The 72,089-nt window shown below is 44.0% G+C and overlaps 2 protein-coding genes and 1 pseudogene across 2 annotated transcripts; 2 read left to right on the top strand and 1 right to left on the bottom strand.

Annotated features, from left to right (window-relative positions):
• Window positions 1-17,977: 17,977 nt before the first annotated feature.
• On the top strand, window positions 17,978-19,254 carry LOC131293762 (uncharacterized; annotated as a pseudogene).
• A 2,431-nt stretch (window positions 19,255-21,685) lies between these two features.
• LOC131293763 (uncharacterized) lies at window positions 21,686-23,708 on the bottom strand. The gene is made up of 4 exons (XM_058321824.1): window positions 23,670-23,708; window positions 23,361-23,589; window positions 23,184-23,275; window positions 21,686-22,180 (listed from the first exon to the last, which is right to left on the bottom strand). The coding sequence occupies exons 1-4, from the start codon at window positions 23,706-23,708 to the stop codon at window positions 21,686-21,688; spliced, it is 855 nt and encodes a 284-aa protein (XP_058177807.1).
• A 6,225-nt stretch (window positions 23,709-29,933) lies between these two features.
• On the top strand, window positions 29,934-31,052 carry LOC131293764 (putative nuclease HARBI1). The gene is made up of 4 exons (XM_058321825.1): window positions 29,934-30,064; window positions 30,124-30,559; window positions 30,630-30,774; window positions 30,844-31,052. The coding sequence occupies exons 1-4, from the start codon at window positions 29,934-29,936 to the stop codon at window positions 31,050-31,052; spliced, it is 921 nt and encodes a 306-aa protein (XP_058177808.1).
• Window positions 31,053-72,089: the final 41,037 nt, after the last annotated feature.

Here is a 72,089-nt window from a genome sequence, read left to right on the forward strand (position 1 = left end):
GCCATGGTCGACCCTCGGAAGGAAAATTATTATATAGGATGAATTCACGCACAATCCAATACGATACAACATTGTACGCATGAGACAAATAGCCGGAAACAGCGAGAGCACGAATCAACATTGTTGATAAGCGTAGCGTGCTGTAAGATGATCTAACCAATCTTCAATTGTTTACACGATCAGCATAAGATCAGAACACGCGTCGCAGAATCAGAAGAAGGCCAAAATACTACAATGAATCAAATATCAAGATAACTAAGTTCAAATTAAAACATAGTATCGCAGATCAAGGGTTACGCAACATGTAAAACAAACATACGTCCATCCAGTTACAACAAATAACCATAGCACCATAGCTTGACCAAAACTAACAACAGTTTATACAAAATGTAATAAGTAGGTCACAAAAAGAGGTATAAATAAACTGACCAGACCGAACACGATATTCAGTAAGCCAGTCAACATCCAGAAGTTGACCGGTCATCATCATAATCAAATCGGCTGGAAACCAAAAAACTTTAGTTACAGTGCAGTGGATTATTTAAAAGTTATCATACTTGTTTCGTGGAAAGGGACACCGTTTTCGCAACGTCCCTTCACTTCTCCTTGCCAAGAACATCTCGAACTATTCCACCACTTCGTCTAAGATGAAGTTTTGTGATTTCCCAGATTTTTTCGATGGGGCGAAACTCTGGGAAATTTGGTTTTGGTACCAAGTGGATCTTAATGGCCCAGTACCACTCCAAGACAACCGTGAAATAATGGCAGGTCGAAAAATGTGGGAAAAACAAGTACGTGAATTTATAGGAACCGGGAACACGTAAATAGTAAATAGCTATTTATATAACAAACCTTATGTATAATTGTACAAAAAAAAAAAAAATACTTGTAATTTTTTTTTGCTTTTAATATGAATTCCAGGCCTTGTCAATACGTCCACCGGCGCTCCCGTTATTTGTGCGGATTCATTTTTGGTCATTCAATTTCCATTATACGGCATTTAGCGAAAAACCATAGTACAGATCTGAAACTTTTACAACTTCATTGTTACTATTTACTAATACTATTTAAAATATAAGTTTTCGGCTGACGCTGCTAGAGGCGCCACAGTAGCGCGCTTTCCTTGGTTCAATTTAGTTATGGTCATGCTTTATAATTTTTTTTATCCTGCTGATCAATCATCCTGTTAATTTTCCTCAAGACGGTCATGACATCAGAAAGTGAAGGAAATGCATGAATGAACTTTTAACACTAGAACTACCACGTTTTCAACACAGGCAACTCTACCGCGTCCAGTCAAAATGACTGGTTGTTCAAAAGTAAACATTTTTTAAGATCTGATTATTATTTATATATAAATTTGAGGTTTTAGGTTTTGATGAATGAACTATTGATTGGTTGTTACTAATACCACTAAAGAAAATATGTTTTAACCTTATTTACATTGCAATTTACTTGGTTGGTAAAATAACAACAAAAAAACAGTAGTTTGTGGAGTTCCACATTCAAAGTTTGTTTTTATTAGTTGCTTCATCATTTCTTTTAACGATTTCAGTTTTTTTTAGTTCACATCATTCAACAAAAACTTAACTAAAACTCACATACATTCGATAGCAAAACATTTTGTACAAATGTAGCCCTTATTTGTACCGCATTTTCCACATACTTTTTACACACGTAACACATGTTTTTTGTTTTATTGTTGTTAAAATATCCAACTTGACACCATTTTCTTGTAAGAATTTAATTGTTCACCTCAGAAAATGTTTTTAAAAGTTTTTCTTTTCCAGAGATGTTTTTGGAGCTTTCTCAGTTTTTGTCTCTATCCACTCCTCTGTAAGCTCTTTTGCTAGATAAAACAAGAATCTTTTGCGTGAAATGTTGATTCCTGTTGTTTGTTTGTATAGTATCCACGCATTTATTCCAGAATGAAAATCCAGTATTTTTTGGCCATCTGATCAACAATATCTACACCAGTGATGTCAAACTCGTTTCACCTTGCGGGCCGCATTTCCTCCCAAAATAGGTTCGCGGGCCGCATTTTCTCCCAAAATAGGCTCGCGGGCCAAACCATATAATTGATTGGAGTGATGAAAATATGTTCTTATCAATGTGGTTTTATCTTAACAGTCAATCATGTTTTACATTTTCACATTTTTTCATATTATATTACTTCTTATAAAATTTATAAATTTTGAGTAAAAGAGAGGGTTTGTTGCTCAATCATTTTCCAAATTTTAATGAATTCAAATCAAGTTTATTGAAATATATGTTGGAGTTCAACACTATTGAGTATATTGTTAATGATTTTAGAAAAGTAAAGGTATTGTAATTACAATAGCTAACTTATTGCTCCGCATTTGTTATTTTGTTTAGAATGGTCTTGTAGTATAGAAACGTTTGTTTTCTATAAACACTATTTATCCACTTGTCTAGAAAAATCTGTGTAAAACCTTTGCTGCAAAGTTGCATATCACTTTCTTATTGAAATAGTTTAAATTGACATTCGTTCAGTTCTCTTGCAATTCGCAGTTCGTGAAAAAATTTACATTAAATATTTTGGTAATTGCTATAAGCCAATACTCAAGGATCCAAACTTTCGATGTAATGTTTCAAAGGGGTCGCGGGCCGCACCCAATGGTCTTGCGGGCCGCATGTGGCCCGCGGGCCGCATGTTTGACATCCCTGATCTACACCATATTTCGTGTTATTGTAATATTCGATGGATTCAGGTAAACATTTTCCGTTTTTAGCCACAAGGACCGATTTATGTTTTGTGCTTAGAATAAAAACTTTCTTCTTGGGTTTTGTATACCGTGAGTGACATATTGCCAGATTTGTATACAACAGATGAAAAAACGGGACATGGTGTCCTTTTTTGTGGTAAGCTTGTAAAAAATTTGTCAATAGTTACATTTCTTCCTGCCATAGTGTATGGCTCTATAAGTCAAAGTAAAAAAAAAAGTAGTACTTTCGTAAGTTAGAATTTTCTCTCTCGTTTTTTTTTGCAAGCCGGGTGGACGGTATGTCCGAGTTCACTTCGCGATTATGTGAGAGGAAGTGAGAACAATCACGCTCGCACACAGGATTAGCTTATAACGCAGCCAATCGATTCGTACTCGAATCTCAATGCATGTGTTTGCGGATCTACGAATACAAGAAAACAAAAGAAGAATGCGAGAAGTGGGGACTGCTATCCACGGCAGAATATACGGACGACCGATCCGAGAGTACTGTTGTTCGGACAGGTAGCTTTACCTTCCGCGAAACGAACAAGGCAAGAGATGGGGTCGTTCCTTCCGCGAAACACAGGAAGTGCGGGATTGAAAGCGGCAGAGTGTGCCGAACGTCGAGTCGTTACTGCGCCTTTCGCGAATCGTCACACACATGGAAGGAATTCTCCATTACAAACGAAAGAAAGGAGAAACTGATACGTGGGGAATAGTGAACCCCAGAATTTGCAGCGAATGCGGCACGGATGGCATGGAGAGAGAAGGATGTGCACCGACATTATTCGTTTTTCTATAAGGTCAGGTAACGAGTAATCAATGCAGTGCTCTCGCTTTCTCTGAATTGTTTTAATCCTGTCTGAAGGGATTCTTACTATTGGCGGAAACAATACGCAATTCTTATCGCAATTCGCATCTACGGATTATCATGCGTAGTAGGAGTGTTATGCTTAGTTTACACGAGGCACAAAATTCTGTGCATACAGGCGCAAATGTCAGTTTTTCTGTCACTTTTTTTCGCTTCGTGTAGACGTTGCTATCCGTGAGCCGATCCAAATGAAAGCGCGTTCAGTGTTGATTTAATTGTTTAACTATAAAAAAAATCACAGAGATAGTGTGTACACTGAAATCTTATCAACAACCAGTGTACATCATCACAAACAACTATTTTCCATCCAACGGCACTCTATACCGGGTGTGCCAATTTTTGCAAATCTATTTTTCACTCGCCGACCGAAAAACAGATTTTCGCTTACTTTAACAGTTGACTGCCCATCTGACAGTATTTTACCGTTAACTTACAGCATTTTGCCGTTTGCAAAGGTTGTTTTGCGCTTCGTGTAGACCAAGCATTATGCTTAGTTTACACGAGACGCAAAAAAAAATTAATTTTTGCAAATCTTTTTTTTCACACTCTGGCCGAAAAATAAATGCAGATTTTGACCGTTCACTGACTCATTGACAACACTTTACCGTTTGCAAAGGTTGCTTTGTGGTTCATGTAAGCTAAGCATAAAAAGTGGCGCAACCACAAGACATGCACTGCCAAGACATGCACTGTGTGGCACAGAAACTGGTACAATATGCTGTAACTTGGAACAAGTATCTGTCTTTGAAAAACCTCCTACAAACCGAGCTGTTTGATAGACGCGTTTGGTTTTTGGTAACATTTTGCGATATTACAGTGCTTTTACATTTATGTCGATGGGGGCTTCAGTTAAAGGGATAACTGCCAAGATCAGGCGCTGGTCGAACAGGGAGAGGGTTAGATTATTTCGTTATTTTTGATCCCGTTATTCGTATTTGTATTTGAACCCGCTTACTATTCGGCAATTGTCAACATAATATACTTTCTGCAGAAAGACCTAGAAACTGTAACGGGGGTGGCATGGAACCTTCCTGGCATGGGCGGTAGGTGAGCAAGGGACTGTTGCCGGGCCAGGTACCTGGCCTAAAAAATCTAGTTCTAGAATAAAACACAAACTCAGTTAAAATAATAAGTTGAGCCTTTTATTTGGTCGTAACCAAAAAGAGTTGAATTTGTTCTGTAGCAAATAGTACAGTATTGTCTACCCTTATGGACTGTAAGGCCTTTTTTGCACAGCGATGTTTGGTACTGCGGATGACACATTTATTTGGAATATCGTTAGCTGCATTAGTAAGAGCAAGTACGATTTGCTCTCTAAAAGAGGTTACTGATACCTTGTTTCCCGATACTTCTCCGTACAAAAACTAGCAATTTCAACTTCAACAATGGCAACAGTTGTTCGGTACTTTATGTCAAAAGTAAACACGCTTAGCTATTTTTGTTCATGTTCCTTATTTGTGGACAACCCGAAAGTACTAAACATCTGTGGCAAGTTAGTGACTTCATGATCGGTCTTGATGCACTTGGTTCTAGGTTTGAAGACGCTAATTCAATTATTCTGTTGCGGGATTGTCGGTTTGAATAGTATTCCCTATTCCAGCAGCAGGTTACTGGTTGCATAGCACACTTGCATGCAGTTTGAGGTTGCGTGCAACATGAGATTGTACAACTTGTAAGTGCAGTTCGCTAAATTTTATAATTTATAGATAGATAGATAGATAATTATATATTAAGTATTACCAAAGTTGAAAAAGCGTATTTTTTCCATAATGCCTCACAGTTTTACTTGGCAAAAGTGAGTAAAACATTACCATTCCAACGATGTATAAAACATCACGGTCATAGTTAATAACATACACCGTTTTCGAGCCCAGGTAAGCATCGTTCAACTGCTTCTGTATCACTGTTCAACCGTAAGTAAACATTTGACGTCCAACTGAAATACTGTTGCCTATCTGTGCATGATCCAAACGTAAATGAATAAAGTTCAATCGCAACGAAACATTTCCCGTCATACTATTTCCACCCATTTACCTTGGTTCATCTACTTTAACACCAAATTCCTTGTACATCTTTTCCAATACATTTTTTTAGATCATTGTACATGTTTTTATAATTTTTGGGGTTCATTATTTTAACTGAAAGTGTGGGAATCCATACATTGTATTTGAATGCGTTTCTAAACGTTCGTTTACCCTTGAACTAAATATGTTGTTTATTGGCGCGATTGCATGTGCACCCGAAATCGTGAGAATTATCTCGCGGTGTCATATTGAGACGAGTCGTATGCTACCTAAGGGCGTATGCACTTGAAAGCGTGGGAACACGCATTCCCAACTACGCATGCATTGCTTCTTTGGCATTTGGTTTATTGCGCATAGTTATTTTGGTTTTTTCGTGGTTGAATTTGTTATCGGTAAACAATATCAGGTTACAATATGCGTACATGCCCGTTTGGCTTTGATTGTGATTACGTTGCATCTTTGCGTTTTATCTTGCCTTGCAATTATGTTGCATGCCATATTGCATTCTACATTGTGTTCTACTTAGAACTTGCTTGGACGATTAAGTTCTGCAATGGAGCTTGAAATGTTAATTGTTTTAATCTTATCTTAATCTGTACTTTTGGTAATTGCGCCTGTGTGTATGCTTGGTACAGCACATTCCAAAAGCCGTGTGGGGGGCGTTGAAGTCCCCTGCGAACACCAGTCGTGCGTGAGCCTGAGCTTCGATCTCCAGGAGGTCGAGGTACTGCTCAAACCTGGGCGGTCTCCAGCTAGGGGAGGCGTAGCAGCTCACGAAGCAGATGCCACCGATCTGCACTGCCACCATCCCAGGGACACTGCTCCATACTCGCTGAATGGGTGATGCGCCTGTCGCGATGACCGCAACCTGCCCATTGCAGTCCACCGCCCAGTTCCCGTTGCCACCCGGGGGACGGTAAATCTCGCTTGCCAGAACGACATCAACCCTCGCCTCCCTAGCTGTCTGCAGCATGAGGTCCTGCGCTGCTCGACCCCTACCCAGGTTGATCTGCAGTACCCTCAGCACCAACCGATCCTCCTGGTTACGTGTCCGTCTTAGCGAGAGCACGACGATGACTGTGTCCTACAAGCAGCATCCCCGACCATGTGGGGTTCTCCACACACCATACATCTCATCGGGTTGGCGCAGTTCTTCGCGATGTGGCTGCACCTGAAACAGCAGTCAGAGCGATCGACGCCCTTACACGTGGCAGCGTGATGACCTCGCTCTTTACACCTGAAGCACCGCTGGGCTGGAAGGCCAAGCGGCGGGAGAATCTACATGCGAACCCTGGTGAAGCCGATCTGCAGCGAACTCTCACTCAACGTGAGCGCCGAACGCCGGGGGATCCGCATTCGTGCCACCTGCAGTCCGTCGGTGCGGGTCGTCATAAATATCGCCTCAGACGAGACGTTGACCCCGGTGGCGAGCTCGACCGCTTCAGCCACTTCGTCGGCCGTGACGAGCATGTCGACGCCTTTCACCTCGACCGTCGTCATCTCTGTCTGCAGGCTCGTCTTTGCAGTCTCTCCCACCGCCTTGGCAACCCTCTCCAGAACCGCGCTGCTGTCCGCAGTCTTCGACAAATACAACGTCAAGACGTTGTCCGCCGACCGCCGGGGACGATCGATAGCACCATCCAACTCGTGGTCCTGCCGTACAGCCACAGGGATAACTGGCTTTTTTTTTTTTTACGTCAGGGAAACCTTCGAAAGATCCGGGCGCGACTCCGAATGCCGGATTTTTACCGACTAAACAACCTGACGGGTGCTGCCCACTTCGCCGCTGACCGTAACCGCGAGGCATTGGTCATTGGCTGGGGCCTGTCTCTGTGTTTTGCGAGCACACACCAGAAAGCCACTTGGACTTTCGCGAAAGCCCTTGCGCGTAGCGGCTACTTACCCGCAGCTTCAGCTGCACACCTTCCGTGCCGTGGGGCACCTACATGACGACCAATCGCTGGTTAGCGACCCGAGGTGGTGGCCTCAGAGACCTCCGCCTCCTCCGCCGGTGTCAGCGGGCTGCGGCCGGTCTCGTCGGGCATCGCCTCCCGGGGTGCGTGGGGGCTCCGGCTGCTGGAACTGATGGGGATGCGGTCCTCCGCAACCCCGTTCCCTGGTCGTCTGCGGCTTCGGCTTCGGTCCTCATGGTGGCCGAGAGGACGTGTGCTGCTGCTGACGCCATCTCCTGCTTGCGTTGCGGGTGAGTGCCTGCTGTTTGGCATTTCGCTTCTGCTCCTCCTGGAACGCTGCTGCCTGCTGCTGCGGCTGCGGCCTACTGGATCGTTGCGAGCTGGGGCGTTGCTGGAGTTGGTGGAGTCTGCTTCGGTGTCCGAACGCGCACGTCGCCTACCACGCCTGCTCCTTCTGGGGTTGTGAAGACGGTGCTCCGCTACACGGAGACGCACTGCTTCCCTCCTCGCCACGGTGGCTGGGGGGGATTGAGCCTCTCACGCTCTGCCCGTTCCTCAGCTGTCCGCTGCCTTCTCGCTGCATTCCGCCGTTCATTGTAGAGTAGGCGACGCTCCGCGCGTTCAGCTGCTATTTCCGCCGCTCTATCCTCAGCTTCCGCATCGGCCTCGTCCTGGCGCTCCCTGGCCCAGCGGGCGCGATCCTCGTTCCACTCTCGCTGCAGTGCCTCAGTGATCCGTTTTACCACTTCAGTTATCCGGCTCGACTCCTCTTGGCCACGGAGGAGGTGCTACTGAAGGGTATCGGGAGTCACCGGAACTTGCTCGCTGAGCTGAGTGAACGGTTCGCGTACTTCGTGGAAACGAGGACAGCAGAATGTGGCGTGCTCTGCCGTCTCCTCAACACCTGCACTGTTCAGTCAGCAACTGGCACAGATGGAAACCGCCCTATCCGTGCTTTCGGTCGATCCACGCCGCGATGTCTGGTATGAGCCGGTGCGACCAGCGGATCCTTGACGAGGCGCCGCCAGGGGTTGCCACGTCAGCTTCCTACCGCTCCTGCCACGAACGGATGGTAGCGATCCGCTCCTCCTTGCGGATGGTCTGGCCGTTGGTCCCGGGTCTTCCACTCTGCTGCCGCTCGAAACATCTGGCGTCCTCCAGTAAGAGTCTCCAAACCGGAGAATCCGCTGTGCCTCGCGAACCTCGACGACGGAACCCCAAACTGGTGCAGCATAACGAAGCACAGACTCTACCACTGCCGCCAGCAGACGTGTCTTGGTGCCCTTGGGGCCGCTGTGATTCCGCATCAGGCGAGAGACGGCGTCGCCCACTCTCTGCGCCTTCTCAGCAACCTGCTCGAGGTGCGGATACCAGGACAGTTTGGAGTCCAGCATCACTCCTAGGTAGCGTAGCTGCTTCTTCACAGCCACTACTTGGTCGTTCACGACAACGGTGACCGGGTTGCGTGGGTCGTCAACGGCGACGTTCCGTTTTGACACAAGTACCGCCGCCGTCTTCTGCGGCGCGATGTTGAGTTGATGCGCCCCCATCCACTCATTCACCACGGTGACTGCGGCAGCCGCTCGGTTCGAGGTGTCCTGTGGTCCCATGCCCTCCACCAGCAGCACCAAGTCGTCCGCGTACGCCACCACCTCGACACCCTCTGGAAGTTGCACCGACAGGACGCTGTTGTACATCACATTCCACAGGGTGGGGCCGAGGATCGACCCCTGTGGAACGCCTGCACTAAGCAGCCTGGACGCGGCTCCGTCGCTAAACTCGAACACCAGTCTCCGATCCTCCATCCAACTAGCGAGCATCCTCTGCAGGTCGGCCGGGACCGCCATGTGCTGGGCCGCTGCAGCGATGTGGCTCCAGCTAGCGGTGTTGAACGCGTTTCTGACGTCCAGTGACACTATCATCCGACAGTGGTGCACGTGGCGTCGCGTTATCGGCTCCCTGGTGCTGAGCGCGAGGACTCTGCGGCACTCCTCGACAACTCTCAAAATCGCCTGGGTCGTCGAACAACCCCGACGGAACCCGTACAGCGCCGGATGGAGGCGAGGATTGTCCGGGGCCTCTAAATGCTCGTTGAGCCGGTCGAGCATGTGGCGCTCCAGGACCTTGCCAGCGCCGTTTAGCATCCCCAGGGGTCGGAACGACGAGGACTCTCCTGGGGGCTTACCGGGCTTCGTCAGCAGCACCAGCCGCTGTTCCTTCCACGGTGATGGGAATACACCCTGGTCAAAACAGGACTGGTACACACGCCGGAAGACCTCGGGGTGTTGGCGGATGGCAGCCTTCAGCGCTCCATTGCAGATCCGTCGAGGCCGGGCGGCCAAGGATTGCTCTATCTCCAGAAGCTTCTCGTCCGTGACTGCGCGTATCGGAGAAGCACCATCTACGGTGGCCAGTGGGGTCGGCCACACGAAGGGATCGTGTTGGGGGAACAGGTCGTCGACGATGCGCTCAAGCACTGCGCGTTCCCTTTCGGGAGGGCGAGCCATCACGACCTTGTACCCAGCTCCGAATGTGTTCTCCTCGGCCTCCCGGATGAGGTCATCGAAGCATTCGTCCTTGCTCGCCTTGATGGCCCGGGACAGGCGCAACCTGAGAGCCATGTGGCGCTCAGCCGCTGCCGATCGCTTACCAGGGTCCGCGGTGGAGCGGGCGCGTTCGCTGGCTGCCTGGCATTCTCCTCGCAGCCTGTCGAGTTCCGGGGTCCACCAGAACGCGGAGGACCACACCTGAAAGGCTGGGCCGTGGTTGCGCTTCATGGTCTCGTCGCAGGCGCGTGCGAGACCAGCTACCAGACCTTCGGGTGAGTACGCGAGCTCCGAAAAATTGCTGTGCCGCAGAGCCTCCACGTACCCGCGTTGAACTACCGCACCTTCCATCGCCGTCCTGCTGCTGCGCCGCTGCCGCTCGTTCCAGGATGCTGCTCCTCCCTGACACCACGCTGCTGCTGCTGCTGCCGCTGCTGCTCTGGTAGGCCAAGCGGTGGGAGTATCTCCATGCGAACCCGAGTGTAGCCGATGCGAAGCGTCTTCTCACTTAGCAAGAGCGCCGGACGCAGAGGATTACGCATTTGCGCCACCTGCAGTCCATCGCTACGAGTCCGCATGAAGATCGCCTCTGAAGAGCAGCAGCAGCTGCTGCCGCGGCTGCTCCTGCTCCAGCTGCTGCTGCTGTTGCTGCTGCTCTTTCTTGCCTCCAGACTTGGAAGATGTTACCGGCTTAGAGGCTGAGAGGCCACCAAAGTTTGCCTCAATCAGCTTTTGCAATATGTCCATTTTCCTTGTCTGGTTCCCCATCGTTCGCATCAGGCTGGCTACCGTATCAGTGAGCGCCTCCACCTGGGTGCGCAGCGAGGCTTCGGTGCGCTCCGGCTGTACAGTTGTCTCCATCTGCGTCGACTGCTCGAGCTCCAGACTCAACGGCTCAGAGCCGGATGAATGAATGATCGCTCGCGCTGGGTCTACGATTGCTCGCGCTGGGTTTTCGATCGCTCGCGCTGGGTCTTCGCGCAGAGCATTTAAACTTCGTATCGTATTGCAATGCGCATGCGCACTTTGATGACTACACACATGAGGGTTCGGCTAGGAAGGAGCAAGGATATCACCATCTCGCTCTTGCCCATTGATTTCCTATCTCGTCCCGAAGCTTGTGGCGGTAGGGTAATTTTTGTTTTCGGTCGACTTAGAGCCCGTTAAAGACGATTGTCTTTAACATTCCAAACAATCCTTTTGGTTTTGACCGCGCGCGAAAGTTAGTCGAAAGTCACGCGCGCCGATAAAGAAAACGACGTTTGTTTTCTAGTGTTACGAAATCCGCGTTTAGTACGTCGATATTTCGTCGAAAAAAGAGTGAGTGAGAATGGATCAGGACACTCCGGTACAAGGCAGGTTGGCGTGGGGTTCACTAGTTTCGCCCACGATGTGTCCAACGACAGGACGCGATGGCGTCCGAGATGCTTCGTCCAGCCCGGGTCCATCAAATGCGACCGTGCCGTCAACACCGCTACAAGAGGGCAACGCCGGGAGCGTCACGGTGCGTGACGCGATTCCTGCGAGTTCGGGGCCCCCGCAGCGAAGCACCGTACGGTCTACGTTTAACACTCCCACGACAAGCGACGAGACCGCCGATGCTAGAGCGGAACGCGAGACGAGCCTGTCTCGTATAGAGGAAAGAAGAAGGAGAATGATCCATGAGTTGGCGTTGCTGGATCTCGAAATGGCCGACGCAAGGAAAGCCACGGAAGAAAAAGAGTCGGCGGCCGAATTAAAGAAAGCGGAGGAATGGCTGGGCGCAACGGATAGGTTCGCTGCGCCGGAGGACCGTTTGAACGCGACACGGATGAACCATTCAGAAATGCTCGTCGCTAGTACGGGCAACCCGCCGCCCGGGTACGATAGAAGATGGACGCGGGAACCGGAGTACAGGGAATGGTTCCAGATGATGGAACGGTCGTTGAGGGGGGGGGAGGTGAAAGGCGATGGGTCAGCGTCAGGAAATCAACCGCTCGAGTTTAGGCACGCGATGGACTTCACGACTGCCGGTGACGCTGCGAAGGTCAATAGCACTACACGGGGTCAACCACCTTACTATTTTGCACCACCACCATTTTACTTGCAAAACATCACCACACAACCGTCGCACTACAACACCTTTTCTCAGCACTTTTCCGCACCAAAATCTTAACGGCACTTCACTCCCGTGCCACAGCCAGTTCATGGCCCGCCAAGGAAATCCGCGAGATTTACCCGCGTTTTCGGGCTCCGTCGAGGAGTGGCCACTTTTCATCGCGACGTTTGTGCGAACCACCCTCGCCTGCGGTTATTCGGACGACGAAAATATTTTGAGGTTGCAGCACGCGTTGAAAGGTGTCGCGAGAGAAACCGAGGGTCATCTACTGTCCTTTCCGGCTGGGCTGCACGAGGCAATCCTGACGCTCAAGGCGTGGTTTGGGCGTCCCGAGTTGATAGTGGAGTTAATAATCGCCAAGGTAAGGCAGTTGCCAACACCAGGATTGAGAAGCTGGATTGAAAGCTGGACCTGGTTGAGTTCGGGTTTGCAGTAAACCGATTGATGGAAACGGTACAAGCATCTGGGGTCCATGGTTACATGTTCGATGTGATCTTGCTTAAAGAGTTATAGAAACGCTTGCCAGCGACGTTGTGCATCGATTGGGTACGACGCAAAAAGAGATTGCCGCAAGTGACGCTGTACGAGTTTGGACTGTGGATTGGAGAGCTGGCAGATGACTTGTGTAGTGTTGCGGACGTCCCCGTGAGCGTTATGGACGGCAATTCGGAGCGCTACCAACGAAGCAAGCCCACCAACGTGCAGCGTTTCCAGCCCCGAGGAATCCCAGAGAAGCACCCCGGAGCAGGACATTCTATGCCGACGCGCGCCTTCTGCAACACACACACGGAAGCATACTCACCGGCAGCTGACAGTGCTCCGATCCCAGAAACGGCCTGCTACCTTTGCGGAGGGACATGCGCTTCCTTATCCGTCTGCGCGAGGTTCCTTCAAACGACGGTGGAAGCGAGGAAAGCCTTCGTTAGCGAACGGAGGTTGTGCCGTAAGTGCCTATCGTATCATCGTGGCAAATGTTTCATTACAGCGGCTTGCGACACTAATGGATGCAGTGCCATGCATCACGTTCTTCTACATCAAGAGGATGGTCACTCAGCGGGACGACAAGGGAAAAACGTGGCGCATGTAAACGCACACTTGACCTCTGACGTGATGCTGAAATATGTGCCCTTCTCGATGACGGCTCCACATCCACATTCATGGAACACGGTTTGCTTGAAGAACTGAGGCTGACCGGAGTGTCTCACCCCATGAGTTTGCAATGGACTTCCGACGTGACCCGGGAAGAGAAAGATTCGGTCATGGTAAGCGTGCGAGTGTCCGGCCGTGACGAGTCCTGTGCTATACGGTTCCTGAGCTCCAGAACGTGCATACGGTTCGAACGTTAGCACTCCCGGCGCAGTCGATCGAGCACATCACAGCTGAACGCCAAGTTCTCTCATCTGAGAGGTGTCCCGCTGATCTCGTACGCGAATGCGGTTCCACGCGTACTCATTGGCGTTGACAATTGTCGGCTCGGTCAGCCCTTGCGGAACGCGGAAGGTGGTTGCGACGAACCGATTGCATCCAAAACCCGCCTTGGATGGGTTATCGGTGGTCCTTGTTCGAGACTCGCCGCCTCAGGCCCTTCACACGTGTTCCACATTCGCTCCTGCAACTGCTCTGAGGATGAAGAGCTGACGCGGGCCCTAAAGGAACACTTCTCATTGGAGTCGATAGGGTTCGACAAGTCCGTGCGTCCGCTTCAATCGAAGGAGGACGAAAGAGCCCTGATGGTGCTGGAGCGAGAGACGTGAGGCTGCCGTGCAATAAATCTGCAGCATTGAAGCGGTATGTATGCCTAAAAAAACAAAATGAAAAAAGATCCAAATTTAGCCAAAGCAGTCACTGATAAAATGAAAAACTACGAAGCAAAGGGCTACATAAGACGACTTACCGATGTGGAATTAGAGAAACGGCATCGTAACAATTGGTACCTGCCCGTCTTTCCGGTTTTCAATCCGCACAAGCCAGGGAAAATTCGCATGGTCTTTGACGCGGCGGCCAAGGTGAGTGGAGTTAGTTTAAACTCGTTTCTTCTAGCGGGTCCGGACTTGCTCACAGGCCTGCTCTCGGTGTTGTTCCGGTTTAGAGAGTTCAGAATCGGCTTTGTCGGGGACATACGCGAAAGGTTCCACCAAGTGGCCATGAAAAAGGAAGACCAGCGTAGTCAACTGATCTTCTGGGAAGGCAATGAGCCGGATGGTGAGCCAGGAGTCTACGCAGTCACGGTCATGACGTTCGGAGCGGCCTGCTCCCCGAGTAGCGCACAGTTTGTGAAAAACCTTAATGCAGACCGCTTTGCACGCGAGTATCCCCGGGCGGTTGAATGCATAAAGTTACGTCGATGTTTTGCTCGTCTGCGTGGAAACGCAAGAAGAAGCGATCCAACTTGCGGAGAAAGTTCGGTATAGTTCGGCACCTAGAAGGAAAATCGAATGAGGAGATGAACGTTAGCTTGAGCAGTCATCTTGCAACGGAAAAGGTTTTGGGAATGTGGTGGAACACCGCTTCCGATACTTTCACTTACCTTGTCTACCGATTGTCATCGAAACACGATATAGAGCTTCTAGCTGGCAAAAAACCTGCAACAAAACGGGCGGTACTCAGAACACAGATGAGCATATACGACCCCATGGGTTTATTAGGACATTTTCTAATGTACCTGAAGGTTCTGTTGCAAGAAATTTGGCGAGCAGGTGTTGGATGCGATGCACCTATTGATAGCGAGATGGAAAAGAAATGGCGTACATGGCAGAGATAACGATACCGAGATGCTACCGTCAGCTAACGTCAATCCGAGCGACCGTGGAGCTGCATGTATTTTGCGATGCCAGCGAGCAGGGCATGGCGGCCGCAGCGTACTTTCGGTTCGAGGAGAATTGGATTACGGAATGCAGCCTGGTCGGCTCGAAGGCCAAGGTGGCACCCATTAAATTTGTATCCATTCCAGGGCTAGAACTGACCGCGGCAGTCATCGGTTCAAGATTGGCACAAACCGTCGAGAAAGCCGACCGTTTTAAGATTATTCGAAAACTGTTCTGGTCCGACTCGCGGAACGTCCTAAGTTGGCTACACTCGGACCACCGTCGATACCACCAGTATGTAGCCCACCGAGTAGGAGAGCTGCTCGACGCCACTGATGCCGACCAATGGAAATGGATTCCGACCAAGGTAAACGTCGCCGACTATGGCACTAAGTGGACAAGGACGCCGGATCTCTCTCCCACAAGTCGCTGGTTTCGCGGGCCGAGTTTTCTATGGGGCCCAGAGAACGAGTGGCCAGCGCACGAACTAATATACCTTTTACATTCCGGAAATACCTTTAACATCACCGGCCTGTTCTCCCCTTCGTGAACTTCGAGCGTTTTTCGAAATGGAAGAGACTACTGCGAGCGGTGGCGTATGTAATCCGCTTCGTAAACAATACACTCCATAGTGTTCATAAGGAGTCCGTAGAGAGAGGTCCTTTAACGCAACAGGAACTGGAGGCGGCGGAACAGACCCTCTTTCGAAGGATGCTGGCGGATGCATTCCCGGAAGAAATCACCAATTTAAAGCATGGGGAGCAAAAGAAGCACCCGTGGAAAAAGCTTATCGGCAAGCTTTCTCCCATGCTCGACAAGAACGGTATATTACGCATTGGTGGTCGCTTATCGGAGTGCGTCGGGATCAACGAGGACACACGTCAACCGATCATCTTGCCTCGTACTCAAGTGGAAACGATGTTGATTGTAAGAGATGCTCGAGTAACGAGAACTACAAGCACAGTTGCCACAATACAGTGATAAACACGCTGCGATCCCGATTCTACATACCTCGTTTGCTCAGCGAGTATCGACGTCTAAAAGCGGCTTGTCAGCGATGCAAGGTAGATAATGCCAAACCGGAACCACCAAGAATGGGCAACATCCGTACCAACGGGTCGCAGTGGGTCATCGTGCCTTTTCGTATACGGGCATCGACTATTTCGGCCCCCTTTTAGTGTCGTTTAGTGTTTAGAAGCGTATAACAACAGCAAGTTCGGCAGCTAGGTTAAATGCGACAACGGTGACAGGGCGCTATGACAGATGATTAAGCTGCGTTTAATCGTCGCCACACTAGGAGGGGGAATGTTGAAACCGCTGTAATGTATCGGTCCAACGAAGCTGTCCGAACGGAAACGTCGCAGCGACGGCGGTGTTTTTGTAATTGTATAAAAGGGATCGAAGGATGCGCCTTCGGATGCCGTATTGCAAGTCGACCGAAAACAGAAATTACCCAGCTTTTCTTGCCTGTGGGTAAAATCTCTTTTATTCTGTTTTCGGTCGACTTTCGGTCACCAGACTGTCAAAATTTTATTTTGGCATCCAGTTTGACATAATGGTGACTCTTTGCAGTGTGACCTTTGCAAGCCACCTGGGAGTGGGCGTCGTGTCACTAAATGTCAGTTAATTGTTAACACACATTCAGCATCAGCATTCACAACAGTTGTTCAAGATGCCGAAAGATTATCAATTGATTAACGATTGTTAAAACCTAGTCTTACTTATAAAGCTTAGAATATTAAAAAACTAAGTCTTATTTATAATAGTAAAGATTTAACTAATTTATTTTACTGACGAAAATATTGAACACTCGTAGCTTAGCGTAGTGTTAAAATTTATGTCGTCTTCCTCGGCGGTGGCACAATCCAAAAAGAAAGACTTTCTCCGTGGCACCGCCGAGGAAGGTTTCGTTATGCATCTATTGTCGTCTCGTTCATTCTTGGGTCGGTCGGGTCAACGTTCCCCTTTCGCTTATCAGCTACGATCTTATCGATTACTCATCGATCAGCTGATACCTCTCGTTCTCGATCCTCTCCTTCCTATATGCTGGGACGTTGACCCGACCGTACTCCTCCTGTCTCATTCTCATTTCGCTCACTGGCCCTACCTCACTGATCCTCACGCTCACGTATTTGTTTTGACAACAACGATCTTATTAATGGCTGGAAAAATCGTCCGTATTTGTGGAACAAGTGTGATCCGAAATATAAAAATATAGATGCGAGACAGAAGGGACTACAAGAAGTATTGGAAATTTACTCTTTGTACGAACCGGACGCAACGGTCGACGTTGTGAAACACAAACTGAACAGCCTTCGCAAATGCTACGGAAAAGAAAAAAGTAAAGTTGAGGCCTCTTCAAGAAGTGGAGCAGGATCTAAGGATGTCCGTGTTCCAACATTGTGGTATTACGACCAGCTCTCCTTTTTGGGTTACTCTTCCAAAACATCTCTTAGCAACATTGAAAGCGAAGACGAAGGAAGCAGAATAAAAGTAAACTGTTTTTTAATACACAACTATTTCTTGGTGGCCAGTATCCTGTACATACAACATCCTCCTTTCATCACAATACCATAAAACTTTAGTTTTAGATAGACAAGATACTATTTTGATTACATCTTACAGAATCGTATAAATCCTATGCGGTATAACCTTGGTCGATGGCCGCATCTTGCCATTCAACTCAACCCTCACTTGTGAAATAATTTTGGAATCTTAATCGTACCTGTTTTGCTTCTGTGTTACCGGGCCGCTACACGAACCGCAAACTCCAACCGCGAACTCAAAAACCGTATAAGTTTACGTCAAAATCTTTTCGGTTCGTGTAGCCGCGTTTTGTGGTACCAATGCTGTCGCCAGTCAATGCAAGCGAAAAGTTTCTGACAGTCTATGCATGTGTCAGTCTCTGCTGTTTTTGTTTTTGTTATCAGTTAGCTCAAAAAGCTGCCTTTGAAGCAAACAAGATATCATCTTAAGTTAACACAAAAAGTTAAATATGGATAATCTGTTGATGAGTGAAGAGTGGCTAACAACCCTATCCAGGGTCATCGAGTTAAGTACCCAAAACTCTCAACAACGCAACAGGCAACGCAACAGGCGTATTGTGCGTAGGTGGTGGATGCGTCCAATTTTTTTCCGGCGGCAAGAAGATGGCAACCGTTTGCTTGACAATATTGTAGCAGAGCAAGCAAATGAAACCCTGATTAACTTTCTTCGCATGAAGAAGGAAGATTTTGATGTTCTCCTTGACATGATACGCCCAGAAATAAATAGAATGAACACAAATATGCGCGACTCCATAACAGCCCAAGAACGGTTGCTTATAACGATGCGCTACTTGGCAACTGGAGAAACATTCAGTAGCTTGAAGTATTTGTTTCGGGTGAGTTAACCGCGTTTGATCAAAACAAAATTCAACATTCTTTTTTTATTGTAGGTGTCTCGTTCCTCTATAAGCAATATAGTCAAGGAAACTTGCTCCTGCCTTACTAAAGCTCTACGGTCATACAGTCTATCAAGAAAGTATCCGTACAGTCATCAATTTCAACTTTAAGCCTAGTTATCTCAGCGACTACGTGACCTAGGACAATTATTTAAACGACATCTCGTAGATAAACTTCTATTCTATCCAATGAGGTCTTAACATTTCGAGAAAGTTACTTGTAGGTCACTTTGTTCTATAGAAACCCAAAAAAAGGCTCAAAATCGATGACAAAAAAGTATCCGTACATGATGAGTATTGATGATGTGCCATCCGTACATGATATGCCAATATGGTGCAATCAATGCCACTTGCCTCTATAATAGCCTGTAAGTGCCAAGAAATAATTTCTACCAGTTTTCTTTTCGAAAGATGCTGGAAATTTGACCCGATTCCATAATAGTTCTAAAGATGTCTACTAAGATCAGGATAATGTTCCGTTGGTGGTAAATCTAGGCATCTTTCGACAAATGTTGTATAGAGATCGATTCCGGGCCCTTTTCGAGTGTCGTCAACACTTGTATGATCTCATAAAGTAGTCACTCTTGGACAATACATGGCCTATTCCTAGGATCGTTATTTTACTCAGAGAGAACATTGTAGAACATCTAAACTTTTAACAAGGGTTGGCTTGTCCAAGGAATAAAATGGGCTAAGTAGACCATGTCCCACAGATGATTTATAATTAGTTCAATGTTTCCAGTTCGATTAATGGCCTCCGAACACCATAACACATACTCTCAACTACTGTGTTTTATAGTTGGAAGAACGTTGCTCGTATTGATGATTGAGTTCGACGTCAAGTCTCTATTGATGTTCGTTTTTTTGGCCACAATTGCTTAATATTGTCTGTATGAAGTCTTTATATAGTGTATAAAACACTGTGCCGACACGCCAATGGCATCAAAATACAGCGATTTGCAAATCCCCAGTCTTCCTTATTCTTTCCTTAGAAATGAAAAATTTGCAACGTACAATTATGCAATGTTATTGTTATTTACAAAACACCTTCTTAGGAGTTGTAATCCAAATCATATGATTGGTGATCTAGACACTTCTTTCTTCATGTTTAAGAACTCTAAGTATGGAGGACTTCATAGCTTTTCGAGCAATCACCCCCTCATAGCGATTGAGTAACCACGAAAGATGTCTGTTTGAAGGGTTTAGTCTAGTTGTACCCTGGTTAATTCGACAAATTGTAAGTTCCTGAGACTTAGCATGATATTTCCCACAGGGTTCATCAACTTCCCAAGTTAGGTTCCCTTTACTGCACATGAAAAAGATAGTTCTCTATCGGTTGCAGCTGTTTGCCTAGTTTCACCGGCATTTCACGTTGGATGATGATATAAAATTGTTGCCACCATACTTTTAGACACTTAATAACTCGAAATAATGGCTAGGTTGATACTTTGACTACTAGAACCTCACCAAACCGGTGGTTTTCTTCAAGAAAGGTGGGTGTACGGATACTTTTTTGTCATCGATTTTGAGCCTTTTTTGGGTTTCTATAGAACAAAGTGACCTACAAGTAACTTTCTCGAAATGTTAAGACCTCATTGGATAGAATAGAAGTTTATCTACGAGATGTCGTTTAAATAACTGTCCTAGGTCACGTAGTCGCTGAGATAACTAGGCTTAAAGTTGAAATTGGTGACTGTACGGATACTTTCTTGTCAGACTGTATGTGAAGGTAAATTTATTATTTTCAGCTAAAAATTATATACAGTATGTCCCATAAAAAAATGCGAAAATTTTCAATGCTTATTTTTGGGTAACTTTAAACGTTATTTTTACGGTGGTCATGTGTGTGTGTAATCATCTGGTAGTATACTATGAGAAGATGTAACCAAAGAAGTGATTCTCGAATAATAAAGTTGAGAAAAATGTACGTTAATACATTGTGATTAGTTTACTGCTCGCCCAAATGCCCGTAAAACAAATTGTATCGATCGCGGGATGCCACCTGGCTACTGTTTACCGTATCCAACGATCACTCCTTGATGGACCACATCCCATGATGCCAGGAAGTGGCCATTCACGGTCCACTCGCACGCCAAAGGGCATCAGATCAATGAGAGGTAGAGTGAGACAAAATCGTAGCAGATCGATTAGGAAATCGGCTAAGGAAGCCGATATTTCAAAATCTACCATGCATCGGTTGATCAAACATGACTTGAAAAGTTCGTCCAGAGTCAGAGTAATGCGTCACCTTGTAACAGACCGAATCAAACAACTACGGCTGGAGTTCTCGACACGTTTGGTGTCAACATCAAAACAAAAGAATACCGTCGTCGTATTCTCTGATGAAAAAATGTCCTTCGTCGATCCCGTGTCTAACACACGTACAGACAGGTTTATAACAGCCAAGAAGATTGAGGATGTTCCAGAGACCCTGAAAATCAAGTTTATAACCAAACATTCGGCCGGAGTCATAGATTTTGAGACCATTTCGCCCAATAGCTTTAAAATGCCATCAGCATTCATCAAAGCTGAATTAAAATTTAATACCGAGGTTAATATTAACATTTTGTAGGACCACGTTCTGCCATGGATAAAAGCAAACTTTGGAGCACAAAAACACATCATTTTTCAATAGGTTTCAGCCCCGTGACGTACTTCAAAAAGGACTCAACTATGGCTGAATAAAAACATGGAATTTTGGGCAATTACATTTGACCTCCCACCAGTCCGGGCTTGAATCCTTTGGATTAAACAACATGGGCACATGCTCAGGTTAAAGCCTGTGAACGTTCTAGCACCATCGTTGGATCCCTGACAGCTACAATTGCCAAGGCGTGGATCTCGAAAACTGATTCATACATTGAGAAGATATGCTCTCGATTTTGTCCCCGTATGGACGAGGCGATCAAGAAAAATGGTTTACCAAATTATTAATGTAATCATTTAAGGCTTAAAAAACGATTCCCTTCCTTAAATTACAATTTGTTTGATTATTTTGTTTGAAAAAAATTATTTGAATCTAAGGTACCGATTTTCGCATTTTTTTATGGGACATACTGTAGAGATAAAATGTGTTGAAATTTGGTTTTCTTTCAATAAGATAGCCTAACAATCAATTGTTTCAGTTCATTTAATTTCAACATTCATTTTATTTTATTATCATCATCATCAGCAGAAGAACACGTTTACAATTAAAAAAAACACAACGTAGGAATTAGAGGTAAACAACATTTATAACATTAAACACAATGCACATAACAATCACATCGCTTGCCTTTTGGCCTTCACATCGTCCTCGGCCTCCAGCATGGCTCGCTGAATCCTCGACGTCACCTCCTGTTGTTCTTCAGGCGTGAATCGTCTGAGGAATTCAGCGACCCAGCGACCGAAAGTGTTTTCCGGCGAGTTTGCGTTGGCCACGGTCGCCTCCATTAGCTCTTTGAGGACCTCGCTCACTTCACTACCCTCATTGATCCTTCGCCGTTTTCTTTGAGGGTTTGCGGGGGTTCGGGCAGGAATGGAAGGTGAAGGTGTATCGTCTAAGGACGTGGAAGGAAAGCTTGAAGGTAAGGAAGATAAACGGTTTGATGGTCCAGGACAAGGAGAGAGATTATCGGAAAGGGACTGGGGGGGATCTATTGGCAACATGTAGCAGTGGTCGGGATAGCTATCAGGAGGTGATGTTGGAGTCGGATTAGCAGGAGGAGCAGAAGGATTGAGGGAGTGCAGAGCGAGGTCCTCATCGTGCTCGTCAAGCTGAAAAGACAAAAAACAAATATTTACAAATATTAATAGCAAATTGATAATCAACTTGAGCAAATAGTTTTCTAAATGTAAATAAGTTATTAAGTTAAGTTTTATTTTCTTTTTTACAGTTTCCTTCTACAAAAGCAAAATGGTTAGAGGTTTCAAAACAGTTTGAGGATCGTTGGAACTTTCCACATGCTATTGGAGCAATCGATGGCAAACACGTCAGCTTCCGGCAACCGGATCACAGCGGATCAGATTATTACAATTATAAAAACTTTTATAGCATTGTGCTTCTGGTGATAGTGGACGCTCACTACAATTTTCTGTTTGCTGATGCTGGTGGTAAAGGGGGTATATCGGACGGGGGAATGCTCAGGACAAGTCGGCTTCACAACAAGCTAGAAAATAATTTACTCAATATTCCAAGTGCAGAGCCATTAAGAGTGCCGTATAAGGTTCAAGTACCATATTTTTTGTTAGGAGACAAGCCTTTTGCTTTTACCGAATACTGTATCCGTCTTTTTGGAGGAGTACACCCACCTGGCAGTTACCAGCGTATTTTCAATTATAGACATTCGCGTGCTCGAATGCCTGTAGAAAATTCGCTTGGAATACTTGCAAATCGATTTCAAGTATTGAAAGGTCCTATACTTCTTGCTCCTGATGTGGCAAAACACGTTGTATTGACAACAGTTTTTTTACATAACTATATAAGGAAATCGTCCTCAAGGAATACTTACTCTCCGCCATCGTCATTCGATAGGATCGTTGATGGAAACTTAGTTCAAGGCGACTGGCGGAACAACGATCATTTGGAAAATCTACAATTTATTCCGACACGTACACCTGATCGTCTAATGAACATTCGTAAGCATATGGTACACGATTTAAAAAACAACAATTATTACACTGAACAATTAACGAACTAATCAACTAAGACATACTCAACAAATCAGGTACGACTGTACATATGCCTAATACAATTTAACAATAAAATTATTTTACATACCGTATCAACGTGTCCATCGTCCTCCATTACATTTCCGAGAAACGCCATGGCATCGTACGCGAACCATTTCGGTCGGTACACTTCCGAGTGTGCTAAACATTATATATATATATGTTTTGCAATTAATAAATTTTATATATGTATAAAAACATAACATTATAACAAACATCAACTTACCAGCCCCCGTCTGTGTAGATTGCCGAACTTTTGATCGATACGAACGGTAGCTCGACAGCAGATTTTGCCACAAACGCTTGGCTTCTGCTACCGGCATATCGACCTCCACAGCGATGCTTGACCAAGCGTCGTTCTGCGATACCTTATTTTTATAATGTTTAAGCTTTTTATTATAAACGACCGGCCGTTTCTCCACTACCGATATCAAGCGGAGACTTTGTTCTACGTTCTTAAATAAATAATATATATGTAAGAACCGTAATCTTACGCTAACCGTTCATATTTTTCATAAAAAATGTCCGTTCTCACCTGACGCGCGTACAATCTCTTTGATTCGGTTCCGCTCATCTTGCCTTGTTTACCAGCGAATTCCGGATGAATATTTTTAGATGAAATTAGCTGGAGAATTCAAAACCACATATATTAACAATAAAAAAAATACAATCGCACACACAGTTTGAGCACGAAAGTCACTTTACTTTTTTAGTATTTCGCGGTTATTTGTTGTGCTTCCTTCCCACTTGATCCTTACGTGGTGCCGCTTATCATTCGAGTGACTTCCCGCTTTCCGGTTTGCCAAACCCTTTATCTCGGGAGCCCTTTGTTGTATCCAGCATCCATCACATAATCCCCTTATGCATTTGCACCGGGTGCCATATTGCCGAAAAAAAAGCCTTTAGTAACCTTAAAATCCAACGGAAATGTAATTTAGTTTCATCACAGGCAGAGACGAATGACCGAGGAGGTCAAAGTCTCTGAAATTAAAAAAAACAGTTTCATCACAGGGAAATAAATCTTAAATTAAAAATTATAGCTATAAAATTACAAAATATTACCGTAACTACAAAAGAAACACGTAAATTTATCACCATATGTTCGTTTATTTTGTTTTTGAGATTTGTTATGTTTACATTTATTTCTTTTTCGTCTTCTTCTTCTGACGCATTTGAGTTTGGGGTTCGCTGCCAAAAACTTCGCGGGTGCAGTTTCCAGCTCACGGAGCTGAAAAGTTTCTGACGCAAACTTCTCGGTTGTTCCCCTCTTCGCGCCGCAAAGTTTTTGAGTTTGCGGGTCGTGTAGCGGTTCTCTTAGAGTTTCCTGTAGGTATAGTTTGAAGATTTAGCATTTGATTCGACAAAAGAAATTCATCAGGCTTGATATTTTCTTCGTTGGATGTTTGGCAACGCAGAAAATTATGTAAATAACATACAGTTGGGGGTCCGCGACAGCCGAGCGGTAGCGCCGGTTAGAAAATCGGCCCATGAGCGCCGGGGCTCACCACCTCGACGGCATGGGTTCGAATCCCAACCGAGACCGGACCATCCCCTGTACGAGAGGACTGACTATCCACGTACACATAGGGTAATAAGTCTCCTAAGCCCTTAACGGGGCAGGCATGACCAACAGCAAGGTCGTTACGCCAAGAAAAAAAAACAAACATACAGTTAAAACTATTTTTTTAATGTTTTCAACGTTTTTGATTCTTATCGCTGATTGTATAATTTGAAAACGAGCAGCTAAAATGCCGAATGCATTCTCTACAACCCTACGAGCGCGTGACAATCTGTAATTAAAAACCTTAGCTGAATAATTAAGCTGCCTTCTATTGAAAGGTTTTAAAAAATCTTTGCGCAATGCGAAAGCTTCATCACCCACAAAAACGTATGGAAGAACCGTGTTGGAGTTTTCAACATTTTCTTCCGGCGGCAGTTGTAATTTTCCATCTATAGATTGAATGCATCCTCCATCTGAGATACTTCCATGGCCACCAACATCGCACATAATAAACTTATAATTCGAATCAACTATTGCCATGAGCACGATGCTGTGGAATTTTTTGTACTTAAAATATTCCGACCCACTGCCTGGTGGCGGAATTATTCTAATATGTTTTCCATCCACAGCGTCCAAGCAATGTGGAAACTGCCATCGCTCAAAAAACTCCGCAGAAATTGCTCTCCATTCATCACAGTTCCTTCAGACCTGAAATTGAGAATTGATTTTCTACAATTTATGCATGGTACGATTTTTTATATTTCAGTTGGCCGATATATTTCAGTTGGCCGATATCGAAGAGAATCATGATGAATACCCGGAGGAGTACCTCGAAGAGTATCTGATGGACCATAAAAATAATAGAACAGAAACTTCTATAGAATACAACGACAATAATAATGCACCTGGACTATCACGGAAGCGGAAGCCGGTGGAAGACGAAAAGTCTTTGCGTAAAAAAGTTATGAAGCTAGTCATCGATCGACTAGAGAACCAGCCATTACAAGCACCAATAACTAAGACTTCAGGATTCATTGAAACTTTACAAACTGAATTGGACATGGTTCCAACCGAAATCCTTCCATATGCAAAAAAAATGCTGATGGAAGTTGTTGCTCTTGGTCGAACCGGCAACATTACATCAACGTCGTATATTAGTCAACGGCAATAAATTATTTACCCACATCATCGAATTTCTTTCATTTACCTTCATGTATCTTTTGAGCACGTTCATAATCGCCTGGCATGTTTCTGGAACTATTTCACACAATAAGGGTTGGGATATAGCCGTTTCAAAAGGTAAATTTTGATGCCGCTGATCAAAAATCGAAGTGTTGCACTTAACCTTTCATGGGCAGATACCGCTTCTCTAAGCTGAATGTTTTGTTTTCGGATGAATGGTGTAACCCACTGCAGTAACATTAAATAAGTGTTATCATCCATCCTTGCGTAGATTAGCCAATCCGTCGGTTCCAACCGCAGTTCATCCATCAAGTTCGTGTGTGAAAAACGATGTCTTTTCGAATGTAAATTTGTAACCCATTTAGTACTTTTTGTTTTTGGGACTTATGTTGCAAAAAGAACACCCACTGCAATAAGTAATTCTTCGTCCATGGTTATATCTGATTTTACGTTTACTTTCAACTGTTTTCAAATATAGTAAACAAACGACGATGACACTTCAGTGATATGAACAAGCTCATTCACCAACGGGCCTCCCGCCACTCCAATGTCATTCGTTTTCGATGGTCGTTTGACAATCCGGTGCTTTTTCCAGGCCACCACTGGTGACCAGTGTGATAAGGCCATTAACCTGTGGTCACAGCTTTCCGCAACCGCATGCGGTTGCGTTTTTGGTCTGTCAAACAAGCACAGCTTTTTGCCAAAAATAATAATTTAATGTTTGAATATACCGCTTATATGAGCATACAATCTCATTAAAGTCTACTAGGAACAATATTTACTGTTGACATATAAAAACGCAAGAGTCTGCGGCAAGAATCAAACTCGTTTGATTTTTTAGTACAGAAACCGAAAGGTCTTGCGTCTGCGTTGACAGCCCATGACAGCTCCTATCTCTCCCATGGGAAAAAACGCAACCGCATGCGGTTGCGCAAAGCTGTGACCAGGGGTTTAAAGACGATTGTCGCATTTTTCTATCACTTCTGGCAGGATTTTAAGGCCTCAGGGGGAAGGTAGTGGGTGGCAGTTGGGTGGTCGCGGGGAGGGGTGGTCCTGCACGACCCACCGGGGGTATCTGGGTACCAACTGGACTCAAAACCACTTTTTTTCCAAACTTCCACTAACAAATCGCAATGTCCTGTTTGTTTTTAGCACCTTTCAGCGGATTTTGCTCGAGGGCCGAGATTTTGCCACTAGGGCCGATCGCAAAAACGGCACCACTTTACGTCACCACGTTTTTCGCTCACCGTTTCCACAAATATTAACCGAATCGCACGCGGTTTTCACCAAAAATTTTTAAATAATTTTCCGCGTCGTTTAACACTACACTTGCCCGGGAAATCGTAAAAAACTTTTCCACCGATTTCCCGACTGACAATCTGTCAAAAAGTTTTTCACTAATAACTTTGCCAGTTTTCCACCGAATCACTCGCGGTTTTCACTCAAAATTATCTCTTAATTTTCCGCGTCGATCAGCATCACTTTTCCTCGGAAAATCGGGAAATTTTGGGAAACTAATTTTCCGCTCACGAAAAGTTTTTCGCGCGCGGTTTCCACAATTTCCAACCGATCACGCCCGTTCTTTCACCAATATTCCACAAATAATTTTCTGCATCTTTTGATACCCATACTACAGATAAATTCGAAAATTTTTGTGTCGCCAGGGATAACTGGTTTTTTTTTTGTTAACCCAGGGACAAATGCACTTACGCACATCCCAACGAGAAATGTTGGCGTTATTTTGGGGTAAAAGAATTCTCTTCAGAACTGCCCGCTCTTCTTTTGAGAATTCTTTTACCCCTTCTTTTGCAGCAGATTTCCTATGCAATCTAGGTGTTAAACGACTTCTGAAAAGAAGGGTAAAACATTTCTCTTAATACTTGCGGGACACCGCAAAAGAGAACAGTTTTGACCGCAAAAGAGAACATTTCTAACTATACGTGGCAAAAACGTATACCCATTCGTAGTAGATTATATGAGCTGGGTTCAGGATATCTTTTCTTTCCCAAAATAATTATTTTCATGCAGGAAAATATTTTTGATTGTTTTATTATTTTGATACATCGATAGGGTAACTATACCAATAGCGGTGCACTTAGTAATGTAAATTCCAATTAGGTGTAATTTATGAGTGTTAAGAACACAATATTCCACATATTTGAATTAATTATGATCGAAACATGACTTTTCTTCTGAAAAACATCTTATTTTCACCGTAAACCATACAGAATACACGAAAAAAAGCGTATTTTTCTTCCTAGTCGGTTGCTCCTATTATGGTGGTATGGTTCCTATAGTTGTGGTATCGTGTTCCTATAGTGGTGGTAGTACGACAAACTTGAATATATTTTGACTATTACTTATTTTTGAAGCATATTTCTAACAGAACGGTAAAATACTCCTTGACCAATGCGTTGTCATTGAAAAGACTGTATTGTTTTACGGAAATGTGTCCAACTAGCTTGACGCCCCGGCGTTGCTCGGTGAAGAATAGGTTGAGAAAAGAGTTATGGATCTACTCTTTACTTGAAAGTTCGATTTAATTTAATAGTTACGATAACGGCATGTATAAAATGTTTGATTGTTCATCAATTTCCCGGTGATGTATAAACCTTGTTGTAGCTATGGTAGATACACCTTGACATTTGTTTACATGCTTGTTTTGTTAGTGTTAGTAAAACTGAGTTTAAATTGTAAAATTTAGATGATTTTATCGAAAAAAAGTGATCAAACAAACCTTCAACAACATCTGCAGTGCTTAAACTATATGTGTGAAAAGTTTCAGCTTTAACAGTTCAATATTTTTGGAGTTTTTAGTGTACATAGAACTCCATACATAAAAAAAGCTAAAATATGTAGTAGATTTTAATTCATAAAAAATGCTCTGAATATTACAGCTAAAACTATAGTATATGCTTTATAGCGTATCCTTCGCCCGCTTTCATTTTTCTTTCCTCTGCTTCTTTTGCTGAGCCTTCTCTCCAGTTCTGCTTTGTTTATTTTGTAGAAACAGAATAAAATCACTAAATTTACCTGATTATATATAAACCGGAATAAAAGTAAAATATACTTGTGAAAAAATCTATGGCTGCTATAGGAACAACTTGGGTTTTTGTGCCTATAGTGGCACTATAGTAAAAACTATGAAAATATAATAAAATTATGCTAAAATGCACTAAGTTCGTATAAATCAATTATATTGGGGTATGACAGTAGCGAAATCATATAGTTTTAATGATTTTGCAGTGATTTATAGCCTTAAGGTAATCATGATATTCGTTACAGATTCTTAAGGAATGCAGTATGTTGGGACAACCTGTTTGGAAAATATAAATTTTGGAGCTTCTATATTACGGAATGAGATGGTTCATCTTTTTAACACTTCGCAGAAGATCAAAGAACATTTCATAGAAGAACAAATAACTCCATTGCATATATATCGGCGTAGAGCTAAGATTTTATTCCACTACAACCACTATTGGTACTAGCTCCACTATGGGTGCACTTACCCTAATATTATATACATATCGTCCGGTTCGGAAAGCAATCAGGGGAAATGTTCAGAAATCGTCCGACGCCTCCTCTGGTTCGTGCTGGCAAACAGCGACCACGGATCGTAGCAGGCTCGTTCGATGTACAATGTGCAGCACCATGGCCAGTGAAAACACGTAGAACGCGTTGATGTTCACTTGAAGCCGCTTCTTCCTCCTTGTCGAGACACTAAAATGTGTGAAAAACGCGGAAAAATCATCATCAGTAAGAACTGTACTGTGGGTTCTTACACACGTGCTTACTGTCTGGTGCGAGTTAACCTGGCCCCGGTTAATCACCCCGAGTCGGTCGATCCAAGCGCTGCTATCGAACACTGGCCACCGATACTATCAGGGCTATTCCGAGATCCGTTTCGAAACGGTGTCGAATGCGAGAGCTCGTCTCGAATCGAGATTTTTTCGGTATTCTAACATTCGAATCGAGTCGACAAAGTCGACATAGCTGTTCGGCAGTTGTCAAAATCAAATAGTCAACACAGCTTTGGACGTTGAATGCGAAAAGTTAGTTGTTGTCAGTAGAGTTTCGTGTTTACGAGTTTTACGAGTTTTACGGGTTTATTTTAAAATGATACTAGCGTCCTTTGTTAATAGCAGTAGTGATGATAGCGATGAGGAGCAAGGAACGATAATAAATCTTGCTTCGCATCGGCGAATGATCCGAACTACGACAGATGCGTTGGAATTGCCTGACCGAGCGTGAGTTTTGTAAAACAAGGAATAAACGAGATTAAACTAACCTATTGCTTTCTTTTTAGCTTTATTAAGAGTTTTCGTGTGTCGAAGGATATTTTTGTTAGTATTCTTCGTGATATTGAGCCAAGATTTGCTCCAGTCAAAGGACGCGGGTTGACTGTCAAAGAAAAACTTGCCGCTGCTTTGCGATTCTTAGCAGAAGGCAGTTATCAGCATGGAGTTGGACAAGACTACGTGGTAGCTATTGCCCAACCAACCTTCTCTGCTAGTTTTCAAGCAATTTTGGATGCTATGGAAGCCACACTATGCCCCAAGTGGATTTCGCTTGAGATGAGCAGTAACGAGCAACAAGAAGCAAGGCGTTACTTTTTTAGAAAAAGCGAAATACCCGGCATTGTGATGTGCGTAGATGGTACACACGTACCAATTATCGCTCCAAAAATAAATAAGGATCAATTTTACAACCGAAAAGGATTTTCCAGCTTGAACGTAATGATGGTAGGCTTATATATACGTTTTTACAATAGAAGAGCTCTTATTTAGAAGTTTCATCCCATTTCTTTTAAAGCTTTGTGATCATCAAATGAACATCCGTTACGTGAATGCCCGATATGGGGGAGCCAATCATGATGCTCATGTTTGGGCTGTTAGCATCGTAGATAGTTATTTTGAATCAAAACATCGGAATGGAGAAACCGCATTCAGAGTACTTGGTGGGTTTAAGCGATAAAGTTGTATATCAACTAAAATGTCTAATTAAATTACGATACAAATTCTTTCAGGAGATTCGGCATATCCTTCAAAACCATGGCTTGTTACGCCGAAAAGAAACGCAGCTCATGATACTCCTGAAGCAAGATACAACTCTAAACATGTACAAGGAAGGGAAATTGTTGAGAGGACGTTTGGATTACTAAAATCCCGGTTTCGATGTCTCTCAGATGCAAGACAATTGCACTACGCACCAGAAAAAGCAGCTCAAATTAAATAATTAAAATATATAATAATTAAATTTTATTTTAAAAATATACAAATAATTTGACGTTGGCTTCAAACGAAAGCGACTGAAAACAACAAAATTTAATAATTTTTAAAAAATAGTCAGGTCGTATATAAATATTTTCTCTATACATTAAATGAAGAAACAAAACCAATCGCCATTTATTAGGCTGGTGTCAGTGCTTTACCGTACGATGTTTTGTCGGACGACAGGTCTGCCAATTTTTCTGTAATTTTTCAATTTCTAAGTCGATTAAATGAATTTTATTATTTTTCTCAGATGAAAGCCACAACTCCGAGTTTATAAAGTCCAACTTTGTTGACAGATAAAATCGGATGCGTCCATCCGATAAAATCAAATGATTTTGATTTTATCGTGCGAAGAAATCGTACGAACCTTGCAGCTGTCAAATCCCATACATTTTCGCCTGTCAAAACATCGTGCGGTAAAGCAATGACATCAGCCTTATCCAGTAATCCAATTATCTTATACTATCAATGTAATTAAAACTAGCTATTATATCTAACTTATAATTAACCATACAATTATGATAATGAACTTAATATTACTTAGTTTTTTTTTCTTTAATTCCACGAGTAATTCTTTAAAGAGATCGTTTGATAATTTTTGTTCTTCTCTCAAACGTCGCAGCTCCACTGCAGTTTCTTCATTCGAGGCAATTAATTTTTTTTCTACTTCGATCTTTTCCTTCATAATATTTATCATATCCTGATTCTGTTTTAAAACATCGTTCAAACTTCGTTTCCTTTGGAATGCAGGTTTTTGTCTATTACTATTTGCTAAAATTGTAGGAGTGTTTAACTCGCTACTATTACAATTTTCGGAGGAAGCAACTTGCGGTTCCTGTCTTTTTATATTTGCCGAAGAACCTTCCTTACTAGTGTTACCGGGGGACGCAATTTGCGGTTCCTGGCTTGCTGTATTTGCAGAAGCGCTTGCGTTGCTGCTGCTACAACTTGCGGAGGAAGCAATTTGCTTTTCCTGGCCGGTAGTAGCGATTGGCAACCCAAAAGTTTTAGCATCAATGCCAGTAATAGTATTATGAAGATTTGTTAAAGCAGCTACACGTTCTTCTAGGTCGCTGAGACGCTTTACTTTGTATGGACCACCTCCTGTACCATTTATAGCACTTTTGTTGCATCTCAACTTGTGTTTGGTGTTGTGCTTGTAATCTGCCCAAACCTATGTAAAAAACAACAGATGATAGAGGTTATGCAAATACTACCCAATATATTCAAATGAATGTGTTTTACCTTCTTCCAAGCAACGACCGGTTTCACTGGAGGTCCCAATGCATTTAAGTTTTCCGTCAATTCCTTCCAAAACACATCTACCCAATTCCCTTTTGCTGTGGCTCTTGCGACCTCCGGTTCTGCCTCCATTGCATCTACTAATTTGTGCAATTGCACTTGAGTAGAGTACTCGTTATGTCCACCCGAATTGTTCATTTCAATACTACCACTAAAAGCAAAATAATCGTCTGTTAAAATATATGAATGAATCATTTTTCAGAATACTTACACAGCGTTGCTCCAGCAAAATTAAACACGATTTTACTTCTAACCGCTTTCAATCAGACTATTGGAGTAGAATTGAGGGGGAAAGGAATGGTCACCATAGCAACCATAGCCCGCTTGATTTAAATGAAGATTCTCTACAAAACATCGTCCCGTCTGACCGGACTAAGCATTAATGCTCCTCAGGCACAACTCTCAATTACAAATAGTTATTTTTTATCCACCATCCAATTGAGCAGATATCATATCAGAATAACTTGGATTAGGATTTGCCACACAGTTTAATACAGCTTGAGTTCTGACCGGGCGGTGGTTTTTAGTAAAACAGCCTTTTTATTTACTAAAACTACCGTAATAAATTCAGTAAATTTTAATGCATATTATTTCCTCAACATGCACCTGTGTAATCGGACCTTTTAACCTATTTTTTTTATCAAAAAACCAAAAATTCGATTTTAACAATAACAATCAAATCGAATTATCGTACATCACCAAAGGTTTATTGAAACCATTAAGCGGTAACCCTTAAAACACTGTTGCATACACCTTGATAAATCTCGAATTCGAATTTGGTAATGCCGAATATCGAATCTCGAACATAAATCTCGAACGTTCGGATCTCGGAATAGCTCTTTATGTTACACCCGGTAGCAACCGATGATCGCCGCGAAGTTCAACCGCCACCGACCAACTATTTACACTGCGTTGCAGTTTCTGTACCTGTCGATAAGGGTCATGTATTGTTTAAACATTGTTTAATAAACTTCACTTCGATTCCGACACCCACACCCGCGAAAGCGTTATTATTAACTCGCGCTCCCGAACAAGTTGCTTCGATTTCATTAAAATGAAAACAAATTTTGGCAATCGAAGCCACAAGACGTTTTGCAGACTGTCAGTTTATTGTTGCCTTTTGAACGGGAAGCATCGCAAAATCAAGTAGGAAATTTATTTATTTTATTTATTTAGTTTAGTTTGTTCAATGGACAATTTAGTCTGTTTGAACTTACAGTTACTATTACATTTGAGTTTACAATCTTCTATGAAAACAGAATCACAACATGAACATTTTTAGTTAGTGGTGGACGTCCATCTTAATAGTATGTTGGTTTTAAAATTAGTCGTGCTAAGATTGAAATCGTGGTGGGCACTGAATATGTTGAACATTTTGGACATAGCGATGATCGGGGCGTTGCTGGCATATGTCGTAGTTGTGTGTGGGATTCTGATGGCGTCTTTGGATCTCAGAGCCCTTTCCGGCGCAGAAATATTTATTTTGTCTAGTAGCGATGGTGCGTCAATTTCATTGTGTAGTAGTTAGGCTATTAGGTAGCTTGGGCTACATTTCGCCTGTGGGACAGGGGTTGCAATCCTAGTAGTGAGCAGCGGTCACGATAACATATCGGGTCAGTCGGGTTGAGCCATGGTGTGTAATAGAGAGCTATTTTGGTGAACCTGCGCTGAATTGACTCTAGTCTATTTATCCAAACTGCGGAATATGGCGTCCAAGTGATAGAGTTAAATTCTAATATTGAGCGAACTAGCGAGGTATATAAAGCTTTTAGGCACATAGGGTCCTTCAAGTCATTAGCATTTCTCATAATGAAGCCGAGTATACGATTTCCTTTGTCTATCACAGTTTTGTAGTGGTCATTAAATGTAAGTTTGTGGTCAAGAATGGTGCCAAGGTCTCGTATTACGCTTTTACGGGCCAGTTGATGATTATTCAGGGTATAGTTGTAGGTTGTTGGATGCTTTTTCCGATATAAGCTAATAATGTTGCACTTACTGACGCATAAGGTAAGAAGGTTGGACGCACACCAATTGGAAAACACATTTAACGAAGCTTGCATTCTTTGGCAGTCATTAACACTATTTATCGTACTGTATTGTTTGATGTCGTCTGCATACATCAATAGGGGTTGGTCCGGAATGGCTAAGTAGAGATCGTTTATGAAGAGAATAAATAGTAGTGGACCCAAGTTGCTGCCCTGTGGGACACCGGACTTACTTCTAAACTCCTTTGAAACGGTGTTGTCAATTTTGATGCGGTATTTTCGTTGGCTTAGATATGAGGATAGCCAGACTACGACCTCCTGTGCTACCCCTAAGCGAGTAAGCTTAGCTAACAGCAAGTCATGATTAATTGTGTCAAAGGCTGCTTTAAAGTCTGTGTAGACTGCGTCTATCTGACCTCCTGATTCCATACATTCTATAGAGTTCGAAACAAATTGTACTAGGTTCGTGGACACTGACCGCTTTGGTACGAACCCGTGTTGGTTAACAGATATGTAGTTTTTGCATGAGAATAATAGTGCGTCGTGGAGAATGATCTCAAATATTTTGGCACTCGAGCATAAAGATGTTATTCCTCTATAGTTATTTATGTCACTTTTTGAACCTTTTTTTGTGTTTTGGCGTCATGTATGAGTATTTCCATGCGTCAGGGAATTTGCGCAAGCGTATTGAGGTTTGAAGCAAGTTACAGAGAGGAACACAAATGGCTTTTGCACACTTTATAAGTGCAGACGATGGGATTCCATCCGGTCCAGGGTTATTAGAGGGCTTTAGTTTATTTATGGAAGCCAGCACTGATTCAGGTGTAACACTTACGTTTGCAAATGAGAAATCTAGGGCAATTTCTGAGCAAAAAGTTGGCAGATGTCATTTGGCGTGGAGGCTTAGGTGTCATTAAGAGTCATTGTTGTCGGTATTGTAGGCTGTTTGCGTTTGTTGTTAACGTATTTCCAAAATGCTTTGGGGCTTGAGTAGAATTTTTTTTGCATTTTGTGCGTGTATCGCGTGTGAAGCACGTAATTGAGTCGCCGGTATCGATCAGTGGCACTGTGGAAGGTTATTCTGTCACGCTCGAGGCCCGATCTGTTGTATCGTTTGTAGGCTCTCATTTTTTCTGCTTTAAGAGCTTTTAGCTCGTGGTTCGACCAGGCTGGATATGTTGTTCGTGTCTGGATCTTAGGGCAACATTCTGCAAAGGTGCTGTTTATCTTGGTGATAAAAAGTTCTGTAGCCAAATCGATGTCTTGAGAAGATTCGCAAGAATTCCAATCCATGTTTTGTAGTAGTTCACTCATTTTCATATAGTTTGCCTTGGAGAAATGTGAAATGATGCTTAAAATATTACTGCTGATACTTAGGATATATTTTTAAAAACATGCATATTTTCAGAATGTTCCTTGTGACAGAAACAACAGGCGCACGAGGGGAAAAGGAATTGGGAGTGGCCCTGTTACGGACGGACGATAAGTCCTGTTCGAGTTAAAAAATCTGTTTTCAAATTGGCATGTCAAAATATAAAATTTACACACAGACAAGAAAATGAAAGTAAAGGAAGGAAAAAATAACCAACAAAGATGGCCATAAAATGCTTGAATTGGCCAGAAAAGGTTGTTGGTTTAACAGAACAACCACGAGTAAAGTTTAGGATAAACGTAATCATAGAAACAGCGATTACCGCTGTTGTTGCACCAATGCAAAACTCGCATGTAAATCACGGTAAAGGAAACGATTGTTACTTTCGGTACCAAGTACAATCGTGGACCAAAATACACTTGACTTCCCGGACACGATTCATCGGGAACGAGATGTGTAAGCATGCGTGCAACGACAGCGCTAAACGTATGGCGCGACAAATATTAATGATTAAATCAAAACATGGCTTGCTCAAAGCATGGGAGCAAAAGACAGGGAAAGCGAGATCGCTTAAGGCTACAAAGTCAAGACGCCACACGTATGCGTACGCGAAACAAATTCCACATAACCAAAATCCAACAATAAAACATTGTAGAACGAACGATCGCGAGCGGGCGCGATCTAACAATGTTGTAACAAGTACAAAATTCAGCTAACCGAATTCCAACAATACAACATTGTAGAAAGAATCGCGAGCGTGCGGGATCTAACAATGTTTTATCCAGTACAAAATCCAGATAACCGAATTCCAACGATACAACATTGTAGAACGAACGATCGAGCGAAGCAAGAACGCGTCGATAAACAATCTTCAAACAATTGAAGCCCGATCGACATAAGGGTTCAAGTACATGGCCAGCATAAGATCCGAATACGTGACATTGAATCAAGGGCAGGCTAAACACAACATTGAAGCCTATTACGAAAGAACTAAATTCAAATTGAAATATAGTAACGCATGACCAAACCATGCGAAAGTCAGTGAGTCAGGCCAAAACATAAGCATCTAAGCCAAGACAACAATGTAGTCACAAATGGGACTGGTCGATTTCAAGTTCAACAGAAAAAATGCGGATATGTTCGAACGAACATGAATGAACATGTTGAAACAGGAATTTACGCGAATCTTACGCAACTTCAAACAAATCTGGATTCTGAAGCGAGATCTTCTAACTCGCTCGCGCTCTTTAGTCCATAGAAACCATTTAGGTATATAAGATGGACAAATTTGGAATAAAATCAGACTTTCATGGGAATCCATCCGAGGCGGTCACCTTGACCGTCTTGGTACGAGGCTCGTGGATGTTCTCATCATCTTAACGCTTTAGAGGAAAGGAAGTTCGGTCTAATCATTTTTTACTCTTTCAGCAACCTTACCCTAAGGACTTAGGAAATCTTGAGAGCGTCCCCTCCGGCGTCGGCATAGTCACGGCACGGACCAAACTCTCAGAAAATCCACAAGTTCTATTCCCTCCTTACCCCAAGGGCTTAGGAAATTTCGAGAGCGTCCCCTCCGGCGTCGGCGTAGTCACGGCACGGACCAAACTCTCGGAAATTCCGCAAGTCCATTTGCAACCGGTTACGATTTCTCCGTTGTCGGCGTAGTCACGGCGCGGACCGATCGTACCGAATCAACCTTCCTATCCGAAAGATTCAGGAAAATTCGAGAGCGTCTCCTCCGGCGTCGGCGTAGTCACGGCACGGACCAAACTCTCGAAAGATCCAAAGTTCTATCCCATCCTCGGTCGCGATTTCTCCGTCGTCGGCGTAGTCACTTAAGACTTAACGATAATTCGTCGGAATCTCTCTCCGTTGGCGGCATAGTCACTGGAGACGACTGACGCACACGGTCAAGCTACCTTCGCGCTTGATCGGACAATTCCACGTCGTTACAGGCCCCACGAACATGGGTGCGCACCACGAAAACCGGAAAGTCTATTCTTCTGTGGCCAAGTAAAACAAAAGTGGAAGTTATAAAGGAAATGTTGCGAGACGCAACAAGCCAGCCGCAAACTCATTGGACCCGTTTCGAATGTAAGATTTTGCGGAGGTGCGAAACCTTCTCGGATGCCGAATCTGCCTTGGAACAAATGTCTGGGCAATCATCTACCGAAGATCAATCATCTTCCGAAGATATTACACCCAACAAAAAGAATACGGCGATTTCATGTTGTCATGTTGAAATGTTTCGTTGCGTTTGAACTTTATTCATTTACTAGGTTTTTTAGGCCAGGTACCTGGCCCGTCGGCAGTCCCTGGTTCCCCTACCGCCCTTTTGATGGTTCCATGTCGTCCCCGTTATGGTTTCAATTGTATCGGCAATTGCCGAACGGTAAGGGGGTCCAAAATACGTATTGCGGGATCAAAAATAAGATACGAAGTAATCTGACCGTCTCCCTGTTCGACCAGAGCCTGATCTTGACGCACAGGATATCTCCGTTTAACTGAAGCCCCTATCGATATAAATGTAAAAGCACAGTTATATCGAAAAATGTTACAAAAAAAATCAAACCAAACGTGTTTATCAAACAGCTCGGATAGTAGGATTAGCATGTACTTGAACCGAGTTACAGCATATTGTACCAGTTTCAGTGCTACGCAGTACATGCAAGCCTACGCATGTCCTGTGGTTACGCCCCTTTTTAAAGTGTCGGTCGGACATGAAGCACAAAGCAACCTTTGCAAACGGTAAAATGTTGTCAGTTGGTCAGTCAACTGTCAAAATATGCGCAAATGTGTTTTTCCATCGGCGAGTAAACAAATGATTGAAAAAATTTGCGCACTCGGTATTGATTGCAAGCGGATGGAAAACAGTTGTTTGTGTGTTCACCGAAATCTTATCAACAAACGTAAAACATGAACACATCACCTCTCTGCAGTTTTTACAGTTAAGCACTCAAATCGACACTGAATGTACTTTCATTTGGATCGGCTCACGAATAGTAGCGTCGATACGAAACGAAACAAAGTGACAGCAAAACTGACATTTACGCATGAGTTATCAATCTTTTGGCTCTCGTATAAACTAAGCAACTAACTCCTACTACACATGATAACCCACATTATTGCGATGCGAATTGGGTATTGTGTCGGCCAATAAGAAAAAACCACTCAAACAGAAACAAAACAATTCAGAGAAATTAAGATCACTGCTTTTATTACTTGCTACCTGAGCTTAAGCGACGGCTAGACACAGTGGTAATCGCACGAATATTCCCGCCGTCCAGCGGGAATCCCGCTCGTTGCCGCTGGATATTCTGTCGAATCTGGGCTACTTTTTCCCGTTCCCGCCACCGGGAATTCCAGCTACGTTTAAACAGCGGTTTACAGAAAAAACGCATATTGCCGCTACAAAACTTTCTCCTTCCATGCCATCTGTGGCGCATTTGCTGCACATTCTGCGGCGAATTATTCCCCGCGTGTCGGTTTCTTCTTTCTTTCGTTCCTACGGCAGAATTCTTCCATGTGTGTGACGATTCGCGAAAGGCGCAGTATCGGCGTCCAGCACACTCTGCCGCTTGCTATACCCCACATTCTTTCGCGGAAGGAACTATTCCCCATCTCTTGCCTTGTCCGTTTCGCGGAAGGTAAAGCTACCTGCTCGTACAACTCGGACATACCGTCCTATGCCGCTAACTTTCTCCCTTCGTTTCTCTCCCTCGTTTTCTTCCCATCCCTCTCATTGTCAGCCAATCTCTCTCTTTCTTTGTTAACACTACAAACTATGTTCCTTACTTTCCCATCTACCACCTGCAACCTCCCCCTTCCCCCCTCCGCTCACCAACCACCCACCACCTACCTCCCACCACCCACCGCTCATCTCTCATCTCTCATTCTCACTTCTCAACTCCCACGATCTGCCTCATACATTCTACCACCCATCTCCTATCGCCTACCACCCTCAACAAACCTTCCACCTCTCACCCTCCCACCACGTACCATACACAGCCCACCGGCATCCTCTCTCATCTACCATCTCCCATCTCCCATCTCCCATCAACAATCTCTCTTCTCCCCATCGTACTCTTTCTCACTTTGCCTGCCACATCTCCCATCGCATGCACACTGTCTCTGTCTCTCATTATCTCTTTCTTTCTCTCTCTTTCTCTCTCTCTTTTTTCTCTCTCTTTCTCTCTCTCTCTCTCTCTCTCGCTATCTCTTTCCCTATGTCTCGCCTTGTCATATTTTCCATTTTTGGCTCTCTTTTTCCCACCATCTCTTTACTGTATGCCTCTTTCCTTCTCTCTCACTTTCTCGTTCTACCTCTCCCTATTTCTTTCTCTCACTCTTACACACACTGACAGCACTAAATTCCAACAATAACGCATAGAAGGGTCGGTTTTGCTTAGCAGGGCCATTTTTCTGATTTTGAATTAGTAGCGACATCGAATCAGACTTCGATCGAATGATGGTTACTTTTCGCGCGCGTGTTTGTTGGGCCATGGTCGACCCTCGGAAGGAAAATTATTATAAGAGATGTTGGTGGCCATGGAAGTATCTCAGATGGAGGATGCATTCAATCTACAATTTTTTATAAAAAACTTATAAATGGAAAATTACAACTGCCGCCGGAAGAAAATGTTGAAAACTATAACACGGTACTTTCATACGATTTTGTGGGTGATGAAGCTTTCGCATTGCGCAAAGATTTTTTAAAACCTTTCAATAGAAGGCAACTTAATTATTCAGCTAAGGTTTTTAATTACAGATTGTCACGCGCCCGTAGGGTTGTAGAGAATGCATTCGGCATTTTAGCTGCTCGTTTTCAAATTTTACAATCAGCGATAAGAATCAAAAACGTTGAAAACATTAAAAAAATAGTTTTAACTGTATGTTTGTTTTTTTTTTTTCTTGGCGTAACGACCTTGTTGTTGGTCATGCCTGCCCCGTTAAGGGCTTACGAGACTTATTACCCCCCCTGTACGTGGATAGTCAGTCCTCTCGTGCAGGGGATGGTCCGGTCTCGGTTGGGATTCGAACCCATGCCGTCGAGGTGGTGAGCCCTGGCGCTCATGGGCCGAATTTCTAACCGGCGCTACCGCTCGGCTGTCGCGGACCCCCAACTGTATGTTATTTACATAATTTTCTGCGTTGCCAAACATCCAACGAAGAAAATATTAATCCTGATGAATTTCTTTTGTCGAATCAAATGCTAAATCTTCAAACTATACCTACAGGAAACTCTAACACAAAAGCAAAACATTTTAACATACAAACAGACATACATTTTAACACTACGCTAAGCTACGAGTGTTCAATATTTTCGTCAGTAAAATAAATTAGTTAAATCTTTACTATTATAAATAAGACTTAGTTTTTTAATATTCTAAGCTTTATAAGTAAGACTACGTTTTAACATTTTAAAATTTATTTTCTTCGATTGCGTTCGCAAGCTCAGAACGAGCAACCGACTAGCAGCTCAGAACGAGCAGCCAAATTGCATCTCAGAACGAGGTAAGAGAGAAGATTCGTAGAAGCAACCCAGAAAGAAAGGTGCCAGTGGAGTGCAGAAAGAAGATGAACGCAAGTGAAAGTGCAGTAAGCGCGAGCGACGTCGTGTGTGCAACGTGCAAGACGGCAAAGACGGAAGACGTGGTGCAATGCGATCGTTGCGCGAATTGGCATCACTTCGGGTGCGCACAAGTTTCGAGCGATATCGCAGAGAAAAGCTGGACCTGTGTGGTTTGCACGGAAGAGACGACCAATCCTTCTTCTGCTGCAACAATTAAGCCAGTTGGTTCGAGAAAGGGCAGTTCGCGCTCAAGCAGCAAGGCAAGGCAACTACTTCTACTACAGCAGCTAGAAGAAGAAGATAGGCGGATAAAAATCGCGGATCAGCTGCGGCAGAGGGAGGAAGCCTTAGAGTGGAAGAAATTGGAAAGGGAGCGAAAATTGTTCGACAAAACAAGTAGCATCCAGAAAAGAAAAATGGAGCTAATGTTGTCTAGCATAGGCGACGAAGATTCTTCGTCGGACGAAGAGTCGATTGGGTTGGCGGAGGACGCTAGGAACTGGCCGCAAGAAGCTCCGGACGAACCCCAGACGCTGAAACCGCTAGGGTCGGTAAGAAAACCCTATCAGACGGAGATGGAGGAGGAAAATGGTGGACCAGTAGTAGAATCGAGAGAGCCAGTCTTGAGTGCACGTGGCATTCTCATCTCGGCGAAGCTAGAAACAGCGATGAAGGCACGCGCCATCTCGACGCCTGCGCGCGAAGCGAATAGCCAAGTGAAAGAATGGCTCAATGCAACAACGCCTCAACTGGAACACATTAAAAGGCATTTTACGCAGCAACCTAAGCCAACATCGCACGATACGTCACTGACGAAGCAGCAGTTATTGGCTCGTCAAATTGTACCGTCAAAGCTGCCAACCTTTAGTGGGGCCGTCGAAGAGTGGTCATAATTCTCCTCGGCGTACCAACAGTCTACAGAAATGTGTGGCCTAACCGACGCAGAAAATCTCTTGCAGTTGAAGGAAAACCTGAAAGGCGATGCGTGGAAAGCAGTGTACGGTCGTTTGTTGCATCCCGATAACGTGCCCGGGGCGATAGAAGCGCTGCAACGAAGATTTGGCAAGACAGACCGAATCATAGACGCCACAGTTAGAAAGATCCAGGGAGCCTGGGAACGACTCATCCAAACAGTAAAGAAGTATTTGGTTGTGGTATTAGCTGGAAAGAGACCAATACACGAGATTCTGGTGAATGCCTTAACCGATGGTTACTTTTCGCGCGCGTGTTTGTTGGGCCATGGTCGACCCTCGGAAGGAAAATTATTATAAGAGACGTTTGGATCACGCACTGCTTCCCTCCTCTCCGCGGTGGCGGGCGAAGGTGGCTGGGTGGGATTGAGAATCTCACTCTCTGCCCGTTCCTCAGCTCTCCGCTGCCTTCTCGCTGCGTTCCGCCAATCATTGTACGCTCTTCGACGCTCCTGTTGTTCTGCAGCTAGTTCCGCTGCCCTCTCCTCAGCTTCCGCGTCGGCCTCATCCTGGCGCTCTCTGGCCCAGCGGGCGCGATCTCGCTGCAGTGCCTCAGTGATCTGTTTTACCACTTCAGTTATCCGGCTCCACTCCTCTTGGCCACGGAGGAGGTGCCACTGAAGGGTATCGGGAGTCACCGGAACTTGCTCGCTGAGCTGAGTGAATGGTTCGCATACTTCCTGGAAACGAGGTCAGCAGAATGTGGCGTGCTCTGCCGTCTCCTCAACACCTGCACTGTTCAGTCAGCAACTGGCACAGATGGAAACCGCCCTCTTCGTGCTTTCGGTCGATCCACACCGCAATGTCTGGTATAAGCCGGTGCGACCAGCGGATCCTTGACGAGGCGCCGCCAGGGGTTGCCACGTCAGCGTCCCACCGCTCCTGCCACGAACGGATGGTAGCGATCCGCTTCTCCTTGCGGATGGTCTGGCCGTTGGTGCCGAGTCCTCCACTCTGCTGCCGCTTGAAACATCTGGCGTCCTCCAGTAAGAGTCTCCAAACCGGCACTATTCTGGCGACCACACAGCACGCACGGTACGAGGCGGTGCGGAAGGCCGAAGCTGCCCTTTGCACCACTCGCCCCTGCGCCCGCTCTAGAATCCGCTGTGCCTCGCGAACCTCGACGACGGAACCCCAAACTGGTGCAGCATAACGAAGCACAGACTCCACCACTGCCGCCAGCAGACGTGTCTTGGCGCCCTTGGGACCGCTGTGATTCCGCATCAGGCGAGAGACGGCGTCACCCACTCTCTGCGCCTTCTCAGCAGCCTGCGTTAGGTTCGGAAACCAGGACAACTTACTATTCAGCAGCACGACAACGACAATGGCTCGCTTCGACACAAGGACGCGGCTCCGTCGCTAAACTCGAAAACCAGTCTCCGATCCTCCATCCAACTAGCGAGCATCCTCTGCAGGTCGGCCGGGACCTCCATCTCCTGGGCCGCGGCAGCGATATGGCTCCAGCTAGCGGTGTTGAACGCGTTCCTGACGTCCAGTGACACTACCATCAGGCAGTGGTGCACAAGGCGTCGCGTTATCGGCTCCCTGGTGTTGAGCGCGAGGACTCTGCGGCACTCCTCGACAACTCTCAAAATCGCCTGGGTTGTCGAACAACCCCGACGGAACCCGTACTGCGCCGGAGGGAGGCGAGGAATGTCCGGGGCTTCTAAATGCTCGTTGAGCCGGTCGAGCATGAGGCGCTCTAGGACCTTGCCAGCGCCGTTTAGCATCCCCAGGGGTCAGAACGACGAGGACTCTCCTGGGGGCTTACCGGGCTTCGCCAGCAGCACCAGCCGCTGTTCCTTCCACAGTGATGGGAACACACCATGGTCGAAGTACGACTGGTACACCCGCCGGAAGACCTCGGGGTGTTGGCGGATGGGACCTCAGGGTGATCTGCAATGGAGCGCTGAAGGCTGCCGAGGCCGGGCACCATCCGAGGGGCCAAGGATCGCGCTATCTCCAGAAGCTCCTCGTCCGTGACCGCGCGCGTCGGAGAAGCACCATCTTCGGCGGCCAGTGGGGTCGGCCACACGAAGGGATCATGCTGTGGGAACAAGTCGTTCACGATGCGCTCAAGCACTGCGCGTTCCCTTTCGGGAGGGACGCGGCTGCCCCGCAGGCGAGCCATCACGACCTTGTACGCATTCTCCGTACGCATTCTCCTCGGCCTCCCGGATGAGGTCATCGAAGCATTCGTCCTTGCTCGCCTTGATGGCCCGGGACAGGCGCAACCTGAGAGCCATGTGGCGCTCAGCTGCTGCCAGTCGCTCACCAGGGTCCGTGGTGGAGCGGGCGCGTACGCTGGCTACCTGGCATTCTTTCCGCAGCCTGTCGAGCTCCGGGGTCCACCAGAACGCCGAGGACCTCACCTGGAAGGCTGGACTGTAGTTGCGCTCCACTTTATGTCACCACGTTTTTCGCATACAGTTTCCAAATCTCAAAAATTTTTGGTGAAAACCGCGTCCAATTCGGTTCTTTTATTTTCCGCGTCGTTTGACACCTCACATGTACGGGAAATCGTAAAAAACTTTTCCACCAATTTCCCGACTGACAACCTGTCAAAAAGTTTTTCGCTAATATCTTTGTCAGTTTTTTACCAAATCACTCGCGGTTTCTTTCTAAAATTATCTTTTAATTTTCCGCGTTGATTGACTTCAACTTTTCCCGGGAAATCGGAAAATTTTTGGAAACTGATTTTCAGCATACGAAAAGAGGAATAACTGGCTTGTGGCCGTCAAGCGTTCATAGCGACGTGACTTTTTGATCCTTCGATGTCGGCTCTTCCTATCATTGCGAAGCAAAATACACAAAGCGTAGGATTGTTCACCCTTTCAAGGGAACGTGAGCTCAATGGAATTCCTGTGCATTACGAGAGGAACCACAGGTACGGACCAATGGTTTAATACTAGTCCGAGCGGACTTTGGTATGATGCTACGCCTCTAAGGTCGTAACCGAACCAGGCTGGTAGCAATAGGAGTCGTTAGCTAGATGGCTTATAACCTCACGAGACCGGATCGAGTTGACTATGAACTCTTTCCATTCATTGGAATACTCTCAAACTGAGTCTTGCAAGAATAGTTTCGACTCCTAAGACCAACCGAAAATGACTGGTTTACAGGCTGGGCGCTACGCATTGAAGAGAGATGTACATTTCGACCCTTTCAGGCGAACCACGCTTGGTGGTTGTGTGCGGTGTGCCCCCCGTGGGCACATGGGGCATACGTTTAGGGATTGGTTGGACCCACCCTAGCGGTGTGCTGATCGGTCCGTTTCTGGCTTAACACATGCGAGGAGTGTGATCTAAGGGCCTTACCGAGCAAACACTTTGGGTTCGTCAAGGACTTGGAGTGCCGGTACTGGTTGGGATCACACACTTCGGGTACTCACAAGTACTTGGAGTTTGGATGTAGACTTGGTGAACAAACACTTGATGTACCATCTCGGTGGTACTTCGGGTATCACCTGTTTTCCGAGACCACTTGCATGAGTTCGTGGTGTAATGGTCAACGGTTGGGGTGGTAAGTGGCGGGTCGGCGCTGCTGGGTGCCGGCCTGTTGGCTACTGCCTTGGCCGGGTTGGTTGGTTAACACTTGATTGAGCTTGCACCCGAGGGTAATGGCACTTGAAGGTGTGGACCGGGCAGCTGACCAAGATAGTAAGATGGTTGGTTGGTGAACACTTGGCGGTGCTCGCACTTGAAGGTGGGATCGGGCTGGCCTTGTCAGTTGGTGGTTGGTTGGTTGGTTGGTTGGTTGGCCCTTGGTTGTGCTGGCCGGCTGGCTGTCCATCAGTGGTGTGTTGTGTGGGGAGTTGGACATCGTGCGCCGTTGCCTTCTTCGGAGTGTTGCAGGAACGCAACTGCTTGCAGTGCAAAGAGGTTGGTGATGGAGTAACATTGCCTTCACCATTGAGTTGAGGGTTCTTAGGTACTAGCAAGGAGATGGTGTTATGGTGGTGTAGCGTGTGCGGTGTTCAATTCAAAAAATATTTCCAAGTCCGGAATACGGCTGTCATCCCCTGAGCGTGCAACAGGTCCACCACGACCACCGTGGGGCTAGACTTGGCGCGATTCCGGACTTGGGGCGATCATGATGTCCCTGAGCGGGACCTAGAGCATACATGATGTCCCCGAGCGGGACTTCCATAGACCATAGGATCCATAGACTTCTTCTTCTTTTTCTTGGCGTAACGACCTCTTTGTCATGCCTGCCCGTTAAGGGCTTACAAGACTTGTTTCCCTGTTGTACGTGTATAGTCAGTCCTCTCGTACAGGGGGAGGGTCCGGTCTCGGTTGGGATTCGAACCCACGCCGTCGAGGTGGTGAGCCCCGGCGCTCATGGGCCGATTTTCTAACCGGTGCTACCGCTCGGCTGTCGCGGACCCTCAAACGGACTGGACTGAATTAGAAACTGCATAAACAGCTCCTTGGATTTAGCTGTAGTTAATCTGGGCATGATAACAAACACCCGTAATATCGATCTCATGTTAGACACTCTCAGATCTCTCCAACTTATTAAAATTCGTACAGGAAGAAATGGCAAAGACATCGAGAGAATAATAACTTTAAGCATACATATTATTTTTTCAAGGCAGTTGAACTATGCCTGGTCCAGAAACTTAATTGAAATGAATGCTGAACAAAATAATAGCAAGTTATGGAAATTTATTGGCATCATGAAAAAAAGGAATAACCTGTACTCAAAGTTGGCAATGGACATCTCATAACAAATGAAGCAAAATGCCCACACCGGCACTTATCACTACCGGAGCGCCCTAGATAATAGATTTTCAGCTACAAACACCAACGCTATTAGCTTATTTCAGCCAAAGACGACAACTGACAATAAGTTTCCCTTGTGTCTGCCTAAAGATTTGACAAAAAATATCAAACGGATAAAATCGAAAAAGTCCACGGGACAGAATTAATTACACCACCATAAAAAGACTTCCTACTAAGGCTATCATTTATTTAAACACTATTATTAATGGTTGCTTCAAGTTAGGATACTTTCCAGACGTATGGAAGAAAGCTTAAGTTGTTGCGATCCCAAAATCGGGTAAAGATCATTCCCTTCCAGAAAACTATAGACGAATAAGCCTATTAAGCTGCTTAGCAAAAATATTTGAGAAAGTTTTCGCATCTCGACTAAATCAACATACCGATGCTAACAATCAGAGCTATTCCGAGATCCGAACGATCGAGATTTATATTCGAGATTCGATATTTGCATTACCAAATTCGAATTCGAGATTTATCAAGGTGTATGCAACAGTGTTTCAAGGGTTACCGCTTAATGGTTTCAATAAACCTTTGGTGATGTACGATAATTCGTTTTGATTGTTATTGTTAAATTCGATTTTTTGTTTTTTTTGGCAAGAAACTAGGTTAAAAGGCCCGGTTACACAGGTGCATGTTGATGAAATAATAGGCATTAAAATATACTGAATTTATTACGGTAGTTTTAGTAAGTAAAAAGGCTGTTTTACTAAAAACCACCGCCCGGTCAGAACTCAAGCTGTATCAAGCTGTGTGGCAAATCCTAATCCAGGTTATTCTGATATGATATCGGCTCAATTGGTTGGTGGATAAAAAATAACTATTTGTAATTGAGAGTTGTGCCTGAGAAATTCTGATATCAGGAGCATTAATGCTTAGTCCGGTTAGATGTTTTTTAGAGAATCTTCATTTAAATCAAGCGAGCTATGGTTGCTATATTGACCATTCCTTTCCCCCTCAATTCTACTCCAATAGTCTGATTGAAAGCGGTTAGAAGTGAAGTTGTGTTTAATTTTGCTGGAGCAACGCTGTGTAAGTATTATGAAAAATGATTCATTAACATATTTTAACAGACGATTATTTCGCTTTTAGTGATAATATTGAAATGAACAATTCGGGTGGACGTAACGAGTACTCTACTCAAGTGCAATTGCACAAATTAGTAGATGTAATGGAGGCAGAACCGGAGGTCGCAAGAGCCACAGCAAAAGGGAATTGGCTAGATGTGTTTTGGAAGGAATTGACCGAAAACTTAAATTCATTGGGACCTCCAGTGAAACCGGTCGCTGCTTGGAAGTAGGTAAAACACATTTATTTGAATATATTGGGTAGTATTTGCATAACCTCTATCATCTGTTGTTTTTTACATAGGTTTGGGCAGATTACAAGCACAACACCAAACACAAGTTGAGATGCAACAAAAGTGCTATAAATGGTACACTATTACTGGCATTGATGCTAAAACTTTTGGGTTGCCAAACGCTTCTACCGGTCAGCAAAAGCAAATTACTTCCTCCGCAAGTTGTAGCAGTAGCAGCGCAAGCGCTTCTGCAAATACAGCAAGCCAGGAACCGAAAATGGTGTCCCCCGGTAACACTAGTAAGGAAGGTTCTTCGGCAAATATAAAAAGCGAGGAACCGCAAGTTGCTTCCTCCGAAAATTGTAATAGTAGCGAGTTAAACACTCCTACAATTTTAGCAAATAGTAATAGGCAAAAACTTGCATTCCAAAGGAAACGAAGTTAGAACGATGTTTTAAAACAGAATCAGGATATGATAAATATTATGAAGGAAAAGATCGAAGTAGAAAAAAAATTAATTGCCTCGAATGAAGAAACTGCAGTGGAACTGCGACGTTTGAGAGAAGAACAAAAATTATCAAACGATCTCTTTACAGAATTACTCGTAGAAGTAAAGAAAAAAAAAACTAAGTAATATTAAGTTCATTATTATAAATGAATGGTTAATTATAAGTTAGATATACTAGCTAGTTTTAATTACATTGATAACAGGTTGGCTGATAAGTCCCCGGTCTAACAAAGAAACACATTTTTTTGTCAAAATTCGTTTTTATTATTCAACATAGTTCCCTTCAAGGGCGATACAACGATTATAACGACCTTCCAATTTTTTGATACCATTTTGGTAGTACTCCTTCAGTTTTGCCTCAAAATAGGCCTCAGTCTCCGTTGAACAACATGAGCATCATGATTGGCTTCCCCATATCAGGCGTTCACGTATCGGATGTTCATTTGATGATCACAAAGCTTTAAAAGAAATGGGATGAAACTTCTAAATAAGAGCTCTACTATTGTAAAAACGTATATATAAGCCTACCATCATTACGTTCAAGCTGGAAAATCCCTTTCGGTTGTAAAACTGATCCTTGTTTATTTTTGGAGCGATAATTGGTACGTGTGTACCATCTACGCACATCACATTGAAGGGTATTTCGCTTTTTCTAAAAAAGTAACGCCTTGCTTCTTGTTGCTCGTTACTGCTCATCTCAAGCGAAATCCACTTGGGGCATAGTGTAGCTTCCATAGCATCCAAAATTGCTTGAAAACTAGCAGAGAAGGTTGGTTGGGCAATAGCTACCACGTAGTCTTGTCCAACTCCATGCTGATAACTGCCTTCTGCTAAGAATCGCAAAGTAGCGGCAAATTTTTCTTTGAGAGTCAACCCGCGTCCTATGACTGGAGCAAATCTTGGCTCAATATCACGAAGAATATTAACAAAAATATCCTTCGACACACGAAAACTCTTAATAAAGCTAAAAAGACAGCAATAGGTTAGTTTAATCTCGTTTATTCCTTGTTTTACAAAACTCACGCTCTGTCAGTCTATTCCAACGCATCTGTCGTAGTTCGGATCATTCGCCGATCCGAAGCAAGATTTATTATCGTTCCTTGCTCCTCATCACTATCATCACTACTGCTATATACAAAGGATATGATTTTATAATAAACTCACTTTTCACACTCAACGTCCAAAGCTGTGTTGACTACTTGATTTTGGGAACTGCCAAACAGCTATGTCGACTTTGTCGACTCTATTCGAATGATAGAATACCGAAAAAATCTCGATGCGAGGCGAGCGCTCGCATCCGACACCGTTTCGAAACGGATCTCGGAATAGCTCTGAATATTACAGCGTTTTACATCTCACCTAGCAACCGCGGCAGTGTATGTAGAACATCAAGAATTATAGTGTTGGAAAAGTTTTAATTTAATCACAATTTCTCGTAACTTTATTTTCAATCAAAAAACCGTACTATGCGGTGTTACAAAAATTAAACTGCGTTCTTATCGCTTTTCCAACAGAATAGGAGCGATGTTTTCTTGCGACACCTGTTTTATGGCTTTCTTAAGCTCCTTCTGTTGGACTCTGTTAGGAACGCGTTACGTTACTAACGCCAGTTGTCAGAATTGTCTCAGAACAGATAACCCGAGCCGATAACGTCAACACCAAAAAGGGGAACTTCAGCGATCAGCTGACCGCTCGCCGATCGATGACCCCTGAGATCGGCCATCGCCTCCGGGACATGTTATAAATAGGGGAAGTCGGGGCAAAAGTTGCCAGTCGCGAATAAATTGTACGGAAATAAAGGCTAAATTTTTGGTCCGCTCCAGTAAGCGCACCCATAAATCCTTTTAAGCTTCGTTTTATTCGCGCTCGTTAGGACGAGTCCTAACAATCCAAAAATGTATCCTTCGTAGAAAAATAGCTACAAAAAGCTATTTTTCGTTGGTTCGGGTCGTTGTGAGTTTGCGTGTGTGATCGATACGGGATGCAGCAGGACAAGCGCGTGCCTTTGGTAGGGCCATCGTCGTTTGTGACCGGGGAAGAGCAGGCAAGCACCGCCGCAGTGCGTACGGATCCGCTATCTCTGCTGGCTACGTCGCGGAGCACCACACCGTTGGCCCACACTACAGGTGGCGGAACACCGACCTGGGTGGCCGAGACTTCCCAGGATACCGCTCTGCCGCCTGGAATGTTTGGGACGAAAAATACACGGGACATCCGTCCCCAACCGAAAGCAAAGAGGTTAAGCGGCGCAGACCGCAGAAGACGAGAAATCGAGCTACTCCGCATGAGGAAGGAAAAGCTGGATATAGACATCCAGCTCTAGGAGCTGGAAGCTGAAGAGGAGGAAGAAGAAATGGAGGGAGCGCGAGAAGAGCTACCCTAAACCGTTGGCTACGGCACAGGAGCCCCTCACGGGGAAGAGGTGCACACCAGCAGAACGGTGACACAAGTCACCAGCACTCGGCTAGATTCGCAACGCGATGATACGGCGGCGTTTCTTGAATGGCGCCGCGCCATCGATGCGAAAGTGAAAGCATCCGTGATGGCGGAGCTGGTCAACGTACCCGCGATGGCGGATACGTTAAGGACCAACGCTAAGCATCATGGCAACGGACTCGGAACGGCACATACGATAGCATCACACGGACACACCGCACACACAGCAACACACAACGGAACCACGGCACAGACGGAACAAGCAATAATCACTGGACTCGCGGAACATTCCGAAAACCCGAAACACGCTTCAAATTCGCAATATACGACGGACTCTGAACCCACGGCACCGACAACTAACGCACCAAAATCTGGACACACGGTATCAGCAAACTGCACACTTGACACTAGATGTATGGCACTCACTGCGCTACCGGATTTACCGGAGGCATCCCGGAATTGACCGTTGATCCTCAGCTTGATCGGGGGACAGACGAGCCACTACCCGAGGTTCCAGTGAAGCTGCAGCTTTGTGACACCATGCGGCAGCAGTTTGGTCAGCTTGCTCATCGTACTGCGTTGAGACCGGACAAAATTGATTGTCGGCAGCGTGAAATTTTGGATGCCCTCCAACTACAGTCATGGTGGGTCGGGACACATCATCGCAAACGGTTCCAGGCGGGCGGGATGTGTGCGTTCATCCTCCGGAAGATTGTGTATATACACGGGAGCGTGCTGGATCCACCGTCTGTGAACAAGCAAAGGGTGGAGATCAGTCATCGAGTGTTTCATGGAGTTAGCGAGCGAAACGAAAGCGAATTGATGGGACAGTCGCGTGAGCGATGCAAAGCAGGTACGGAATACTGGCAGCAACACGTAGGAGTAGGCCCCTACAACACCGGAACCGGCACCACTAATCGGCAGTGCGAAAGGGACGTGCTACGTTCGCAATCCTGGTGCTACGGGAGGAACCATCGAAAACGATTCTTGCTGCTGTCAGAGGTCTCCACAGGAACGCTGGACATTATTTTCGAGAACGGCACTCGGTTCCACCCGAGATATAAAACGGATGAGGACACCAAGCAGCAGAAGCAGAAACGGTGTGACGGCGTGAACGCTTGGAATACTGGCCTCCTCGTGGCGCCACTAGACCCCTTGGAGACAGGGGTGACGAACAGAGATCCGGGTGGGAGGTACATCCGACCTCCCGTGCATTATCAGAGTGATGCCCTGATGGGCCAGGGTTATGGTAGTGTGCCGCAGACGGAGCGGGCCTTGTAAGGTATCTTTAATCCTGGTTTTAGATATCTAGCCCTCTGGTCTGTTTAGCCTCTCCGGAGGTTAGGATTGACCCTATGTCAACGGACAGGACCGCGAAGACGTAGGGAGTGTTTCGGAAAGGACTCACTCTCCCGGAAGATTCATCAAAAGTCGCAAAGGTCGAAGTCACGATGTGCTCTGTTGCCTCCCGGAGTGCAGGACCTAGACCGATGCGCAGGCAGCGAGTGGACGTCCGGAAACGAGGGAGTTGCGTCGGAAACAACTCCTGGAGTTGCTGGCGGGCGAGTAGGATGGACCTGCCAACCATCATAAGCCATGACCAGCAGCAGAACGGAAGGTCGCTCGTGGCAAAAGCGGGCACGTTTAGTGCAGACGCGAAAGCCCACTGTGTGTGGATGACAGGCCGGCCTATGAGGCGACTTGACTGATGTCGATGAGGGATGCACCGGTGAGCGCTGGCACCAAGGTGGTACCTATGCGACAATGGTCTTGTCAAACCAGAAACCGGTCTGTCAAGGCCCTGGCATAACACCAGCCAGGCCAAGCGTAAGAAGGCAAGTCCAGACTATGCAGCGATAAAGGATTGGTCGGCTTCGGGAGCCGAGGTGTACGGCCTCCACCGAGGTGGTACCAGGTCGTCCATGACTGAATCAATTCAGACGTCGGACGACCCCAAGGTTGGAACCAGACGTAGATTGCGCAGCAGCGCGATTTTGCAATTTTGGTTTCAACACGTGGAGGAACAAGACCAAGTACTCGATGTTTGTGAAGCTTTGGTGAGAGAGGCGTCGGGGGTGTAATGCCGTCGCCTCCGATCGCTGATCAAGTCATAGCGGATCATCATCTTGGACAGTGGTCGCGTTCAGGGCCTGGTAGAAGACCAAACAGGCCAAGGTGGACGGCACGTAGACCGAGCAGGAGCTTGGTTTTGCGGGCCAGCAAGGAACATCAGAGGTGTCAAATAGCGGAGACCCAGCACGTAGACTAGGCAGGAGCTTAGTTTTGCGGGCTGACGAATCCGGATGGTATCAGAACCAAGTGCAAGTCCATCTGCGGGTTTTTAGGAGGTAGTGGTGTCAGATAAGTCAGCTGTCGGATCGATCTCCTGAGCCGCTTAAGTTGCACTGCACCGATTCCGTTGCTTTAGGCGTGGGAAACATGACCCTGGTAGGCAGAGGGTACCAGTTAGCCCTTTAACAACACGCGCTTTCACCCTTTAGGAGTTAGTTACGTGCCACAGCGTCCGTAAACTGAGATTTTAACCTAGGGACAGATGCCTCTTCCGTCACTGCTTCTACACTACACCGAGAAGGAAGTCATTCACAGCCGGTTTTCCAGAAACTAAACTACGCCCGCTAGGGGAGCAGTAAAACACAACGCCCATCAGAGGAGCATCATAAATCGTAAAACCATCGCCCGACACAGGATGCGTATGGTACTGTAAGTAACAAAAAAACATTAAGTAAAAGATGTGAAACAAACACAAAATTGTGACACAAAAATCAAGTGATTACAAAAACGCGATTAACAAATAAATTACCTCGTGAAGTTAAAAACGTGTTGAAACAAAAAACTCCTGGAGGATCTTATTAACTCATTACAATCTTTTTCCTTCAAAATGTCGAGACCAGACCTTGATCAAATTATTAACCGCATTGCCGCACTCGAAGCGTGCAATGTCGCCCCCACTCAAATCGATTATTCCGATCCACCGCTTTATTTTACAAAGCCAGATGGAACAAGTGTAAATCCCGAAAGTTTTCAAAAAATCCCTGATTTGGTAAAGGATCTACCAAATTTCACTGGGGATCCCAGCGAACTGAATAGCTGGTTGAATGACGTAGACAGCTTGGTAAAACTGTACCAAACTAAAAGTACAGACACACTTGAACGCCAAAACAAATACCATATGATCTGCAAATTCATTCGCAGAAAAATCCGCGGTGAAGCGAACGATTCACTCGTTGCTTCAAACGTAGGCATAAATTGGAAGCTGATCAAAAAAACATTGGTCACGTATTACGGTGAAAAACGAGATTTGGAAACATTAAAATTCTTGCACACATTGCCAATGTTGGCGCCAACTTTCACTGCCAATATGCAGATTCTATGGTATCGCCATCTGTCGGAAAAGTTTGCAACCAAATCTTGCTCAACCAAAAAAATTTGGTTGCAACCTCGCCAATGTTTGACAATTCAATATTACCTAGTACAGAAATGGTAAACAAACCAGTATACCAAGCGTAAACAACCATTCGCATTCAAACACAACTGGTGTTGTTTATTTTTAATGTAAAAACGAGTATAGAATGAAATTTAAAACAATGTTGTCGTCGCCAACTTGTCGACAACTTGTACTGATACTTCACACATGAGCAATGCCAAGGTAAGCTATTCTGACAGAAAAACAGAGGTTGTCAAGTATTGCTTTGGTATTACCTTGGCAGGCATTGCTCAGGTGTGCAAGAGTTTTTAGACTTCCAACTTATGAGCGTGCAGTAGAAGAACCGCTCACTGGAAGTATACTACGATGAATTAAATAGATTGCTCTCGCTTATAGCAAACCAAATAAACGCTGACGAAAGATTCACACACCCCGAAACCTCAAGAGCTTTAATCGAAATGTACAACAAAAAAGCAATCGATGTTTTCATGAGAGGACTGGATGGAGACGTTTACAAATTCATTAGAAATTATGAACCGACATCCCTTGCAGGTGCATACAGCTACTGCATCCACCTCCGCCACCAAGGCCTTACCATCCCAAACCGTTCACGGGAAACAGAAATTTTAATAATTTCGCCCAAAAGAACAACCAACACTACCAACAAAAACCATTTAACAATTTTCAACGTCAACCGCCACCAGAGCCCATGGAAGTTGACCATTCCATCAGAACACAACAAGCGAACTATGGAAACCGCCCTAACTCAAACAACGTTCGACCCCCAAAACGTCCCAGGGTCAATAATATCCAAACACAGCCAGGACACTCAAATACGGTGAACCACATAACGGCTGCCAATCCGCCACAACAGTTCGAAAACGGTAACCTCGCGAACAACACAATAGATAACAACACACTACAATCGTTCGAGAGATACCTCCGAACCATTGAAAAACAAGAAGGATGCAACTTCAGTGACACTGTCGAAGTCGCAGAACTTAATTTTTTAGACTAAACTCGGCGTTGCCTTATTTTCTTTTTTTACGGTAACGCCTCGGAGCCATTAAAAATGCTCATTGATACCGGTTCTAATAAGAACTTGCTAAAATTTCCCATAAAATCGATAAACCATTTTATGTATCTTCTGTAGCAGGAGACATCTTGAAAACTTGAAATCATTCGATGCCATAATAGGGCACGATTCACTGAAAGAAATGAAAGCTGTTGCAAATCTTTATTTTTATAAATCTTAGTTTCAAAGTCCCGTGATGAGATGAGGCAATAAACCCTACATTTTTATAGTGCACGGTGAAGCATGCTTTTTACAATCTGACTCTAAGTGGAAACGGGACTCGAACATAGGTTTACCAAGAGCGAAGCCGTAGTCTTGCCGAAGAACCATAGCACAAGTTAGAAATAATGAGGAAATATCGCTACTTGAATGGCAAACGTAGATTTTGAAGAAAAATTTTATTTCGTACTATAAAAGATTTTCCCAATTGGGATACGAACACCAAACCTCTGTTACAAGGCTCGAGCACCACTCACCAGTTGTACGAGTGTATAGCATTGGGAAAATACAGGTATATATGGCTATGTGAATAAATTGAACCACCAAGCATTTTATTTAATAATGGTTATGATAATTTGAAATCTATGTATCAAAATATAATCGGATTTGAAAAAGTACATAAAATATCTAAAAAAAATTATGAAAAAAAAAATTTATAACCGTCAACAAAAAGTTTTTCCTAGCCTAGATTTGAACTCCGATCCTCCAGAACAACACCCATGCACTATTATCGGATTTGAAAAATTACATTAAATATCTAAAAAAATTATGTAAAAATATTTCACAATCGTCAATAAAAAAGTTTTTCTCAGCCTAGATTCGAACTCCGATCCGCCGGAACAACACCCATGCACTTAGCCCCCTAGACTATTGATGAAAGAAAATTTCCGCGTGATATCACTGCTACTAATATGTATGTAGGCAAACTGAATATAGCATAGAAAATGAACCAAGAATAAACACTTTAGTCACAATTTTCCTCCCCGAGCTTCGCCGGGGCTTCGAGCTAGTAGTTTTAGAAAAAAGGGTAAATTTTGGTCGCTAGTGGATGCGCCACTAATTTAGTGTCTTGTAATTGTAAAGGCAGGTCCTTAGATCAAGTTGTAAATCAGTGAACAAAGGACCTGCCTTTACAATTCTCTCGTTTTTATACTCCTACCTTGGGTAGGCGTAATCCTTAATCGGCGTAATCGGCGTAACTACACCGTAGTTGGCGCCGGCTTGTTGACAAATGTCAGCGCTGTCAATCCCACCTTGTTTCCATTCGTGACAAAAGCAGTTATTGATACAGCCAATGATGAATTAATCATTGACGACACAAATGTAATACCCCTACAACAATATGAACTACAGGAAGTAATTAAAATAAATATCCGCGATAGTCATCTCAACCAAAACGAAAAAATACAGCTACATAACTTACAACAGGAATATCAGGATCTTTTCCAACCACCTGATTCTAAATTACCTTTTACCTCACAAGTAACTTTTTTTTCGGTTGACAACTAGCGATCAGTAAACACGTACTTTCACCTCGCTCCGCTGGGCCGTTCTTTTACTCGCGTAGTTCCACAATTTGTAACCCGTTAAAGGCACCGCAACCGCTGTAGGTTGCTCGAACGTTATTCCGCGAATTTCAACACTTTTCCCGTCGGTCTGCCTACAATTTTTGAGATTTGTTTACGTGCGCCTCGAAGTGTTTTCGGTTTGCTGCGTTTATTGAACCCGATTTGCGATGGCTACCCTTTGCCTTGCCTGTGCCCGCCCTTCGTCCCTGGAGGATCCGATCTACGCTTGCGACGGCTTCTGCAAGCGATGGACCCATCGATCCTGTATGGGTGTGAGTGGCGCCATCCTCAAAGAACTCTCGCGAGAAGGATCGCAACTTCTGTGGCAGTGCAGCAGTTGCACGGAGACCCGTCGAAATGGGAGAGAGCTGGCAGTTCAACAACTCTCTGCTGCCCTAGCGGACCTTCGCTCGCAACTGATAGCCGAGTTGGATTCATCCCGCGCACGTCTGGACGCAGCCACATCTTCGATTGAGGCTGCGTTGAAAAACGCACTCAGCCCACCAGTACGGCCCGCACCACGGGTTCACTCAACACACACACCCACCGCGTCAACCTCCATCACTACTCTGAATATTAATCCACCGAAGAGACGACTGATGGACCGTTCCCCCCCGTCCCCACCTCCTGTGGAACCAGCACCAACTTTTCTCACGGGCACTGCACTTCCAAACACCAAGGCATCTCATGCCGCGATAATACTACCGCCAGAAACGCCGAAATTCTGGCTCTATATTTCGCATTGCCGTCCAACGGCCACTGTTTCGGAGATGCAAGCATTTGTCACTGAACAAATGGGCATTGATGATGCCACGGTTGTCAAACTTGTGCCTCAAAACAAGGAGCTCAGCACTCTGACCTTCATCTCGTTCAAGGTCGGGATGTCGCTGGAGCATAAACTGAAAGCTCTGTCACCTACCACGTGGCCGGTGGGTACAGTCTTCAAGGAGTTCATCAATCGAAGAAACACAATCCATGGTGTATTGTCCGCCTCTGAGGATCGTTCTGGCTTGGGGGAGGGCACTTCTGGGCACGATCCGAGAGTTCCAGTACCAGCCTGCAGGACTAACTCACCAACCACTCCCGTCACTATTCCAACACAATAGCAGATTACCGACCAGCGACACCAAATATTAACCCGATCGATTGTCCCCGACCCCCGCTCACAACGTTGCTCCTGGTTCTATCAGAATGTCAGGGGCCTGCGCACGAAGAGCTCCAATTTTCGACTGGCGATATCGGAGTGTGACTTCGATATCGTGCTCCTCACTGAAACCTGGCTTGACCCCTCATTACCCTCCAGCCTATTCTTCGATCTTGACCGTTACGCGGTGTACCGATGTGATCGTAATAACGTAAACTCAACACGCACACGAGGTAGAGGAGTGCTGATCGCGTGCTCTCATCGGCTTCCCTCGCACGAGCTTCGGTCTAATTACCCCTCTCTGGAAGCTGTCTGGATCGACGTGTATATCAGCGGACAACACATCGTTATCGGGACCGTCTACATCCCGCCCTACCTCAACAATGATCGCAGGACGCTTAGCAACCTATCGGAGTGTATTGGCGCTGTTTCGAGTAGACCATCCCGAGACGTACCGCTCATCATCATCGGTGATTTTAACCAGGTGCTCGTTTCCTGGACACCTGCCTACACCAACCTCCCGTTGATCGACAACTCACCGGTACTGTACTTCACTCCGTGCGCAGCCTCACCTGCCGCTCCCAGCCTCTTCGATCTACTGCACTTGCACGATCTTCACCAGCTGAGTGGGATTCGCAACGTGAATGATCGCCAACTGGACCTTGTGCTGGCGAACTCTGCTGCCATCGCCGCCTGCCGCGTTTTTCCAGCCGTCGAATCTCTTCTGCCCGTTGACCCGCACCACCCGCCGTTTGATTTAGCAGTTAATTTTACTAACACCTCGCAACCTAGTGTTTCTAGTCGACCCAGGAGTATTACTCCCAGGCTCCTTAATTTTGCAAAAACTAACTTTCACAAGCTGAACGATATCCTCTCCCGCGTCGATTGGTCTTTTGTTTTTTCCTGTACGACGATCGACGAAGAGGTGCAGGGTTTCAATGCCGTACTAGTTCAGGCATTTTCGTCTTGCACTCCTTTCCTTAAACCCCGTCCTTCCCCTCCCTGGTCTGACCACACTCTGCGCTCTCTGGGCTCGGACAAGCGCCACTATCTACGTATTTATCAGCTGCACCGCTCGCCGTATTCCAAGCGCTTGTTTAATTCGCATCCGCGGCGCACCATGGCTATAATCGTGCTCGGTATAAGGGCTATATAATTTAGCTCCAATCCCGTTTCCGTTCCAATCCGCGTTCCTTTTGGCGTTTTGTCAATTCTCGCCGAAACTCGAACTCACTCTCGTCTCGCATGTTCCGCGATGACATATCTGCGGACGATCCTGTTGGTATCGCGTCTCTTTTCTCGGCCCACTTTAACCTTCAGATCTACAACCGCCTACCTGGGTAAGTTTTGCCCTTTTATTTTGTAATTACTTCGAATTGAACAGTTATATCGACTCGAAATTCCTGGAATGCCTCAAGCAACATGTTCTCTATCATTCTGCCGAAAACCGACCTTTTATTTTTATTCTAAGTATTTTTTTACACCATTTTTCTATTTATACCCCTTAAATCTACAACCGCCTACCCGGGTAAGTCATACGTTTTGTACGAGAGTTTATATTTTTCTGTACCAAGAAAAACCACCAGTAGGTGAAAGGAGGTGCCTCTCGGGTTTTTCTTTTTATATTTATATTGAAAACAATCCAAATTTATCTAAGACACACTATGAAAGACTGTTTTACTCCTCGAACTCCTCGAACAATTAGTAATGAGATAAACTCGAAGACGATGTACAAATATGCAAATTATGCTACATTTTGGACCACACAGCGGCAACGAAAGCATTCTAGGTGAACTTTCATAATTTTCTACACAAAATAATAATTTATTAATTGCAAGAAACTCATGATGCAACTAACAATATATGAGCTAAGTTTTAAAATGTTAAGGCTTAAATATTAGTTGTAACAATGTATAATGAAGAATTTCCTCCAGATATGCCACCGAATTTACTGAGGAACATGAACATTTCCAAAACGTAAAATTTAATAGAAAAATATTTCTACATCTTTGAAATTTCAATTTATAAGCAAAAATGTTGAAGGCACCAAGAAGTTACTTCACCAGAAACTTAAGAAGTATAAACAAACACAATAACTTATTGAAAATGTATGGTTTACAGAGTTGGCGATTATAGATCCATGGGATAAAATATATTTGAATGAAAAAAATACTTACTTATCGAATTTTTAATATTATTATTTGAATGGGATGTGTTAGAAAACATTCTTAAGTATCATTACTGAAAATTTCAACTCACTACGGCATCTAGAACAAAAGATATTAGCTTTGAAGCACAACAAAATGCAAACCCCCATACAAAACGTATGGCCTACCCGGGTAGGCGGTCGTATGTTAACGTAGGTATTTTTGGTCGTAGACCTGAAGGTTAAGGAGGTGTTCACCACACCGGTCACTGACCAGGCTGACTTGGCGCCGGGCTTATCGACCACCCATAGCGGCGCTCTATATGTCACATCGTTCCCGGTGGGAGTCGATCGGGTTGAACGAGCCATCCGTAGACTCAAGATGTCATATTCGCCGGGCCCGGATGGTATCCCGGCCTGTGTTCTCAAACATTGCCACTCGAGTTTGGCGCCCGTTCTTAGCTCTCTTTTTGAGCGCTCGATATCCAGCGGGGTTTTCCCCCATATCTGGAAAACTTCTTGGATTTGCCCCATCCACAAAAAAGGGGACAAATCTTCAGTAAAAAATTACCGCGGTGTCTCTCTGCTCTGCGCCTGTAGCAAGGTGTTCGAATCTATGATTAATCCGTCGTTACTGTTTTATGTACGCTCTGTTTTAAGCGACCAACAACACGGTTTCACTCCTGGTAGATACACCACGACTAACTTTTTTGATTTTACAATACTTTTTGATGTTTTATACTTTTTAATGTTGTCTGAATCTGTTAGTTTGCTATTGTAAGTCTAATTTCATATGTTTTGAAATCTTTTTCCATCGTTATGATGGATAAATGATGATGTTTCGTTCCAACAAAGTAGTGTGACGTATATTTCAATAAAAACTTCAATAATATAATAAATCGAATCATCCGAGTGCTTCTAACGATGCCTAAGAGTCGTCTGCATCGATAATAACAAATATCGAGTGTCGAAACTAACTTACACACCACTTTAGCTAACAAAAGTACGATGAAATATAACTGTCCGACTTTGCGATTGGCCGTCAAAATTCTGACTTTTTCCACTCTATTGTTTATTGCGCCGCTTGGGTACGATTTTTTTCACCGTTCTTTTTGCACGTACTTCGTAGGAAGGTGCACCAAGAAGATGCAATGAACAAAAATCATTGTTATCAATTCTAAGTACTCTAAAATCGACCACAAAGTCGGACGCATGCTCATTTTTTGAGCGTCCGGATTAACTTTGGGCCCAGTGTATTTAATTACCACGTGTACCAAATTTGGTAAAAACCCATTCAATAATTATTGAATTATTATTATTTTTCATCATGTAGATGTACGGAAGGGGGAAAGGGAAGGAGGACATTTTACACAATAAAAAAATTAGCTACACTCCAGCCTTGTTTAGTACAGGTAGGCGCGTTGCATACATGTGATCAGAATTGACGCTTTTTATTCTGAGAATTCCTACTGTTTTGCTGGACAGGAGGAGGGTAGTGGGAGTCTGGGGTATGATTGAACATTAATAGTGAGGCTATTCGATTTAGAGACCCAAAATACTGCGAAACTGATACCCATATCGCGTTTTTAAGCTGCGGATAGACGGATGCAATATTTCAATGCAATGAAATAAAATTTGACATTTTTACCTAAAATGACAGTCATTGCAATATTGCTATGCGTATATCATTGCAATATTGCAAAGATCCAAACGAGATGGTTAAGCATCGAAATATTGCATTCACTGTCATTTTTGGTAGCAATGTCAAATTTTATTTCATTGCAGTGAAATATTGCATCCGTCTATCCCCAGCTTTACGATTGTTGGAGTAGGGGTTAGTATGAGAGCCCCCCTACCCCTTGACCTAGATGAATGAAATTTTAACATACGCTATGTCCTTATATAAGCAGTATGTGTACCAATTTTTGTGAAGATCCCTTCAACAATCGTTGAGCTATAATTGGTTTTCCTTATTTTTAGAGGATAGGTGTCTGGGAGGAGTTGCAAGGTATGGGGATATTAACAAACGAAGTACAAATAGTTTATAATTGAAAAATTAGCTAATATCCAGTCAACTTTGGCGCAAATCGGTCCGTTAGATTCGGTCCGTAAAGCTGTTGAACACATGGTAAGAATTAACGTTCTTCATTTTGAGCATTGCTATTGATATGCTGAAGAAGCAGAGAGTAGTGGGAGTCTGGGCTAAGATGGAACATTAACAGTAAAGTCATTCGATTTAGAGACCACAAATACCACGAAATTGATACCCATATTACATTTTTACCATTTTTGAGGCATGGGGTAGTGGGAGAGCCCCCTTTTCCCCTTTCTCTAGATAAATGAAATTTTAACCCATGGTATGTCCTTATGTAAGTAGTATTTGTACCAAGTTTTGTGAAAATTCGTTCAAAAATTGTTGAACTATAATTGTTTTTCATTAATTTTAGAGGGTAGGTGTTCGGGAGGGGTAGGGAGGATTGGAGATTTTAACAAACGAAGTTCAGATCATTCAATCCTGGAAAATTAGCTACCTTCCTGCCAAGTTTGGTGTAAATCGGCCCTGTAGATTTTGCGTGATGCGATCACATACATATATATATATAAGTTATGCGATGGTCCTTGCTCGTTCGAGCTTCGAGAATCAACTGAACTATATTTTTTGGGATGCTTATCGACTAAGTACAATCTAATCTTATCATTACGCACACTTATACGAGTAGTTGTAAGATAGTGTAAGGTATATAACGTCCGGGGCCGTAACGCTTCCCCTGTTGCTTTCGAACGTCCTCATTCGACTTTACCTTAGGTGATTAATTGTTAGTTAAGGCGGTTTTCGGTCATATTTACATCGCTTGCATATTATGCAGTTATTTATAAAAATTCTAACTTTTTTTTCCATATTGGGGAAAAAATATGTTCCGAGGATTTGAGCGACGTTTTCTTTTATTCCTCTGTGGGCTCTCTCGTGTACCATTTTTATAATATTGTCTTGCTTGCAAGCCATTGCTATGTCGGTGAGCAAACGGGGAGAGTAAACCATTTTGAAAGCGTTATTTTGGGAAAAATGTTTGCGATATGTTTCGTGTATCAATTGAACCAAAGATAGTGGACAATGGATACAGCTAATCCCTTTTGCATTGGCCTTTTCTTTAATAATATTTACCAGATCGGATTCTCTATAATTCGATCTACAAATCGTGAATCTATGATATGTGGGAAAAATTTCTTCATATTGTTCCGAATTTGTTGCACCTATTTTGACAATAATTTGGGTTTTACACGAATTTACTGGCCTTTCGCTTGTGCGCATATAATGATCATCGCTCGTATCTGCCGAGTGAACTGTCATTATATCGCTCTCGTTAACGTTAAATTCGTTAGTAGCGGATTTACTCGTATCGATTTCATTGGGTTTAATTCGAGATAGAGCATCCGCTACTACGTTTTCCTTTCCCGGTTTGTAGATAATCTCTATGTTATCGTTAGAATTCGATCCTCGATCCACGCGCGGGTTTCGTATTTTTTACCTTCGTAAGTGGGTAGATAGCGGATGCTGTCCGGCGTTCTAAAATTTATAATAGACTCGCTTGACCTCGCTTTCAGGCTATTCATTTCCCTGACGAGTTCGTTTTGCGTGTTAGTGAGTTGCCGAATGTGTTCCAGCAACTCTTCCTGAGTATAGTTTGGTTCCATTATTTCCACTAAACGCACTTTACTCACGGCTAGAATATTTGCTCTGCTTCTTTTGGTGCTGCAGCGCGTGCTCTGGAGCGTTCTGAGTATTAAGTTGCTTCCGCTGTTTGGTGTCGTTTTGTAACCCGATGGTCGGGGCGTTTCTTCTGGATCTGCTGCTTCCTCCGCAAGTCCTCTGATATGCTCTCAGGGATGGAATAATCCGGGATAGGATGACGTTATGCAGGGTTCCAGATGGAACGGTTATCGGCTGCGCCAGTTATGAGATGGTCCTTGCTCGTTCGAGCTTCGAGAATCAACTGAACTATATTTTTTGGGATGCTTATCGACTAAGTACAATCTAATCTTATCATTACGCACACTTATACCTTACATTATCTTACAACTACTCGTATATAACGTCCGGGGCCGTAACGTATATATACAGACAACGGTGACTTTTATATATTAGATGTGACTCGATAAGAGAACAACTTACACAAAAAATTAAAGTTTATAAATCAGTCGTGGATCCATTCCGAATCTTTTTGGATTTGGACATGACAATTGAAGAAAGAAGAAGGTTGTCTGAGACGTTAAGGAGCATGTATGAAAATGATCTAGACGAATTGAATCTACATGACAGTTTCTTATTTTTATTAAAGAAAGTTATAACGCCAATATTGACGAAAATAACAGAACCAATGTTGATATATGCACAGTAAATAAGATTGCTAAAGAAATCTCGTGTACATTCCCTAGCGTAGAAACGTTGTTAAAAATATTTTTAACCCTTCCTATAACTAATGCCACCGGAGAGCGATCATTTTCTTCAATGAATAGGATTCAAAACTCTTTAAGAAGTACGTTAGGAGAAAGTAGGTTTAATAATTTGTCTATAATATACATTGAACATGAATTTCTTAATCAAATTGATACAGATGAAATAATTCGAGAGTTTGCAAGAAAAATATCCAGAAGAAAATTCATATAAGTTAATTGAGTAATGTTAGTTATTTTATTAATAATAAAATGTATAACGTTAATAAAATAAAATATGTTTAGTAAAGTTAAGTACAATTTCACATAAATGTTTGAGTGTGTTTCTGATATTAGTACAATTAGATATATCTTTTGTAAAGAAACATTTAGATAATGGAACGGCCTCGAGGGCCCCCGATTATCCCACCGCGTGGGGCCCCGAAATGGATTGATCCGCCTCTGCTTAGGCAAAACATAAAAAAAGTTGAAGCCATAAAGCAATTCCCAGAACCACAGAACCTCAAAGAACTGAGAAGATTCTTAGGACTGTCAGGTTATTACCGCAGGTTTATTAAAAACTATGCACACTTGGCAAAACCCATCACAAAACCCCTAAACCGCTGTTTAAACTTGCCTGGAATTCCCGGTGGCGGGAACGGGAAAAAGTAGCCCAGATTCGACAAAATATCCAGCGGGAACGAGCTTATTCGTCCGATCTGTCAAAGTGAAGCTTTGTTTACGTTTTAGTTTGTTTACGTGATCTAAATTGGCGGCAGGTAAAAGTGGAATTGTGAGTCATTATCAAATATAAAGTTTATGAATGGTGTTGTTGAGTTCCTCCTCCAAAATTTTGCGTCGAAGACTACTCGCATTTTGGTTTCTCTCCAACAACATCGGCCGCATCCATATACGTTGCCCATACCGACGTTGTTGTAGCAAGCGAATGAAACTTTTCATGAAACGTTTCAATTAAGCAAATGCGTCCGTTCCCGCCGGGTCGTAGTTTCGCGTTTTTTAAACATAGCGGGAACGAAATCCGTTTTTTTCATATGGAGTTTCCCGTCGTCCAGCGGGATTCCCGCTGGACGGCGGGAATATTCGTGCGAATACCGCTGTGTCTAGCCGTCGCTTAAGAGGGGAGGATGGCCATCGCCAAATTTCAAAAAACGAACCAAAAAATGTTCCAATTAAATTTGATTAAAATGCAACGAACGCATTCCAAACCTTGGTCAGTTCACTCTCAGCCTCCGGACTGAACAGACGTGTTTCTGGTTATCGAGTGGAATAGTTTGTGTATCGGAAAAAAAGAATAAAAAGGAAAGAGTCAAGATAATCGGTACTAACACCCGCAAAAGAGCAGGTGGAGCTAGATCCACAGACATGGGTCGAGCAAAACAGATCAGTGTAAAACCACCCGATAAGGGAAAAAAGGGTAAAAAAAAGACAATATCGCTTGACGAGTTTCAAAGTATGAGTGATGGCGGCATCCAAACCAAAAACACATACGAGATGCTCAGCGTAGATGAAGAACCACCATCAACGTTTTCGAAGCCCCCGGAGTCACCGAAAACAAAAGAGCAACGGGTTCCACCCATTGTAGTGTCGGGCACGTAGGTTGTCGATGTGCACCGAAAAATCGTCGAGGCCGGTGTCGTTAGGTACTCTACCAACGCCACAAGGCAAGGTATTGCAGTACGGATTAATGACCCACAAGACTTGAACGCTGCTACAACTGCTTTGAAGACCAACAAAATGAGCTTTCACACTCACCAGCTCCCTGAGGAAGAACAACAAAAGTGGTAATATTTGGACTGCCAGATATGACCATAGAAGAAATCTCCACCACGCTTGCTGACTGCAAAATCCAGCCGAACGCAGTGAAGAAACTAAGTATCAAGAACAAAAGATTCAATGACGAGGCGATGTACTTCCCTGGTGGCAAAATCATCATGCTTTCTCGTTCTGGTGGTATCAATTGTCAATTGGACAGAATGAGAAAGCATGCTGATTTTGCCACCGGGGTTGTTGCTGCACCAACGAGGCGCTCAACGGAAAAGATTCAAACAACAAAATAGAAACGGCCAGTTTGAACCCCAACGGAACTGCACCATAAAAACCAAAAACATTATAACGCTACCCCCTTGAGTCGAACCACAACATAGGAAAAAAACCCACCATAAACTGTAACATCTCAGTACCCGGTATGATCGTTGTTCCAAATAAAAGTTTCCGAAAAGGACACGACGTACCGGAAACGAGATGCCTAAAATAATAGATAACAAGTGCATAGTCGATTTCACATCAGTTTATGGTAGATCAGAAACAACTATTATCGATCGGCGCCACGAAACGAACCCAACATGTAAATTCTCGTTACCTCTCGCGATCCGGAACCCAAATAAACAAGAAAGCAGGCAAAGGGCACGGCGCGCCGGTAACAGAATGTTTAGGCGACATAACGCATAAAAAAGTGGGTAGAATATTCAGGGAAAAACCGATCGGTAAAAAACCCAAAAAAGGATCACCGATCCTTTTTACCACGCACATACATGTAAGCAATCCGACTATTGTACAAGCACAAATACCACGAAGAAATTCTGGTATATAAACAGAAACAATTCATAGAATAAATCAGTGTTAAGTTGAAACTCGAACGATTCACGTCGTATGTTATTTTGACCGCTACACTCACTGGTATTCTGCCACCGAAAGAAAGTTCGAAACGATCAGCTTTCCCCATCTGATGCATAGGCCTCCGTCATAAGCTTGAGGCAACTAGCTTGATGGTAATAGAGAGTCAGAGACTTCGACAATTTTGTCCCGGCAGATACCAGTAATCCTTCCCCCTACTTTATTTAAAAAACGTTACCACGCGGAATAGCAAGCTAGGAGGTCTACCTTCGCGGGGCCTGTTTGCTAGAACGCGCCGTAACAGTACTTGCTCAGGCTGAGTCCATAGCTGAGCTCAGGCAGGTAAAAGTGGTAAACCACCATCGGGTGAGTTTCGATTATTACGCCAGTAAGCAAGGGCCAATACAATGCCACAATTGCCAAAAATACGGGGACGGTGAAGCAAACTGCTTAAAATCCCAGTATGCGTGAAATGCGCTGGTGGGCACAAATCTATCACGTGTCCTCTTAGTCAATCATCCATTCACCCAGAGGGCAAAATTGCACCTGAAAAATTACGCTGTGCCAATTGCGGCAATCACCATACCGCTAACTTCAATGGGTGTCCTGCGCGCAGAGCAATCCAAAATCCAAAACGAAATGGAAACCCTCCAAAACAAAAGAAAACATTTAATCTAAACAACGAAAACTTCCCTACGATAACAACAAACGAAACAGTTAAAAATATAATGCCAGTGAACCCACCGAGGTATGCGAGCCAGCTCAAATCCATGCATATTAAAGATAGTTCATCACTAGACAATGATATTGATTTACGCGAAATTGGTGAAATTGTTGAAGACGTCTTCTCCAACCTTTGCAAGACCAAAAAAGATTTAATCTCAGTGATCGTTCAAATCACAGCCAAATACTGTTTTAAAAATGTTTGACCTTGACAAACTAAAAATGTTATATTGGAATGCAAACGGCATCCAGAATAAGAAGGTGGAATTTTTCAATTTTCTAAGGAAAAAGGATATTCGCCGCTTCTCTTCTTTTAAAGTGGGAGTTCCGACAACACTTCGCGAAAAAGCGCTATGCCCCGATACATGGCCCTGTGGAACTGTCCTGCACGAGATCGAGTTCCGACCTCGACTTCACACTCGTTATAACCCAACTGGCGGATTTTATCTTGCTAACATCCCGCTCGGCAAAAATGTCACGTCGCAGCAAAAATGTGTTGCACACCCCGCTTAGAAACCATCAAAACCCGCTTAGAACCCCATATTGACCCGCTTAGAATGCCCAGATTCTAAGCGACTCTGAGTTACTTTTTTGAGAGTGTGTGCGTGAGATGAGCTCGTTTTGAGCATGTGTGCGTGCCGTACCGCAGTATCCCTTGCGTAGTGGTGTTAGTGTCATCAAAATGCAGTCGTGTGTGTGAACACACGAAATGAGAAAAATTATTACAATAATTACATCACAATTTATTCACTTAAAAACTATAATTTCACGCACTACACACATGACTTTTTTCACGCACTTTTTCACGCATTTCACACGAACTATTTCACGCACCTAAGGGCAGCAGCACAGCGATGATCGGCAGCAGTACAGCGTTCGATGTCCGGCCATCGTACTTTCAACGCACTTTTCACTTTTTTCGTCAGCCGGTGGTCTGAAAAACAAAACACAAATTACGGAGTTAATTTTATGATTTTAAGATCACTTTCACGCACTAAACTATAACTTACCGTGCACAGTAATGATTGGCAGCATTACAGCGGTGTTCAGCAGCAGCAGCTGCTGGCTGCTAACTGGGGTTGACGACCGGCTTCAGCTCCGTCAAGGTGGTCTGAAAAACAATAAAAAAATGATCTTTTATACGATGTATGCTTAAAATGATAGTAAACTGTACTATAGATTATGAAAATACTTATCTTTTTCTCTCGTGCAAACAATTTCCTCCATCCTTTTCATTGGTCAATCCAGCAGCTTTTTCCGACTCCATCCGGCTCCAGCAGACTTCATCAGGCTTCGTCCAATCTGCAGCAATCGTGTATAAAGCGGCAGCAACAAACACTTTTTGCTAAAAGAAAGCAAATAACACTAAACACTTCATTAACAGTTTAAAACAAACTAGTTTTTCTTAGTTTTTGCTCCACGCACAGCACACACCACTGCTTTGTTTGGGTTTTGGTTCAATACTGCGAGCTGTCTAGGGATACTAGATCAAAGTGAAATTTTATTTCGGCCAAAATATATTGGCCCGAAAAGGCGGGTAAAACATGATGAAAACCTAAAACATCATTTTAAAATTAATTCATGATGTGTACTCGTTGTCAAAATTCATTTTACAATATTCACACAGGAATTAAGCCGCGAATGTATAAAAAAATGTCTATTAATCAAGACAAATTAAATTATGTCCGCTTAGCATGACGCTTCTCTTACAGTGCAGTATTTAGATTTGACGAGCTGTCATATTACTAGCGTCATTCCGATCAAATTTTCAACGGACACATAAGGTAAGCTTCGTACTCATTAAAATAAAATTTATGTTAACTATTGCTTCTATTTTGCAGCAACTATCATTAAAAATGAGCAGCGAAAAGAAAACCAACGTGATGGAGGATTCACACCAGAGTGTTGGCGTTCAAACAGAGCCCGGAATGTTGGAAAGGTAACATTATAGATGGTGTTTTAGCAAGTTTTACTGAATCATTATTTAATTTTTTGTTTTACTTTTTAGGATGGTTATGCCGTGTACCAACCATTGCACTGCGTTGCAAAATATGGTTCAGCAAGGCGCAAGCAGCTCCTTTTTATTACAAAAGTCGGTGCAGTGCATTCACGCAAAGGTCGATCTGTTGGTAGACAGCCGGTTTCTTCCAGCAGCACCGGAACAAACGGCTTCCAATAGATCAACCTTTGTTTTCGAACGTATTTCGACCGAAGAAAAGTTGGAAACGTTCAACAAAAAACTGAGCGAACAAAATTACTTCGATGAAGTAATTTCATGGCTGACGTCTACCATTTCTTCGGTCGAAAAGCGTTCGGAACAACGCATGCACGAAGCCTTCTACGCCTTGCTCGACGCATATTTTGTAACGCAGTGCACGTGGACCGGGTACACGGCAAAAGGAATAAAAGGGCAGAAGATTGCCTTTTGCCAATTTCAACAAATTATTGAAATATTTAAAAATATTGGTGGGGAGCCCACATGTGGGGTTGCTGTAAAAGCATTTTTAATGAAAAAGTTTCGGAACGCAAAAAGCCATCTTACGATGAGCAACAATGTAAAAAAAAGCACCTGTAAGGCGAAACATACTAGAAATAATAAGAAGTAGAGATATTATATCATATTATAGGGATATTATAATAAAAAATGAATTAAAAAGTATATACAGTAGAGAGCATTTTTTATCGGTATACGATAATATCCGAAATTTGAGATAATAATAACATTAAATTTAATTATAAATGTTGATGATGTCCCTCCACATTCCCATGCATAGTCCTGAACCGGAAACGGTATTTTTTTATTTCAATTTTCAAACGAGAGTGTGTTAGAAATTTCTTTCTTAAACCACTATATCGCGCGCGATGTTCAGGGCTATTCACTTCCGTTTTTTTTTGTAAGCTAACATTATCAATTCATGATCATCAAAATAAAAATCATCATGAACATTTATGTTAATTTATGTTAATTAACATAAATAATTTACTTAATTAACTAAATACCACCACCTCTTACATGCTATTATTTCTTAATAATAATATCTTACTCTACAAGTAATGTTAGTATTTGTTAGTAAGTTTCTACTATAATAAAAAAAAGGTCTATGAGGATTCCTAATATCATGAAGGCGTAGCAGCCGCAAGAGACTTGAAAGTAACACGGTCATTATTGCACCCCAGACTATATTATATGTACAATTTAAAAACATATTTACAAAATTCTGCTATTAAGATATGTACTACTGCAGTATTTACCAGTCATTAATAAACTCAAAGTACCTGCTGTGTTTCACATGGGTAGCATTGAATGTTAATGTCTGATCAAGCAAAGTCTGCTTACGTTACTGTAATATAAAATAACCTGTTTATTTTTCCGCCATTGTTTTCAAGCATGGTGCTCCGCAGGGCCTTTCATCACGATGGTCTGGATGGCTATGATATGGAAATAAGGTAGCCATTGAGAAGGAGCAACTTCAGAGGTCGTTCAAGTTTTATCGATCCGCATTTTAACAATTTTTAAAAATATCGAAAGGAGTTTAGAATGAATGCGGAAGTTGTTCACATGAATCAAAAGTTTTTCTATTGGTATTTTAGAAGTTTTTTCTTTGT

The sequence above is a fragment of the Anopheles ziemanni genome, chromosome 2 (genome assembly GCF_943734765.1).
Source record: "Anopheles ziemanni chromosome 2, idAnoZiCoDA_A2_x.2, whole genome shotgun sequence".
Taxonomy (NCBI): Eukaryota; Metazoa; Arthropoda; class Insecta; order Diptera; family Culicidae; genus Anopheles; species Anopheles ziemanni.

Coding starts and splice junctions, on each gene's coding strand:
- LOC131293764 (XM_058321825.1), top strand. CDS start 29,934: ATGATACTAGCGTCCTTTGTTAATAGCAGTAGTGATGATAGCGATGAG. Junction 30,065..30,123: donor TTGGAATTGCCTGACCGAGC/GTGAGTTTTGTA, acceptor CTTTCTTTTTAG/CTTTATTAAGAGTTTTCGTG. Junction 30,775..30,843: donor AACCGCATTCAGAGTACTTG/GTGGGTTTAAGC, acceptor AAATTCTTTCAG/GAGATTCGGCATATCCTTCA.
- LOC131293763 (XM_058321824.1), bottom strand. CDS start 23,708: ATGAGCGGAACCGAATCAAAGAGATTGTACGCGCGTCAG. Junction 23,590..23,669: donor AGAGATTGTACGCGCGTCAG/GTGAGAACGGAC, acceptor TATTTATTTAAG/AACGTAGAACAAAGTCTCCG. Junction 22,181..23,183: donor ACGATGGACACGTTGATACG/GTATGTAAAATA, acceptor TTGTCTTTTCAG/CTTGACGAGCACGATGAGGA.